Source organism: Poecilia mexicana, unplaced genomic scaffold, assembly GCF_051168715.1.
Source record: "Poecilia mexicana isolate PSO_F unplaced genomic scaffold, ASM5116871v1 scaffold_20, whole genome shotgun sequence".
NCBI lineage: Eukaryota > Metazoa > Chordata > Actinopteri > Cyprinodontiformes > Poeciliidae > Poecilia > Poecilia mexicana.
In genome coordinates this window covers 21953023-22013970 of record NW_028263389.1, presented here as the reverse complement: position 1 = coordinate 22013970, position 60948 = coordinate 21953023, and the positions used below count along the sequence as shown (strand labels likewise).

The 60948-nt window shown below is 37.5% G+C and overlaps 3 protein-coding genes across 6 annotated transcripts; 1 reads left to right on the top strand and 2 right to left on the bottom strand.

The window, feature by feature from the left end:
• Positions 1 to 380: 380 nt before the first annotated feature.
• LOC106907627 (cytochrome c) lies at positions 381 to 3071 on the bottom strand. The gene is made up of 3 exons (XM_014973430.2): positions 2952 to 3071; positions 1542 to 1718; positions 381 to 1448 (listed from the first exon to the last, which is right to left on the bottom strand). The coding sequence occupies exons 2-3, from the start codon at positions 1708 to 1710 to the stop codon at positions 1303 to 1305; spliced, it is 315 nt and encodes a 104-aa protein (XP_014828916.1). The 5' UTR covers positions 1711 to 1718; positions 2952 to 3071; the 3' UTR covers positions 381 to 1302.
• A 4937-nt stretch (positions 3072 to 8008) lies between these two features.
• rbm45 (RNA binding motif protein 45) lies at positions 8009 to 20564 on the top strand. Of its 3 annotated transcripts, none has more exons than XM_014973427.2 (11): positions 8009 to 8320; positions 9686 to 9808; positions 11055 to 11181; positions 11340 to 11465; positions 11556 to 11714; positions 13484 to 13604; positions 15080 to 15170; positions 15906 to 16063; positions 16133 to 16208; positions 18232 to 18362; positions 20179 to 20564. In XM_014973427.2, exons 1-10 carry the CDS (start codon positions 8045 to 8047, stop codon positions 18346 to 18348), a joined length of 1374 nt encoding a protein of 457 aa, XP_014828913.1. In that variant the 5' UTR covers positions 8009 to 8044; the 3' UTR covers positions 18349 to 18362; positions 20179 to 20564. The 3 variants fall into 3 exon arrangements, with proteins under 3 accessions (XP_014828913.1, XP_087857254.1, XP_014828912.1); XM_088001128.1 differs by having other exon boundaries at positions 11556 to 11726; positions 15942 to 16063; XM_014973426.2 differs by having other exon boundaries at positions 8010 to 8320; positions 11556 to 11726.
• A 5994-nt stretch (positions 20565 to 26558) lies between these two features.
• zc3h15 (zinc finger CCCH-type containing 15) lies at positions 26559 to 36392 on the bottom strand. 2 transcript variants are annotated; one of them, XM_014973428.2, is made up of 11 exons: positions 36163 to 36392; positions 31734 to 31835; positions 31464 to 31575; positions 31208 to 31360; positions 31014 to 31105; positions 30703 to 30885; positions 28671 to 28751; positions 28500 to 28565; positions 28312 to 28422; positions 27378 to 27507; positions 26559 to 27254 (listed from the first exon to the last, which is right to left on the bottom strand). In XM_014973428.2, exons 1-11 carry the CDS (start codon positions 36235 to 36237, stop codon positions 27082 to 27084), a joined length of 1278 nt encoding a protein of 425 aa, XP_014828914.2. In that variant the 5' UTR covers positions 36238 to 36392; the 3' UTR covers positions 26559 to 27081. The 2 variants fall into 2 exon arrangements, with proteins under 2 accessions (XP_014828914.2, XP_014828915.2); XM_014973429.2 differs by having other exon boundaries at positions 31464 to 31566.
• Between the last annotated feature and the right edge of the window lie 24556 nt (positions 36393 to 60948).

Sequence of the window (60948 nt, the reverse complement as noted above, 5' to 3'; positions counted from 1 at the left end):
TAATCTACAGGCCCATTTGAACATGAAGGGGGCATTCAACAACTGTTCATGCTAGGAAAGAAGAAACTGCCTAAAACATCTTCACATGCTGAAACATGGTGTTATTTTTTTTCAGTTGAACTAAGAGATTGTGTCCAAGTCTTGAAAAACAGTCTGACTCCCTAAGCCCCTGTGCACCAGATTCACAGACAACACAGACCAGTCAGGCAGGTGCTGATTTGAATGGATGAGTCAATGAATGTTTTTCAGAAAACAAAGTGCTACATCGTGTCCCCTTATCACGATGCCAAAGTGAAAAAAAGTTTAAGAGGTATGAATACTTCTACAAGATTTAGCTAAGTGAAGTGAGGTTACAAAAACAAACAGGAAACAAGTCTCTCTTTTTTTTGCTTCTGAAGTTTTTTATTTTGACCTTTCAACCTTTCTGTCCAAAACCAAACACAGCTACAAAATCCTTGTCTTAGAGCACCGAATACAGTAAAATAAATTAAACCGACACTCTTGCAGTCTGTGAAATCAAGTGAATATAATCTGTCGATCCAGATGGTACCCTTGGTAGTTTTTCTGAAAACAGAAGCTCTGGTAACAAAGTTAGGCATGGTGACTGTTTGCCAGCTGATTTCACACTCTGAGCATAGTTGGTGGTTTTTACAAGGCCGCAATAAGATATTAAACACTCACAATTCTTCGCTGTGAAGAGGCAGATAACAAACGTGTGACCCTTAGCATGATTCGTCTCCTTGACATACATCAAATCCGATGCCAGGAAGGAGTTAAAACAAGAGCTCAGAGAGGAGGGGCTCTTCAGTTGTAACAAAACACAAAAGAAGGTATTGTCCGAATTCAGCATGTGGAAATTTAAGAGCGCTCCTATCAGATGAAAGCTTCACTCAGAAACTCCACTCGACACCAAATCCCCACCAGATGTCCCAACATTTCTCCAATTTAATATTGTTAATTGATATTTGCTTACTTATATAATTTACAATGAACCGTAAAAATGAACCGTTGTCATGGAGAACAGAATGAATGACAGGTCAGGCCACCCTATCATGGCAAGTAACGTTTAAATGAGATTAGTATTTATAAGGACAGATCCACAAATAATAAGTGTTGCAGTGTTACGTTTGGTCACTTGTACAACCTACTGGAACCGTTCTTCGCCCAACATGTACAAAATAAATACACCTTCTGTACAAATGACTAAACATAAAACCAGGTATTGAACACACATGGAGCTGAAAATAACCTAAACGAGTACATTAAATATTCTCATCTTTGTTTTGTCTCTCTTCAACATTTTCACGATGTGGATGACTTGAGGTAAGCGACAAGGTCCTGGCGCTCTCCCTTCTTCTTGATGCCAGCAAAGATCATTTTGGTGCCAGGGATGTACTTCTTGGGGTTCTCCAGGTACTCCATGAGGGTGTCGTCACTCCAGACGATACCTGGCAGAATTAAAAAAAAAAAAAAAAAAAAACTAAATTAGGTAAAGTTTCTTACTTTCTATTTATGATCTGGACCCAGAAATTGTCACTGACCTTTGCTTTTGTTAGCATCTGTGTAGGAGTAGCCCTCCGCCTGTCCAGTCTTGCGTCCGAAAATACCATGCAGGTTGGGGCCCACCTTGTGCTTGCCCCCTGCCTCCACGGTGTGGCATTGAGCACACTTCTGGACGAAAACCTTCTTTCCTTTCTCAACATCCCCCATGATGAGCTCTGGAAATGGGAAAGCAAAGTGAAAGGTGAATGTATGATGTATATCATTTGTTTATATACATAAACAAACATAAGTGCCAATAATACCATCGCAGACGCCGGGCACTTCTGTATTTTTTTCCCCATAACTTTGAAGGTTACTTAAGGTGACACCGTGTTCCTCATACCTAACAAGTGCGGCCTCCATAATGTAACACCAGCATCTGGCTGATGTAAATTCTAAAAAACCCGACAGGCAGATACGGCACTACAAAGCTGTTAGTTTCTTTCCATAAAAAGCAAAAGACGGTTGCCAGGTTTGAGAGGTAATTAAGGTCAGTCTTAATAGTATAAAGTCAGATGAGGACAGCTTTGATGTTTAGGTTCATGCAGAAAGAAGCCAACACTAATGAACTTAGCTAAAGGTGTTTTAATAATAGGTGCTTCTGTGGCCTCTGGTGTTTTGACTGGTAAGTAAAGCAGATTAGCTAATACGACATAAGCTTGATGGTCGTGTCTTTACTTTGGTTAAATAAGGTTAATTTCAACTTAAACCCTACTTTCTTCTTTCTTTAAGAGGTTTAGAGTTCAATTCCCCCGAAAACATCTTAAAATGACCCCGATAATTCGGTGTCAGAGTCACTTTAAGGGATTACATTTTCTTTTACACAATCACCAAACACTTAATTATTGCTTAACTACCATATAATATAATGTCAAGCTGAAGTAGGACGTTTCTCCTTGACTACAGCAATTTGTTGCTTTCTAAAAACATAAAATGTAACATAAATTTATCTCCAACAGAAGGCACGTGTGTTTAAGTCTAAAAGAGCGACTAAAAGAGCAAATTCGACCAACTCTGCTGTTCCGGACCGGCCTGGCTCTAGGTTAGACGCGTGAACATCTCCTATAAAGGCAGTCAAGGATGCTTCAATGTCGCTGTTCAAGCAGAGCACTGACAACGCAGTTTCTGCTGAGAAATTTGCAGGAGTCCGGTTGGCTTCTACGTAAATATGAAACGTTAATATAACCGCCAAAATGCCCGCATTGCTCCTTATAAAAGCCTCACGTTACTTAACCGTTACACAGTACGCAAAGAGAGCAAGTGAGCTATTCACCAACTTGCAAGCTAACGGTAACGGCACACCATGTCCTTAAACTCGCCCGGTTCCCTTCAGAGCCTTATTCTTAGAAAACTATATCTGCGTCTATCTATTTAGGAAATAGTAATTAAATAGAAGGCATAAAAATTACCTTTAGGCTAAAACGTGGCGGTAAAAAAAAGTCTCTCGGAACAGAAGAGATGCAACTCTGTCAGCTGAGCAGCGCTAACTGGCGAACGTGCGAAGGTCACACCGCTTTAGAGGCACCGGCTTTTTACGTCATTACGCAATCACGTCACGTGCTAAGGGTTTACGCCACGCTCACGCTACATTCAAGGACAACTAGGAATTTTAAATTTTATCAAACCATACCTCCATGTCTTCATAGGTTTTTACCATGTAAAAGACTACTTTAAATGAATCAATGTATATTTATAGAAAAAATATGCTAATTTTTTTTACTAAGTTGGAAATAAACGGAATATATTTCACTCAAAAACAAATGGATGGAGAACACTTGGGTAAATCGCGTTCCGATAGACAGTTAAGGCGTCTGGATCATCTCCATCTGACCCTCGATGTCCCCAAATAACTAAAAACAGCTTAAATTGTTAAATTTGTACCGTAGAGAAATACCGAGGTACCTACATTTGTTAAGATAAACTAAGGTAAACATCTCAGGTATCGAAATCAAATTGATATTGAGATCGTATTAGAAATTTATTGAGGTTAATTTTTGTGCTGGTAGAACGAGATTGAGGATTAATCCTTTGGATCAAAGGTTCTTAGGCTTACCTTGGTAAATACTTAGGTTTAGACCAGCATATTGACATTTTAAAGTAGCAAAACAATTTATCATTTGTTGTATTGTTTCACAAGAAAGAGAAATAAGTACTGAACATACATATTAGCACTGAAGCTTAGTCTGAATTTTGTGATTTTGCTTGGTTTTCAAGTTTTATTCAAATTTAATTTTATTTTGTTTTAAGTTCCAAAATGACACAATTATAAAATGCTTTGGAAGACAGCTGGAGACCAAATTCCAAGAGGAAAATTTGTACTCATTTTGGTGCCGTTTTATAAATTTATACCATTCTTTTTCATTTTGCATTCCTAAGCAAACCATTCAATCCCCTTCTATCAGTTTTTTAAATTTGAATTTAGGAAGTTTCATAAATTATGTAGAGAAACTATCCTAAAAATATTCAGACTTCATGCACATTTTAATATATTCTGACAATTATGTGAAATGCTATATTAGCCTTTCTCCCTGCTATGGATTGGCAACCTGTCCAGGGTGACCTCTGGAGATGGGCACCAGCACCTCTGGCAGCCCCACTAAGGATGTGTAGGATAGTGGATTTAAGGAAATATTAAATATGCATATGAAACATGTACAAAAGAAGCAAAGAGAATTTTATGTTTTTGGTATCAACTGACACATTGTTGGTACAAAACTGTCACTTGGTATTTTGCTTCCAAAAAAGTACAAAATGACCAAAACTGGCAGCAACCACTCAAGCAACTCACTCAGCTGTTATTTAGTTCTACTTTAGTTAGTTTGAGAGCCTTGACCTTATAAAAAAAAATTAATCAGAGTTTAAATATTTAGTCATCTTTATAGGGCAAACTGTCATTGTATAAACAGTACATTAATTAAGTCAAGAGCTTAGAACAACAGACATTTTCTGACCAAAGTTCTGGACATTTGTACAAATCTTCCATTGAGGAAGGCAAAATGGCTTCTGGGAAGGTCATTCTAGGAAGCAGTCAATAATCTATAAGTAAGCTGCATAAGTTAGCAACATGTTTTCATGAAAATGAAGCCTTAATGAGACTGTCTGACAATGAACTTGGACTAATAAATATGGATAGTAAACTGTTCACGTTTCACTTCTGAGCATTACTTCAGATCTGCAGTCAGCACAGCCTTCTGTAAACAAGTTATTACTAATCCCTGAGTTAATTAACTGATCGGAGCTGATCTGAGCTGAAGTCTAAATACAATCTAATCTGCCTTAGCAGTAAATACTCTGCTGTACCAAAAAAAAAAAAAAAAAAAAAAAAAATCGGAGAACATGATGACACAATTAGGAAATTGTTACTTTAAATATGATCAAGTCCATCTAACTGCTTTATTTATTACTGTAATTATCTCTTTACTTCTCATTCCTGTTTTCCAAATAATTCATCCACTTTGAAAATATAAGAAAAACAAAGGAATTTTTTTGTCTTATAAATAGTGATATTTTACAAAATTTAAAACAATTTCACCCTGCGTAAGTCAACTTAGGTTCATAACATTCTTGGATAATCCTTAACTCTAGCAAAACCATCATGTTTTATCCTAACCGAGTCAAGAACAGATATCTTATTTTCCTGTAGTTTTTTCCTATTTATGTGTTTTTCACTGCACCCAGTTTATTTATTTCTTATATATATTTTATGTTTTCACTTAAGCTACAATGATTTGTTGAAGAACTTTTAAATCCTGTCCTGGTTTTCAGAAAGGCCGTAACTAAAGAGGATTAGTGTTTCAGAGGTAGATCAAAGGTGACAGAAAGCATCAACATTCATTACTACTGCTTTGGTTTCTTTTATTACATTATAACATTTAACATTCTGGAAAATAATTGTTACACAATCTGTTTTAAAGTATTCTGGAAATAAATTTAGAAGGAATTCTAGCCAGGTTTAAGCTAAAGGGTGAATAACGTGACAGTGTTTCATCAAATTACATTAAAATTTATTTAATTTCATAAAATAGAAAATCTGGTGAAGAAAATCTAAAACAACCCCTAACACATTAAAAATTAAATTACCTCACTTTTTAATTCTAACTTCAGGCCCAAATCCACAAAACAACAAAAGCAACTAAATGAGCCATATTTTTATTATCATGTATAAATTGTAATTTTTCTTAAACTAATTTCTAATTCCTTGGACATAACAGTTTCTAAGGGAAAATACCATTAACGTTTTCACCTGTCAAGGGTTAAGATGTAGAATAGGATCAAATTAAGGTGACCTAAAATAAAACACCTAAAAGCTAAACTAGGATGAGTTTGAAGGAGTTGTTGGAGATCAGCCTAGTTTCATAATTGTCAATTAAAGGCAGACATCTAAGAAAATTAATGTAACAAAGATTATGTATATATTAATATTAATAATAGCTTTAACTAAATAATTAATACATCTATATATGTATTGACATGTTCTTGAAAAGTGGTTAAAAAATAGTGGAAATGACAAAGGCTGCACAGTTGATACCACTGTTTACTTGCAGCAAGAAGGTTCTGGGTTCGAATCCCAGCCTCAAGTGATTCTGCATGGAATCTGTATGTTCTCCCCATGAATGCATGGGTTTTCTCCATGTACTCCCCCTTCCTCCAAAAACATGACTGTTGGGTTAACTGGTTTCTCTAAATTTTCCCTAGGTGTGGTCATTTGTTCTGTGTGTCTATGAAGCTGTGCTAAAAAGGATAAGAGAGTATAAAAAATAGTTGGATGAGAATAGGACTAGTAACTCCTAGTTATTTGGAAATTTTTTCCATGTCTTAAAATGTTCATAGGTGAAATGACAGCATCAGTAGATGGTAGTAAACAAGACTTTGCAGTCTTGAAAAAACCTGTTAGAAATCAGTCATCAGCATTATCAAGTCATGTGTTTCAATACTTGTGTGAACACACAACAATAATCAGAAAAGTTTTGTTGAACTTTCACAATGAACAAATATGATGAGTAACAAGTTTTTCTGAAATCCTCTTGTATTTGATTTTTTTTTTTCTATTTTCTCCTGGCTCTGTCCACATTTCAGGGCAAAGTGAAGAGTTCAGGTTAGAGTCAGTCAGGGTAGCCTCTTGTCACTGATCCTGTTTCTGATGCTCTTAGACAAGATCTTAACGCACATCCTTACTTCATCATGGACTTTTAGGATTTGGACATCAGACCAACCAGTCGCTGCTCATTGCACAATCCTTGCTTATCTGGATGCCAAAAGACACATATGTTCAGACGCTTTAGTTGAATTAATCCCCACTTGTCAGGTTCAACGGTAACTGAACCATCTGGGCCTAAAACAATATCTACCCTTGTATTTTATTTTCATCTGGAGAACCAGTTTTGACTGGCAATAGCCAAATTTTGTTGGCTGGCAAAGGTCTAAAGACATGCACTTTTAAAAAAATAAGTTGGGTCCATCTGTCCGTTTGTCCATCTATCTATCCACTGACTTCTGGTTGTCTTAGACTGGGTCATGGGATAACAGGTCCAAAACCTTTGTTTCTGGGTTTGCACCAGGCTTTCTTCACAGTGGGATGTTCTGAAAAGCAACCATTGTCAAGGAACCAAGAGGCATTCATCAGATCCCAGGAAATCTGGTGAAGTAATGGTTCTACTTTAAGCCCCCCTCCCTCAGATGACAGAGCCTTTATGGTTGAAAGGGGGTGTCAGATGTGAAAACCTTGGTTTTTGGCTTTCACATCTTGCTATCAAGTGAGGTGGGATTGGACAGGCATCAGGTGCTGACCAGGAACACCTGGGCCCAACATACCTGCTATGTTTAAGCCAACTGCTCCCAACATTTTTGGCTGATTTCTGCCTTACATTGAGTTTGGCTTGATTGGGTTCAGTTTGCTCCTGACCACCATACATCACTTGTATATAACTCATAAACATTCACACCCCATACCAATACTTTAATGAGTCCTAAAGGCCATAAATCAGGTGTTTTGGATTGTATTTCGGGTATAAATTAAGAAAAAATATAACTATCAATTGGTTGACGTGATTATAGTTTTTTCCATTGGATGACCCTAAATCCCCGCATAATAAATCGTTGAGTTGGAATTTCTACAATATATGCAATAAAAACCAATAAAAGCAACGTTCTTATAGAAAACAATTAAATGAAGATATTATGATAATCATTTTCTATGTTTTTTTCTTAACGGAATGTAATTCATAATCTATTTTTTCTCGAAACGAGAGAAGTTTGAGACGATCAAATTTCCTGTTTTAAACTCATATATTAAAATGTTTATATCAATATGTAACTTTTGGGTTGATAGGAACACAGGAAAAGTCGGAAATATCCACAGTCTAAGATCTGCACTCATATGTAAGAGCGAAATAGCAGCTTCGAGAAGTAGCGCAGGGTTTCTTTCTTCTTCTTCTTCTTCTTCTTCTTCTTCTTCTGAAGAGCACCCAAACGCATCACCGGCGATTGCAGAAGAAAAGCAAAGATGGAGGACAGCTCTTCAAAACAGATGCCCGAAAACCTGGACGACCCTCCGAACAGCCGTCTGTTCGTGGTCACCAGTCGGTCTATAACTGAAGACGAGCTTCGGGAGAGTTTTTCGAAGTTTGGGGAGGTTCAGGGGGTCTGGCTGGTCAAAGACAAGCAGACAAAGGAGCCCAAAGGCGTCTCATATGTGAAGTTCGCTAAGTCGTCACAGGCCTGCTTAGCCATGGAGGAAATGCACGGAAAGGTGCTGCAGGAGGGGACTAAACCGATAAAGGTACGACTAATGGGCTGGTAATAACGGAGAAGTTACACCAGCTGACTGAAATATAATCTATCAATGTTAATATCTAAGTAAATTCGGTTAAAGCTGTGGCTAACATGCTAATGGGTAACCTGATAACAGCTAACATGTTCTTATCATGTTAGCTGTTATTTACACTCCAGGTCACGCTCTAAGTGGGTCTTTTGACCCGGTGAGGTAATTTCTTTGCAATATCTTTGTAATGTAAAGTTTTCATCATTTCATATTCCAGGTATTCCTCAAAAACCATGTTACTGATATCCAATTACATTTTTTTAATCTACCTTTTATAAATTTTAAGAAATGGCACTTTTTAAATTACTACCCCATTTTTCTATTAGTCTGTCAGTAGCTCTGTGTGTATTTTCATTGAGATTTCTTCTTTTTTTTTTTAAATAAAAAAATAATTTATGCTTTTTTTTGGAGGAAAATAGCTTGTTTTGAACAGTTGTCTCTTGTTTTGGATCAATATTTTGCCAAAAATATTGATTTTTGGCAATATTTTTTGTGTTTTTGTTATCTTGTTATAATGCATAACCATAGCAACAGGATGGTTTACAACAGGGAGCAGCTGATCAACATTGAAAAAGCTAAAATAATACCACAGCTGAAACCAGAAAGCCCAGAGGAGTTGAAAAGGAGGCATCATGGATGCAGAGCAGGAGCAAAAAAACAAGATTTCGGATTTGTTTTATGCTAATGTCAAGGATGCATGTCTCCAAACCAAGACCTCATCTGGAGAAATCTGATGTAAACTTGTTTTTCTCTGTTCTGAATACAAACCTTTGTTGAAATACAGGAGAAGTACAGGAAGAAGCTGGAGAATAAACTGCAGAGGAACAATATTAGAGATGTGTGGTCAGGGATGAAGAAGATTAACAACAGGCTTCAAGCAAAAGGAGGATCAGATTGATGGAAGCCTTGACAGAACAAATGAGCTGAACACATTTTTCAACAGGTTCAGTTCAGGAACAAGTTCATCATCGTCATCCTCTCCTGTCCTCTACCATACAGAGGTCCCACCTTCCTCTGACCCACAACTTTCCTGTCAAACCTCAGATGTCCTATCTTCTACCTCAGTTATGGACTCTTCTGCTTCCACAAGTTTGTCTTCAACCAAAACAGGAGAAGCTGCTGCTCCCTTTGCCTCCCCATCCCACTTTTCTGTATCTAGGAGCAAAAAGGCAGCTGGAGAGAATGAATCAGAGCAAGGCTGCAGGTCCGGATGGTGCCAGCACCAGAGTCCTGAACGAATGACAGCAAATCTCTGCTTTATCTTAATTTATGAATATGATTTATTAGACTATAATATGGATGTTGTTTTGTGTGTTTTTTTAGGTGTTTATAGCACAGTCACGAGGATCAGCCAGACACAGAGACGTTGAGGATGAAGAGCTGACCAGGATCTTCATCATGATTCCCAAAACTTTCACAGAGGAGGATCTGAAAAACACATTCAGAGTAATTACTCTTTTACAATATCATTTTGTCATTCATTTTAAAATGTAAAGCAAATATGGTGAAATATTTCAAGCCTTTATTTTATAAGTACACAGATAAATCGGCCCCAATTTCCTTTGTTTTGGAAGATCAGTGATTGGCCGATACTTGGATGTGAAACTGATCCTATCCAACAATCTTATCTACCTCTATCAACCACGGATCTGCTTTTGTCCGCTACACAGCTGTCAGTGCTGCTGCTCATCCTCAAGTGGAGCCAGTTGATGCAGAAAGAAAGATGGCAGAGCAACGCCAGAACAGGAATGAGAAATGGCCCAGAGTCTGGTTAGGGATGCAAAATGATTTTGAAGGCTGTTGTGAGTTAGTGCACTTCATGAAGCATTCCTTCAAGAGCAACTACAGACAGTTTCACATAAATAATGCCATCCATCCATCTATTTTCTCCCGCTTATCTGGGATCGGGTCGCGTTGGTAGCAGCTTCAGAAGGGAGGCTCAGACTTCCCTCTCCCCAGCCACTTCTTCCAGCGTGTCCTGGGTCTTCCCCTCCCCCGGTGGGACGTGCCCGGAACACCTCACCAGGGAGGCGTCCAGGAGGCATCCTGACCAGATACCCGAACCTCAACTGGCTCCTCTCGACGTGGAGGAGCAGCAGCTCTACTCTGAGTCCCTCCCGGATGACTGAGCTTCTCACCTTATCTCTAAAGGATAGGGTGGCTGGGCTCCGTAGAGCCTACCTTTCTTCCCTCATTCGTGAACAAGATCCCGAGATACTTAAACTCCTCCACTTGGGGCAGGACCCCCTCGACCCCCAACCCAGAGAAGGCACTCTACCCTTTTCCGGCTCAAGACCATGGCCTCGACCGATACTTATTTTTAAAGTATAAAAATACTTTTTATCTTTTATTTTTCTATTCAGCAACCTAAGAGGTTTCTTTTTGATTTTTTTAATAAATATGTCAAAGTTTATTAATGTGAGAAAACCACAATTTTCTTTTTTTTCAGTCAGCTGACACAAAATAATGTTAAAGTGTAATGTGTTTTCTTTTCTTTTTTTAAATTCAGCTTATGAAAATATGTGGAAAGTCGGTTAGCCATCTTAATACAAGAGAAAACTCAAGTTTTTAAGAACGTGGCTGCTAATCAATTGTTAATCAATAAGACCAATCAACTTTAGAGTATCTTGCATACCCGTTCAGAATATTAGAGCAGCATTTGTTTCATTTCTGTCCCATGACTGTTTTCCAGGAGTACGGAGATATTGAATATTGCATCCTCATCAGAAACAAAGTCACAGGTGAAAGCAAAGGCCTTGGCTACGTGCGCTACTACAAACCCTCTCAAGCTGCCCTTGCCATCGAGAACTGTGACAAATGTGAGTCTGTGCCGGGTCGGTCCACTGGTTCAGGTTGTAGTGTGGAATTTATCACTTGAGAAGCAGTTTTGGAAACGTTCATAACAATAGATTTCATGAATTAGGACCTCAGCCAATGTCTTGTTGGTTAAATACAAAAACTGTGGTACTGTCTCCAGCTTACAGGGCCATCCTCGCTGAACCCCGCAGTAAAAATAACTCCTCCGAAGATTACTCTGCAGGAGGGGCGAGGGGGGGAGATTACAGCTCCAGTGACTCCATGAACCAATACCCCATCATCACCCGTATGCACTTTAAAAACACGATCAAACGTTTAAAATCTGAACTTTTTTTTTGTTTCTTACCTTGTTTGTTTTTGTTTTTCTGTACTACAGCTGATCAGGGGAACTACTCCATGATGGACTACCGCCAAAGCGAGTTCACCCGCTCTCTGATGGTGTCCACGCGGGCCGCGCTCACCCAGGAGCAGATCTTTGCTCTGTTTGACCTCATCCCAGGCATGGAGTACTGTGAGCTTCACAGAGACTCGTATGGTATGAGCAAAGGTATTCTCCCCCACTGTGGATTAATTCTGCTGTGTGTTTTATCAGGTCTGATATGATTGTTCTCACCGTTCTAATGACTTTCAGCGGCAAATGGAGGTCGATACATGGTCGAGTTAGAGAGCAGTTGTGAAGAGGGGGTGGGAGGGTCTCTTTGTTACACAGCTTGAAAAGTTTGAATTAAAATATAATGGTTTCACAATATCGTCATGTTTACACAAAATGTTGGTTTAAGTAAAACAAACAATGTTGTATAATAAGTTAAATATTCAGTCCCTCCAGTGTCAAATAAAGACCAGTAGATAAAACCTTAAAACCTTAAAAAAAAGAGGTTAAACATTAGGTTTAAGTGACTATCTCCCACCTGCAGGTGGCAGTATGTCTTACTTGTACTGCCGTCTCTTTATGTGAAGTTATAGTCCGTGATTAATATGGTAAGTAATAAAAATAAAGTTATTTAAGTTCTTTACAGAGTGAAAATGTTTGTGTTCAATTTGTCCATTTTTTCCCCCTTTTTTTAAAAGATTTTATTGGCTCTACTGGCCTTTATTTGATAGTGAATTAACAGGAAAGTGGGTAATGAGAGAAGGGAGAGGACATGTGACGAAGGTCGCCAGGCCGGGAATCAGACCTGCGACAGCCGCGTCGAGGACGAAAGCCTCCATATGTGGGTTGCACTTAATCCCTGAGCCACCATAGCACAACTTTTTTCACTTTTATATGTGAAAATTTAGAAGCGGTGTAATGACAAAAAACAAATCACAAAATATTTTTGGAAACAATTCTAAAGTAGCAGAATTGTTACTTTAGAACAATTCTAAAGTAATTGTTCTAAATTACTTTAGAACAATTCTAAAGTAATTGTTCTAAATTACTTTAGAACAATTAAAGTAATTGTTCTAAAGTAATTGTTCTAAATTACTTTAGAACAATTAAAGTAATTGTTCTAAAGTAACAATTTAGAACAATTGTTCTAAATTGTTCTAAATTTAGAAATTTAGAACAATTTAGAAATTGTTCTAAATTGTTTTAAACAGTTGTTCAAAACAATTGATCACAACTGATCAAAACTGATCAGTTTTGATCAAAACTGATAAAAATCAAAACTTTTGATCAGTTTTGATTTTTGATCAAAAACTGATCAAAAATCAGTTTTTGATTTTGCAGTCAAAATCAAAAACTGATTTTGACTGCATAAAATGAATTGCAAAATCCTGGAGGGGCTGAATATACCTCATACCCATTAGACTATTTTCATTGAAAAGTCAGTAATTTTCAGTAACTTTATTAGTAACTGAAACGCATGTATATTATTTACTGATATTTGCAATCTGTTACTTTTGTTAATTGTGATTGTCCACCATGAAATAATGAAAATATCACATTTACATATCACAGATACCACATCAGAACAAAAAAACTAAAGTATTTTAAAAACAGAAATATGATCATATATCTCAGTACAATAACTTCCAACTATTGGAAGAGTGTGATAGAAAAGTCTTTAAGCTGTTTAAAACCTTGATATGGGTCACTGGGCTGGTTATGACCAAACCCTGGCGTTGATGATGTCATCACACATGGCAGGTCAGCTGTTTTCGATCAGTTTGTTAGCAGATATCAATGGACACTAAAAAAATCTATTCAGAAAAGATTCAAAGAAACATTTTCATAGGAAACAGAAGTTTTGGTGTCAGCAGTTTGTGTTGGTTCTGATTGGAGATGACCCGCCTAAATTGGGCTCCTCCGTGTGCCTCCAGGTCACGCTCTGATTCGCTACAATAATCTCGGATCAGCAGTTTATGCCAAGGAGAAGCTGAACGGCTTTGAGTATCCACCTGGCAACCGAATTCAAGTGGCTTTTTACGAAGATGGAGAGAGGTAACACACACACACACACACACACACACACACCACATTGCTTAAGGTAGCCTTGGATGTTGTTTTAGAGAGAGCATTCACTGTCAATAATCTTTCTAATGGACAGTCAATTGGCAGAGCCTTGAAAATGTTTTCACACCTCTTGACCGTTATCACATTTTGTTTCTTTACAACCACAAACTTCAGTGTGTCAGCAGCGGTACGTTAAGCAGTACAATGCAGTTGAAACCAGAAATTTACATACATCCAATAAACACATGTCTCAAGTTAAGTCAGACCAATAACAAATAACAAAAGTATTTGTGTTTGCTAGTGATGATGACAGAATGTGTCAGAGATTTATTTATTCATGTCTTCAAAATCAGAAGTTTACATACAGAATGCTTACTGTCTCTTTAAGCAATGAGGTCAACCCCAGGGGATGATGTCATGGCATCGAAAATTTTTGACAAGTTAACTGACACATTTGAGTTAATTGGAGTCAAGCTTGTAGCTGTATTTGAAGGCCACATCTCAAATATGTGGGGTTCTTTTTGAAACAACGGAAAGCCAGAAGAAATCGGCCAAGATATGAAGTCAGTTCTATGGAGAAAATGTGGGCAGGTCTGAAAAAGCGTGTGACACTAAGGAGGCCCACAAAATGGACTCAGTTCCACCAGTTCTGTCAGGACAAACCAGAACTCTAGCAAACAGAGGAGCTTGAAGAACGAAACCCAAAAGGTTTGATCAGAGTCAGACAAAGGCAATACTACAAAATACTGAGGAAATGTATGTAAACTTCTGATTCTGAAGACATTAATAAATAAATCTCTGTCATATCCTTTCTGTCATTATTGTGATATTTAGTAAGTAGAAATAAGTTAGGTAACTTTGACTAACCTAAAATAATAATAATAGATTTAACTTCAGACAGAGAAAAAAAATCTTATTGGGTTTATGTAAATTTAGAGTCTCAGCCAAACCTGGGGGAAAAAATCAGACATTGTTACAAATCTGTTCAGGAGATATATTACAAATCAAAATCTGAGAAGTGTACTCTACTTATTATATAATCAAACCCCTTTACTCTGATGCAGGAAAATCTAATCTAGTGCAGCCAGTTCCCTCAGAAGTTATGTATTTAATAAATTGAGTCTGTCTGGTTGTCATACAACGTTTTCAGAGAAAAACATTTGAAAATGAAGACGGACTGATCTGTCGTAGAATTAGGTTAATTAATATGTAAAAGAAAACATGTACCATGACGACATGACCTGTAATAAATGTAACCCAAAAGTGTCACAATGTATAGCCATAGAAATCCTGAATACATTGTACTATATTGTAATAGTACCAAAATTATGGCATTATTACAATTATTCAGTTATGGCAAAAACGATTGGTTTTTGATCAGTCAAAAACTTGATCATAGAGAACTTGACTGATGGGAGGAAGAGCGAGAGCGTTTGAGTGCCAGTAACGATGTTTGTGTTCAGCCCTGCAGGCCGGATGGCCTCTCAGTTTGTCACAGCCCAGATCCTCTCCTCAGTGTGGAACGGAGCCAACAGCAGTATGATCAAACCCGCTGTGAGTTTATTCACTTCCTGTTCTCCTTCCAGCTCCTCCTATTGCAAATACATTCCTTCACATGACCAAATATGGTCCCAGTTGTAATGAACAGATTTTTCCTTAAAAAAAAACAAAACAAATTGGTTCCTTCAGAATTTCACAATTGTTTTGTAATTGTTTTTTCTTCTTACAAACAAAATAATGGATTTTGTTGTGCTACTTCAGAAATATTTGCAACGAATTTTGTGATATTAACACTAAAGTGTGAAAATAAGTGGGACTTTTTGTTATTCACCATATTGACTCAACATCCAGGTAGTAGAAGTGTGAAATGCTGCCACCTACAGATGGACAGTAAATCAATTTTATCTTTAATAACGTTTTCTTGCTTTGAAGATTTATAGTTTTGCAAAATCTGGGTTTTGTTTTTTCACCGGTCCTCTGTAGCCAACCCAAGAACTACCATCTTTCCCTCTCCCCCAACTCTGATTTCAGGTCATCTGAAATAAAGTCAGCTTTTAAAGATATTTTCTGTCATTTGTAAAAATAAATAGATAAATAAAATAATTCAAGGGGAAAAGAATTGATTAAAATTGTAAATCAGATTTCAATCTGATTTGACTATGGCTGTAATTCATGTCTTCCAGCCATATTGCCACATGCAGGCGGGAGGTAGCATCAATTAAACCTAATGTTTTCAGTAAACTTAATATTTCCCACCCAGATGTGAGAAAATGCGTCTCTCTCCACCAGGGATTCTCGTCTGTCTCACAAATGTCTCGCATTCAGACGGACGTCACCCTGCCGCCTCTGAAGAAGCTCGCTCCGTCCGACAGTAAGGCCAAAGAGCGCCTGTTTGTTGTCTTCAACCCCTCCCCTCTGCCGCTCGACGTGCTGGAGGACGTCTTCTGGTAAACGTCGTCACTCCTCTCCATTGCCATGTTTCTGCGTTATCTCACTGCTAATGTCTGTCTCTGCAGTCGCTTCGGTTCCCTCATCGAGGTCCATTTGGTTCCAGGAAGGAAGGTTGGATACATGAAGTATGCTGACAAGCAGGTGAGTCTCTTAGGAGTGAATGAATAAAGTCAAGTTTATTTGTATAACACATTTCATCAACAATTCAAAGCTTTAGATCATAAAAATTCTTTAATCCTGTAAATGTTCTTCATTTGCTGTAATAACCGACTAACCTAAAATAAGATGACTATTTTAGTGCTGAGGTCCAAAGATAATAACTTGAGTTTTATTTCTGTTCAGCTGGAGAAAGTTATGGCACATCCTTACGTTGATTTGTTCTAAGCATCTGTTCAGTGCTTAGATGGATTCAGAGTTAATTAGTTACATGGTAATATAAAGCTGTGTATCATCTGTGTAAATATGGTCACTTTTTTTCTTGTTACAACGTGAGCTGGCAGGAGGATGTAGATCAGGGGTGTCAAACTCAATTTCACCGAGGGCCACTTCAGCATATTGGCCACCCTCAAAGGGCCACATTGACGGTACAAATCAGGAGTGCCCAGCTGCAGTCCTTCAGACTGCAACTTTTAGATGCATCCCTGCTAAAACACACCCCAGGCAAAAGGTTGACTTCCCTCATTAGCAGCAACTCAGTTCTGTAGAGCCTTATAATGAGTAAATGATCCAGGTGTGTTAGAGAAGGAACGCATCTAAAGTTGCAGATGGTAGCTCTGGAAAACTAGACTTGGGCACCCCTAGCATAAAATGTATGAAAATACAATGTTAAAAATAAATTGAACACCTCATATTGTTAACTCTTTGGAGCTTCTGGTTAGGAAGCGCATTCGAAACCTTTGTTTGAAATGGCGGTTAAATTCAAGTCTCCATTACAGACCAGACAAAACTAAAGAGAATGCAACTTTGTGTTAATCCATCTGAGGAGCCAGTAGTTTATCTTGAGGAAATAAATGACGATGCAAAAGTTAATTAGATTGTAACATGCGCAGTGCGCTGCTCAACCACTGCGGAGGCAGTTACGTTACGCCACTGCGAAGAATTAAACACCGCTGGGAGTAACTCATCCAGCGGATTTAACAAATGGAGCCTTCTGGGTTCACGTTACCCAGGAGAGCCGCTCTGGAGGAGCTGCAGACGTAACATCTGTCCATTTCGGAGAAGCGAAAAAAAAAAAAAAAATCCTTAAAGCGCACACCGGACCCCGCAGGGTAAAACACTCAGAGTCCAGTTGATCTGTTTGGATCAGACAGATCCAACTGACTGATGAATTAGTGCAGATTTTACTGCAGATGGGAACCAGGAGGAAGTGCGTTCAGACCCCAGCGGGTGAAGTGATGCTAATTTAAGTGAAGTCGCTTAATTTAATTTATTAAAAGTTATTGGGGCCTCAGTCAGTGGTTTTTTTGTCACTACGGAGAAAAATGTAGATGCATTTATCTGCTTAATTTGTGATGAGATCAGGATTCACGGTGAATATTCACTAAACCACATAAAATGCGGCTAAATAGCCAATGTTAATATGATTATAATTTCAGGATAAAAATAGTACATGACCGATTTTTTTAATGTTGTCGGTCAAGATAACGGATAACAAAAAAAGTCTAGTGCCACCTGCCGCCCTGACACCAACTCACACATCTTCATTCACAGTCTTACTTGTAAATCGATTTTTCTTTTCTTGGACGTTTTGATGTTAGCTTGTCATGTCTCAGTTTTATTCGCTGGTAAAATCAATAAGCAGCTTGAGGTGACTCTGCTGCTCTCTAGTGGCGAGAAGCCGTAATGTTGGCTGGTAACAATCGGAATGCATTATGGGAGATGTAGTTTGTCGTCAATTTGTGCTCAAAACCTATTTTAAGTCAATCATGGACCTGTAAAACGCTGGGGGGCCACATAAAATGACATGGCGGGCCACATGTGGCCCGCGGGCCTTGAGTTTGACACATGTGATGTAGATGAATACGAGTCCCAGAATTGAGCCTTGGGTTACCACACGTGATTTCTGTCTGCTCCGATGAGAAGTTACCTACTGACACAAAGAAGTGTGAAGCCTGGTGGGTTGGAGTGGGTGTGAGTTTCACTCGTGTGTTTTTGTTCGTGTCAGTGTGCAGATGAGGCCATGGCCGTGCTCCACGGTCGGATCGTCAACGGAGTGAAGATGAAGGTGATGCTGGCTGATCCTCCTCGTGAGGAGTCTCACAAGCGCCCACGGACCTACTAGACCAGAACTGGCAGGTAAGGGTTATAGTTTAAGGAACAAAGCAAATGATGCCTAAATGTTGTACACACATCTACAGGGTTTCCCACAGAAAACTTGCTAAGACCAGTGGTAGGAGCACCAGGGCGGTCATCCTATGGCCCACCATGTTTTTGAATACATTTTTTTAAAAAGTTTACAGGAAATTTGAAAATATGACTAGGCAATTATGTATTGTCGGAAGATATTATTAGTAATACCTAAACACCAACTGTAAAAATCTTAAAAGGCAAACAAAAAAAACCATCTGTTTCAGTCATTTCATACTAATTAAAGTATCCAAAATTTGTTGGTCCTTTATCTATGACTTGTCACTTTTTTTGCTGAAGTTCTTTGCATGTAGACCAGTAAAAGATTGGCAGTGGTTCCGGAAACCTATTACAAATATATAATTCTTAGCCTGGTGGGGGCACAAGTCAAGCCTAGTAGCCCGCCAGGCTTCCAAAACTCTGGGGGAAACCCTGTATCTAACACCTCAGATCATTTCTCTCATGGTATTGTAGTTAGAGTTTCAGATAGGGCTGGGCGATGAGGATTAAAAATAAAATCCAATTAAAATTTTTTTCTTTCAAACCAGATCCGGTTTTTTAATTTTAACCATTTTAGTTGGCTTTTTTTATTATTATTATTTTTGCTCTCTCCCTTTTCTAAAATAGAAATAACAAAAAATATTTTCGAGAAGTGGATTTATTTCAATCATTCCTTCTGTGAGTTGTATGTCTGAGCATCAGGGCCAGGCTATGAGAATGTTTGTTTAGATCAGAGAATATGGTCATAATATTAGCAGAGCCTCTCCCCCGTAATTCATAATGTTTTTTTAGCCAGAAAAAAAGCATTATGAAATACATTAAAAAAAACACTGTAAAAAATTACAAAAGAAGAGTGTAACTATCAGGACCTGATGTGACCACCTCAGTTTGTGTAGTTCTTTTTCTAAATAAAGTCAATTATTTGCATGTCTTTTTAAAGTTCTACTACTGATAATAATTCAACCCTGATCTGATAAAAGATTATTTTTAAAACTGATTACAAAGTATAACTTCAAAAGATGCTCAACATTTCTCATTGTAATTTAAATTTTTTATGTTGTAGTTCTCTTAAAAGTACCACTTTAATTCTCCTAATAATATGAGTTTATTCTCATAATATTATGACTGTAATTTAAAAAAAATAAAAAATTTAGCCTGGCTATAATACTTCATGGTTGAGGTGACCTGTATTAAAAATCTAAATAAATAGAAACTGTTAAACATGTTTATGGAACAAGATGGCCGCCTTAGGTGTTCTATGGAAACACAAAGGATGAATTGGTGAGAATTTTTTTTTTCCCCAAAAAAATTAAGTCTTCAAAATGTGATGGATTGAAAATGTTGATTTATCGCTCAGCCCTAGTTTCACAATAACATATGTAAGTTACAGAGCCTTGCAGAAGTCTTTATATCCTGCAAACTTTTTTCATTCTGTCGCATTTTGTTCAGAAACTTGAATCTGGTTTAATGGTTAATGTTTTAAACCTTCATTTTTAATATAAAATGTTTTAATATTTATTTTTTGCTCAGTCAGGTTGCACAGAGAGCATCTGTAAATGTATTTTTTTAAAATCTTTTACAAAGACTTTTCTAAGGCACTGTATCTGTCAGCTTGCATGCTCTGGCTTTGTTCTGCTTTCATTTAGTTCCTTATTTCTTATTTAAAGGTAAAGTAAACTGACAGCTTGGTTAAATGAAGCACTTTTAAGCTGAAATGATGTCACCCCATTTCCTGTTAATAACACTGCAGCTTTTTGTTCCCCAGGCGACTGTTGTCATAACAAAACGACACCTGACCTGACAGACCAACAGACACCAACATCATCTCCTGACCTCTGACCCGACCCTTTGCCTGACTCGTATTCAGTCAGTAAGCGTCTCTGTGTTTAATGATGTTTCTGTTTAATTTACATTTCAAAGCAAGACTTTGTGGGAAAAAATAGGCTAAATTTGGAGTTTGAAAATTAGCTACATTATGATTCAGAAGATTTGTTTTTGCTAAACTGTGAGCAGGATCCTGTTGTCTAAGTTTAAAGAACTTGACCTTGAACAGTCAGTTCAGATATGTAAACCCATACTGAGCTCAATTGAATGTGTTATTTGGACTGATTTTTTTTCTTTTCATAAATAAAAAGTACATCAAGGTCTGCATTCTGCGTTTTTTTATTAATATTTTTTATTGGATTCTATCTTTATAATTTCTGATCAATAACCCTTTTGACAGCAAGACATCCAAACATATGTTGTGAAAAATATGCATTTCATTTAAAATGTCTAACTTTTTTATTATTAATTTTTAATTCCTATGATCCCTTCTGTTGCAAAGTGTATTGGGAATGCACCGATTTGAAAATTTGGCCCGATATTCGATATTAATATTGCTGTTATGGCTGATGTCAGGTCCACTCTCGCATTTCAAAATATCCAAAAGGCAAAAAATGCCAGAGCAGCCCAGGAGGAGGGTTTCGACTCGCTCAAACCGATAAAGCACTCGCGGAGACTCCTTTCTTGTTTCCAAAAGGTTTCTTTTACTTACAAACATAACAAAAAGTAATCTCCGAGTTGACTTCAACAAAAAACTTAATTTGCGGTACAAAGATAATTTCGCTCCTCACTCCTTTGTTCGCCATCTTTCTCGCAGTTTGTAAGGTAGCTTGGATGCTAGCAGCCTTAAATTAGATGGAATTTCAAGTTCCTCTAAATTCTGTAAATCTTGCATTGCATTACAACATCCCCTCAAATACATTGCATATGCATACAGCATTTTTCCATCCTCAGCTTTTATCGCTGTCCAGCTGAATGCTTTATCCAAATAAGCTCCAGAAACTTTAATTTCATTTCCAAAGTGTTCCTTTAATAGTTGTTTAGCTTCTCTGTAGCCTCTACTTCCTTCCATATGTAAACAGCTGCGAACCAAATCTCTTGGCAAACCAGATGTAAATTGTTCTAAATAATACAGTCTGTCTTTATCATTTTTAGTCTTGTCTTCGATTAGTTGTTCAAATGCATGAACAAAAGATTGGTATTCTAACGGGTTACCATCAAATACAGGGATATTTCTCGGAGGTAACAACGACAGGTTTTGGTGGTTGACAATAAGTTCTGCTATGTCATTTTGTCTTTGAATGACAACATTCAGATTTTCATTATCAGCAGTAACAGCCACATCTGGATAAACCCGTGCAGTTTGCGATGCATTATGATCATAAGTTTCACTTTCAGTGGGATTCTTATTTTGAGTTTTGTTCTCTCCTGTGCTTAAACTCTTGGGAGAAGATTTGAGTCTCCCAAAAATGGTCTGTTGAAGTGGAGTTTTTGGTATAGCACCTAGCTGCATAAACTCCACGCGGCCCTCCATTGAGTCTGGTTCTTGATGAGAGCTGTAGTATTCATTCATGCCATCACCTGAAGATGGTTTCTGGTCCACCTCATCACTTTGTAAGGTTTTTATTTTAGCTGTTGATGCTGCAAGCTCAGCTTCTAGCTCAATTTGCTCCATCTTTAACTTCAATTTTGCTTCCTCCATTTGCAAAGCATGCTTTTCTTTCAAGGCAGCAACTCGTGCCAGTGCAGCAGCCTGTTCTGCTTTAGCCTTTTTTAACTCTGAAGAGACAGAGGAAGTTCTGGATGGTAATGATCCAGAGGAAGAGGATGACTTTGATTTCTTTGATACATTAGATATGCTGTCTAATGGCCTGATTGTTGATTGTAAAATGTCTTTTTTCCATGTTTCAACATCCTTCAAAAAATAATCTAGATTAGTTATTCGAGGCTCAAACCAGTCAGTGTAATCATCTTCCTTTTCTTCCTCTGATAAGAGCTCTTGAACCAAATTATGAGCATTGTTAAACTCATCCACAGCTTCCTTAAATGCTTGTACTGAATCATTAACTGTATCAACATTTCCCGCATCCGTCATCAAAGTCTTTATTTCATTAATCTTTCTAGTGCAGGCTCCCAATCTGGCTCTGCGCGAGAGGACGCGCACCCTTAATATGTCCTCAGACGCAGGCGGGGTATCTGGGTCAGACATTGTCAATGATCACACAATCCTCTTTTTGTTGCGATACTTTTCCAAAATCCACAACTTTGCTTTCTGTGGTGATCGATTGTTCCTCTACAGCGCAGCTGCGCTTTCATTCATAAGCTCGATCAGCTGATTTTACTCACGGCCCGGTGGCGGCTTTCTTTGTTCCTCCGTGAGTGATCGGGTGGATCCCACAACTTTGCCTTTGTTCTTCAAGTTGTCGTTGAAGATCTTTGTACTTGTCAGGTCCACTCTCGCATTTCAAAATATCCAAAAGGCAAAAAATGCCAGAGCAGCCCAGGAGGAGGGTTTCGACTCGCTCAAACCGATAAAGCACTCGCGGAGACTCCTTTCTTGTTTCCAAAAGGTTTCTTTTACTTACAAACATAACAAAAAGTAATCTCCGAGTTGACTTCAACAAAAAACTTAATTTGCGGTACAAAGATCATTTCGCTCCTCACTCCTTTGTCAAAACAATCAGCTCAGCCCCAAAAGCTGTTTGTGCTTGTTAATCACCGCCCGCTGCTGACTGACAAGGAGGAGGGTCTAAAAAAGGAACAATTAAATACATACATAATTGAATATACAAAATTGAGCTACCATTAATTTGTCATTAAGTCTGTGGAAATTAATTTAGCAAAGCATAAATTTATCTAGTTCTTAATAGGCTCCAACAGCTGATAACCAGCACTTACCAACATTATATACATATTTTCCCAGACTTTCAACACTGTGTAAAAACCATCTGCATCTCTGCTTCAATTAAAGACCCCAAAATCCTGTTTCATCACTACCTGTCACATGACCAAACAAATACCACTCGCTCCCCTTTCTGACACCATCTTGTTGCTCTTTGAAACAAGATGGAAGGAAACGCCAGGGTTTCCCCCAGAAAACTTGCTAAGCCTGGTGGTTGGGGTGCCGAGGCGGTCCACCGGCGGTCCACCGTATTTTTGTTTTAAAAGATGTTAAGGTGACAGGAAATTTTAAAATATCACTCAGTAATTATACGTTACCAGAAAACATTGCCAGTGAAACACTACTTAAACCCACAACTAGTCTTAAAAACAACAAGTCAAAATATACATTTAAAATGAATATCAATTATTTGCACTTTTGTTTAATCCAAATTAAGTCAGCAGCTCCATCAGGCCCCCCAGATCTTCAGGGGCCCCATAAATGCTAATATTTTAACACAGACCACAGATGCATGAATTTAACACTTTATTGAGATGATCAATGCTGCTAAATTTGATTCAATTTCAGCATACATAAATTAAAAGATTTTAAATTGTTTAACATTTAAATGTAAGGAGCTGGCAAGTTTACTTTGTAAAAGTTCAAAGGACAATACTCATAGTTAGATTTTGTTACCATAGCAACAGTCTGATGCTATGAGTTTAATCTTTAAGTTTGAGCTCTGTTTGTTCACAAATACAATTTAGTAAACTGCAATTATAACTGATTGCAGAAACTATTCTGGTTGGTCGAGTTTATGGGACCGAGTTTCTCAGATCTCCACGCAGCTGCGCACATTAACTCTAAGTGGACAAAGCATTTGATGCGATTTGATGCATTGTGTAATCGGAAAAATAATACTGAAAATAATAATATAAAATCAGCTTGATGCGTTACAGACAGGAGAGCGCGAAAGCTCCTCACCAGACTGAACTGCATGATCAGGTTAGCGCTAGTTCATTAACTAATACACCGGCCAACCGGGACACATAGATAAACTTTATCAGCGCAGGCAGAGCCGGCCCTGGGCAGCATGTTGAGATGGAAAAGCCGCACAAAATTCTTTGTTCACAATATAAATCATTGTCACCGCTCGCTCAACTCGCCTCTGACAGCGACTACAAGTTATTCCTGCAGCTCAAGTAGAGCTGCGCAACCAGAGCTAACCAGAGTGGTGTTTAAAGTCCTACCTTGATCAAAACCTCTGGAAAGAATCATAATTCCTACCTGATGTAAATATCCATACAGGTCAGCCTGTGTTCAGTTAGAGTGAAAGGAGGCGCGCGGGATCCGCGCCGAGGTAAACTTAATCCAGCTACTGCGGCGCGCGAGGCAACGAGCAGAGGAGCCAGCGGTGTGATTGGTCCGGCTTTAAATGCATAAACTATAAACCTATCTTCTATAAACATATCTTTTAGGAATAACCTGCTCAGAGCAACAGAGACTCTTGCAATCTGGCTTAAAAAAGAAAAAAAAAAGTTATTTTTTTTATTATTTTCCTAAAAACATAAACAAGAAAGGCTTAGCCTGGCGGTGGCGCTAGTAAAGGATGGTGGCCGCCAGGCCTATAATACACTGGGGGGAAACCCTGAACTCTAATTTGGCTAATTTTAGCACAGTTTTACTTATCAGAGCGATCCTAATATGTAAAATAAAAAAAAAGGGCAAACTGACTGATACCAATATAATTTACACTTTTACCCTCAAGACCAGTTGAATCCCATCAACTCCCATAAGAGGACATTTTTAGGTATCGTATTTTCCGCACTATAAGACACACCTAAAAACCTTCAATTTCCTCAAAAGTCCTCCTTATAATCCGGTGCGCCTTATATATGGACCAATATTGAGCCACGACAGGTATAGCAACTACGGTAAGCAACCGCCAACTTCATTTTCACCCATAGAAGAAGAAGCGTGCTGTGCATGCTGGGATAGTTGTCAGAACGCTGGTTTGTTAATAAAGTTTGAGTGACCTATCAACCTACCGACCGTCTATAATCAGGTCGTCTGCAGGTCATTTAGCACCATGTTCTCCACCAACATGCTGTGCGCGAACGGAGAAGGGTGACCATCGTCCGGCCACGCCCCGGCCCAGTTGCGGAAGGCTCTCCTCGCTGACCGGAGTCGAACTGTTTTGTTGACATTCCCTTTAGTGCAGCTCCATCTAGGGGATGCATAACGTAACTTCAGCCTCTACTGTAATGTCTATTTTATGCGCCTTATAATGCAGTGCGCCTTGTGTATGAAAAAAGTTTTAAAATAGGCCATTCATTGAAGGTGTGCCTTATAATCCAGTGCGCCTTATAGTGCAGAAAATACGGTATTTCCAGTTTTGGCCGATGTCCAATGTTTTGGTAGATTAGTGATTGGTGGATACATGAAAAACTGATCTGATTCACTGCAGCAAAAGACTAAAAATCAGCCACTGCCCCCCTTTGTTTTGCTGTTAGAGGGTTACCTGATAGAGCCGCCCACCACTGTTGCCAACTTTGACTTTTCAGACAAAAAAATCGGTACCGTCAAAAATCTGAATCAGATTTTTTTTTTTAATTTGTGATCGGCCGGAAAACTGCAATTGAGTCACTCCGACATAAAACAAATTTTCCATGAATATCAAGCTAAATCTTGCTTCAAAGTTAACCAATAATAGATTTCAGGTGTTGCAGTACATAAGTGGTCTTGGTGTGAATGTGGTTCATATATTTTGTGTGTAAAACTCAAGTCTTTAAAGGTTAAGGAAGATACACCATGACTAAGAGCCCAGAAATAAAAGGTTTATCTCTAAAGTCTAGGAATAACCAGGTTTTCCCAACATTCTCCCATGTTTGGGTCAGTTAAATCCATCCTAAGGAGATTCCTGCTTATTGACAGGCTTCGGTACACTTGTGTTCAATGTCGAGGTTTTCACTAGTTATACATTTAATACCCACCAGGTCAAGCCATACAAATCAAAATGTAGATCTCAGTAAATTAGAACATAGCAACCTTTAAGTATTTACATTTTTCATTAAACCCTTATCTGTATGAAATGAATTTGTTCTGATGTAATACTCTAATCTTTGAAGGAATCAAATGTTTTCTAATTAAGTGGAAGATCACAGAAATAAAGCTTTGAAAAGATCAGTTTGTATTTGATCTGTCAGTTGTTGCTGAAATAAATTAACTTTTCAAATCTCATTGCTGTGGAAGTCTGTTTCCGTTCTTTTTGTTCCAAGTATCAAATATAGATAAAAGCACCTTATGACCACTGTACAGTGGAGAACCTGTGGTACTGTGTGCTTGTTAAATTGCACCAATCAAATTTTTTTTCTTTCTCTGTAACAAATCAGGAGTAAAACACCAGATAAAAGGTGAGTTAAAGTAGAAGAAAAGAAACATTGAATGTAGAGTTATTTTATTTCATAAGGAGGCATCTCAGATTATTTACAATATGGAGCTGGGAATGAGTATGAATCTGGTCTCTGAGGGTGATGCTCATGAAGAAAGCTGGATTTAAATGAAAACTGGTCTGTCACCAGGGTGAAGTTTTAAATCAGTTTAATGAAATTATGGATTTGAGAGACAAAAAGTGCATCTTTACTCTGGAACTCTGGCATAAAAGGAAGTGACACTTCATTTCAGATTTATGCCTCGGATTATTAAATATATTACTGAACGAATCACAAAGAGAAGGATGTAGGCCCAGATTATCGCCCAGTTGTGGAGATCTGCAGAATGATGCAGGTTTGACAGTCGGCGCTGAAAACACAGGGCGCAGAGACAGGAAGTGATGACATGAGATAATCGGGCTTTATTACTGGAGTCTCTGAAAGGTAAAATCATTCAAACGTCTGGTCTCTTTGATATTTAGCTCCATGCATCCATCTGCCGTTCCCTTTAGTCACTTAGTCCTCCTCTTCCTCAGTCCTCCAGCCCCAGTGTGTTCAGTTCTTCATCCAGCTCCTCCAGATCTTCTCCTGTGAACAGATTTTCATCCACGGGTATGTCCTCCTCTTCATCCTCCCCTCCTCCATCCTCCCCTCCTGAAAGCCCGTTTGCCTCGGCGCCGCCGCAGGCTGAGTTTAGTTGATCATCTGCAAGTAGAAGAAGAAGGTCAGACAAAAATCTAAACATGTCAATCTAAACAAAGGAAAACAGTCGAGAGTTGGATGGATTTAGGTCAAAGTGGACATCAGCTGGTTTATCCTCTTCCTCACCGTTGTCTCCTGTTGCCACCTCATTCCTGGAGCTGAATCGGTCTGTAGATGCTACTGTAATACCCGTATGGTCGACCTCTTGTGGAATGAAACGGGATAAGTCTATGTCCTGGACATCTGTAAGATCAGTCTGAAAGAAAGGAAGAAGGAAGTTCAGAGACTTTTCATATTATAGCAACACAATGGGATAAACATGTTTGTTTTATGTAGTCTATTTTTTACCGTAAGAGAAAAAAAAGCAGGCTGCAGGTTCTTTGAGTTAAGTTTTAAATCCAACAGAAAATAAAAAAACTAAAATTAACCTCATTTATGCACCACAGAATATCTTTAACCTTTGGCAGATTTTAATAAAACTCAAAAGTGCATCAAACTACATGCTGTTAATCTCCATTTGTAGTTTTGATTTAATTAATACAGAGGTAAATAAGTTGACTGATCCCATCTCTAGTTGAAAAAAAGAGGTAAAGGACGTTTGGTACTAATAAACTGTAGTATGGATAGTACTTTAATATAAATGACCCTTTCTTTAGATAAATGCAAACATGGCTACAGAAGCTACAGTCCAATATCAAGTATTACTCTGCCACCTGCTGACACAAATCAGTACTGCAGAATTAGATCATTTACCAAGCTTTCAGGTTTATAATCACATCTGAGTTTATTCTAATATTAACCATTTCCACGATATCTGCTTTTATGGTTTTAACTTAAATAGTTAACTGTTTCCATATTTACAAAATCATCAGTTCAAGATAAAACTGGAAAACAGATTTCAGATGAAGTTTTTATCTTTATTTTATTTTTATTTATAAATAAAAATATATTTTATTTTATTATATTATTTTATATTTTATTATATTATTATATTTTATTTATTTATTTTTATTTATAAATAGAAATAAAAACCAATACATAATCATTTTTATCCATTTACCTCTTCCTCATCCTCTTCCTTCGTTTCGTCGGCGTATTGAGTATCATCAGCTTCGTCGTCATCATCGTCAACCAGCTCCGGCCGGAATTCAAACACCTCTCGGCCGCTCACCTGGACAGACACCACTGGGTTTAAAGCTGCAGGTCACGGTAGAAACATAGTCCCTTCAGAAATAAACATTTACTCACAATGAGCGACTTGCCAGCCTTAAAGTCCGCCTTCTTCTTCTCCAGCTCCTCCCTGGCTTTATCCACCTGCAACCAAAAGCAGAGCCTGGACCAATCAGAGCCGGAGAGCAGCTAACTTCTATAGCAGTAAGCAGGAACAAAATCGACACTAATGGTGAAAAGAACTCCAACCTTCTCCTGCCTTTTCCTCTTCTTCCAGGCCAGGAAGGTCTCCAGTGTGATCCGAGTTACGTTTACACCCAGAGCGGCCCGCTACGGATGGAGACACACGTCAGAACAGAACCAGGGAATGACTGTCTATACAAGATACGGCCAAACGTTTGACTCAGAAAAAACTTTTAGCTAGAGATGTACCGATCCATGTACCGGCCGATACGGAAGTGATATAGAACAACAGCGCTGAATTGACTTGAAACTAGAGATGCACAATATGTCACAGAGGTCTCATTCTCGTGGCCCCCACCGTGATATGAAAGTATAATATTAGTGGGGCCCACAGGGTGAGCGGCCCTCTGAAGGAAGTGCCGCCCGCAGTTCCTCGTCATGGCTGACATTCGGTGCTAGGCTAAGCTACACTAACTTGTACCAGTTTCCCTTCCCTGCAGTCGCCATTGCAGTACTTTCTACCATTAACAAATGCCACGATCAAACGCAGAGAAAGGCGACAGTTACTGGGCTGCTCGTCATCCGCCGCGCTGTTGTGACAAGTTTAAGCGGTAATGACGTCACGCGTCGAGACGTTCTATAAAACGTAGAACAAGAGTGACGCCAAGTGGAATAAACTTAGAGTGCGTTCACACTGCAGCCTAAAGTGACCCAATTTCTTTTACGTAATGCGACCTGTATCTGATCTTTTCATGACAGTCTGAACAGCACAGGTCGGATTCTTTTCGAATGCGACCCATATCCGATACGTATCCGATTCAAATCGACCCAACGTCCAGGCCGCCTCCATCCGAACTGAACGTCACTGATATTCAACAAATTCTGCTTCCTGATACGCGCAAGTGGGAAGAAAAACAACTATGACGGACTATAATGAGGATTAAGTTGTTAATATGCTGCTCCGGTTGGACAACAACTTCAAATATGTAAGCTAAGCTCCACCGTTAGCCTCCATGTTTACTTCCGCAAACAATGAGCACTTCTTCTTTTTATGGCGGTTGTCAGAACACTGAGAACGCTGACGCTATTGCGCCCTCTACTGCGCATGCGGGACACTTTCAGGTCGTTTGCCCGTTCAGACTGCAGAACACATACAGGTCGCATATGTGTGGCTGTGTGAACGGCCCTGCGAAAAAAGTCCGATTTGACAAAAAATCGGAATTCAGGCTGCAGTGTGAACGCAACCTAAATTTTGTCACACCCTCATCATGTCTTTGTCTTAGCCAAAGCCTGCAGTTCATGTATTGGAGAAATAATTAAATGTTGATGACATATGAGGATATTTTTTAAATGTTTTTTTGTGGAATCCTTTATGCGGCTCAGCCTCATCCAGACTCCTCATCCAGCGGCCCCCGGGTAAATTGAGTTTGAGACCGCTGATATATCACAACGGTCAGTATCTCTCTGATAAACAAAACTGAGCAGACATGAACAACCAACATTTATTTTTTCCCGTTTCTGGTCGTGTTTGCCTCCCAGAAGTATTGAAACTGTAGTGAAATAACATAATATTGGTAAATAAAAGCAATATTAATATCAGATATTGATATTAGCCCAAATTTTCAAATCAGTGCATCCCTACATGCATTTCTTGTAAACACAGATGTAAATGTACTGAATTAACTCTGCACAAATAAATTCATCAACACCTTCAGAAACTTGGTCAAACATGTAAAAACAAGTTTCATTTGTTCAGTCAGAGCAAATGCGACTAGAACAGCCAATGTAAAATAAAGAATCTGAAACTGATAAAAACAGGTTGGCTAGCTTGTAGATGTAAAAATAAACAGCAACAAACCTTTCAAATGGTTCTGAAATAAACAATTAGGAATTCTCAATATAATGATAAAAATAAATCATGATGTCTCTGAGGATGACACATAGAATTAGATTGAATAGATCTGCCATTATGGGTCAGGCACATTGTCATTAATATCTGACCTAGAATTTTTCTCAATATTGTGACTGATACAGATTAATAACAGATGAGTGCATCTCTAGTTTTTGACCATCTTTGTTTACGAGCCATCTGTCTCACCTCACTCTCTATCAGCTCCTCCAATGAGATCTCCTCTTCTTTCTCCTCCTTCTTTTTGTCTTTCTTTAGTACAAAACCAGGTGGCAGGGCATGCCTGTACATACAGTTGTCGCCCCCTGCTGGACACACCCAGAACCAGCCGTACTTGTTATTTTCTATGGCTTCCAAGAAGTACTTACACACCTACAAAAAAGCAAACAAACAGGAGAAATGACGGCGTGTTTGGGGTCTGGTAGGTGAAGTGAGACTGATTCACCACTACTTTTGAATTCAGTTTGACAGAAAAAATAAAATAATAAAAATACACTTACTATTTGTGTTTTGGCTTTCTTCTTCTCTGCTTCTCCGTGTTTTTTGTTGACCACCTCCTCCAACTTCTTCTCATCCCAGTTCTCCATAGTGTCTGAATGAAACAGGAAGCAGAAAGTTAGATATGAAAGAAGTTCCCATTTCTAACTCAGGAAGCAGCTGTGAAGTTGTCTAGCTGAAAAGCACATCCACCAACCTTTTTCCAGGTCTTCGTCTCTTTCGTCCACATAGACGCTTCTCTTCTCACACTTCCTCTCCATGGACAAGTCATGGCTGAACTTACACTTGTCACCTTTAGTACATTGGCCCTGCTTAAAGAACGCACACAGCACTGACTTTGGATCGACACCTGAACACAATTCAAACAAGAAAACAGTTACTTGGGCAAACGATGACCAGTTTAGACCAGATTAAGGCCATAAAGGGAGTCGATCTGGCTGACTACGTGTTACCTTTACTGACTTTCTGGGCAGCAACTACAGGCTTGAACAGCTCATTGAGTTCGTCGAGCTCTTTCTTCTTGTCAGCCTTCTTACTGGTCTTATCTGCTTCTGCCTGGGCAATCTCAACACAGGAATAACGATACCATAAAGTTTGGATTAGATTAGCTAGCTTTAGCAGAGGCTTTGTCTAGACTTCAGGTAAAGTTCCTACAGAATGAACAACTGGATTATTAGAGAAACATGGATCATTTGAGGATTAAACAGATAAAGTGTAATGACCTGTCTGGCGCTCTGCTGTCCATATTTGACCTGTTGTGTGACATTCTTAATGTACTTCTGCTGCTTGGCACCTTTCTTGTTCTTCAAGCCAAAAGTCTTGTCCTGAAAAAGAAACAGTCCCATCATCAAGATCAAGAAAAAACACGCAAACTAAATCCTGATTAACGCTTTAGTAAAAATAAATAAATAAATATACATATATATATATATATGTTTATATATATAAAATATAAAAGTAGAGGATTATAGTCAAAGCCGTAACACTGTACTTGTGAAAGTAAATCTGTTGGGCTTCTTTCTGGCTCTCTGATAATTCTTATTGTTACACTGTGGGATGGGACAAACAAACAAAAAAAAACATCATTTTGCTTTTGTGTTTAAATTTATTTTCTAAATAAAGGACAACTGGAGGAAGGAAAGTAGTAATTACATGGTGACCGATAGGGAGGCTCCATAAAAAACTAATCACAGCTTTGGTTTCAGTGTAATAAAAACCTAGAGACAGCTGGTCGAAAGATTTTTCATTGAGTCATGAGTTTTTTGGTTTTAATTAAATTGCCACTCTGTTCAAAAACAGCTAACATAAAACAGTGAAGCGTTTCCAACCTCTGCTTTGCTTATTTATTAAACTTTGCTTAATAAATAAGTGAAGTTATTTATTGATTAAATAACTTCGCTTTAAATAAGTTACAGCAAAACAAGTTAGAGGAGGAACAACTCTATAAAACACAACCATGTTTAAAAAACACAACATCTGGTGATCCACAATGTTCAGTACTGAGAACCAAGTTTTTTTTAAATGACTGAAGTTGTTTTACCTAACAATGTTACAACCCATGATGATAGTAATGTAAATAGTTAAATTAGTTCAAAGTTAAATGAATGAATTAGTAAAAACAGAAGGAGTAGATGATTATTAGAAAAAATATACAAAAGTTAATAATGAATTAAGTTACAAAACTGAAAGTATGCAAAAAGATGTTTGGAGGTGTGACTACAGATCCTAAATTTTATTGGTAAACATGATATTTTTACCACTGTTGTGATAAGTGCCGATAAGTACTATTTAACAAAAAAATAAAAAATAAAAATAATAGAACAAGACAAAAACTGCTATTTATTATGTTTTATCACCTTTATATAACTGCGAGTCAGTAATTATAGATTCACAAACAATAAATGCTTTTAAAAAACACTAATTGTAATGTGTCTCTAAAATACACCGGTCACAGAAAGAATTGTGATTTGTATCACCAAACTGCACACAGTAACTATTTTCAAATGTATTGGTTTCATAAAACAAACAGTGGAGAAAATATCAACACCAACAACAAAGGGCTTTTAAACACCGTTAATTGGAACTTATGATACCAATAAAGCAAAATTCTTATAAGAAATGTATCACATTAAGTGATAATACAATAAATACATCTAAAGAAATTGCATAATTCTGTTTTGGGTGGAAAATATTGCACATATTTCACTATGTATGTAGACAAAAGAGACATTTGAAAACGAGGTGCTGCATGGCTTCTTTCTTAAATGTTAATATTTTGTATTTTACGGCGATACGCAGCCGTTTTATTTATTAGCTACTTAACAATACACATTGAGATTGATGGTTTTTAATGTTTTTGGAAAAGCAAACAGCAGGAATGATGTGCAAGATGCATTTTCTTTGTTTTCATATGTGTGTTTAGCAATGCAGGATGTGTTTGATGTGTCTTTTAACCTCATCTTGCTAAAGTCTCAGCATCAGAGAAACTCATCCATACGTTTATCGTTAGTCGCATTGGTTACTGCAATAGTGTCTTCACAAGTTGGCATAAGAAAAAATTATAATAATAATTACTCTGACAGCTGGAGTTGATCCAGAACGCTGCTGCTGGAGTTCTGACTAAAACCAGGAACATAAAGCACATCACACAGTTCTAAACTCCATCTAATGGTTCTCTGTAGCCCAGAGAATAGACTTTAAAATACTGATGTTAGTTTATAAATCACTGACAGTTTAGCGTCACAATACATTAAAGATCTGCTGTTGCATCAACGTTCCAGACCCCTCAGGTCTCCTGTTCTGGTTATGCTCTGCATCCCAGAACCAGACATGGAGAAGCAGCATTCAGCTTCCATGCACCACAAATCTGGAACAAACTTCCAGAAAACTGCAAAACAGCTGAGACATTGAGTGCCTTTAAATCAAGACTAAAACCCACCTGGTTAGAGTTGCTTTTGAAACATAATCATGAAACATTAATCAACAATCTGATGTGTAATGATGGCAAAATGTAATGTTTCAACTAGAGGTGTGCCAATCGATTGGTCATCGATCATAATCGGGCCGATTTTCGTGAAAAAGTGCATGATCGGTGATCGGCGATCATTGGCTCTTGTTGCCGATACCGATCATCTCATTTCCAGCCTGCCTGTGCAGCTGGTCTCCTCTTTCCTTCACTCTGCGCAAACGCGCAGCAACAAATCCTAAGCGATGTGGAACTATAACGCACTGAGTGAAAGGGGAAGTTTGCGTGTTGCGGCGGAAAATTGAAGCAGGTCAAAACGCATCAACACAACGAAGCTAATACGACATAAAAACAATGCTATACTTGACGGAGTTTGGCTACATCGAGGCTCACTGCAGTAAAAAAGACATACGGAGGATCAGATAGCAGGTAAAGCAGCGCACAGCTACAAACACTCACCGGATTAGCATGACGGTCAGAAAGCTAAACAAATAACCCGCAAAATTATTTAAGTCTTCGAGCTGCGATGTCAGACGCTGGTTCTGCTCTCCTGTTGAACCGCTGCTACGCTACAGGTAGTAATATCTGACAGACGGAGCTTCGCTTCTGCTCCACCTGGTAGTGACTCTCACACCGAACCTCTGCTTAAAGCTGCAGCATCTAACCTAAAAAATAAATTTTACATACATATTAAAACTTTCGCTGTCCTAACATGAGACAGATAATCTCTGAAAAAATAATCGATCTCCTCCCTGATCTGCATAATTACTCCGCTCAGTCAGAAACAGCCAATCAGAGCTAGCAGTAATCAGCTAGCCGCCATGCTATCAGGAAGTTTTCATTCAGTAACTCTGGATTGTTTATTGTAATGGATCCTGTTTTTGCCTTTGAATGTTAAGTTTTACACTTGATTTTTTTTGGCAATGTTGAGAGGTTTTATTTTGACTCTTTGTATTATTTAGCCTCTTCAGAGCCTTCATATGTTATCAGTCTGTTAAAGATAGTATCAATAGCAGTACAATTTGCACAATGCCTGTTTTGTTTAGTTTTCTTCTTGAAAAAAGTTATTAAAAACAAGTTTTTGTCTAAATTAAGGTGAATTCATGGTTCCTTTTTCCACATAATGTAACCGGTAGTGTTTATGATAAAAAAAAAAAAATAATTATGTGATCGGTATCTGTGATCGACCCTCATGGATGATCGGTATCGGGAGGAAAAAACCTGATCGGCACATCTCTAGTTTCAACTGTTGACTGTGTTCTACAACTGCACTATACAAATAAAATTTTATTTGAAATTTGACTCATATTTAAAAGCAGCAACATGTAAGGCTTTCTTTTGTTCTTCTAATCCCCTGGTCTAGATTCTCCATCAAATGAAATGAAATATTTAGGACCAAAAAAATCTATCTATTTGCTATTTTCTTATAAAGCACTGTCAGTCTCCAAGTTTCCTCAATACCTAATATCAACATACAGCAGGAAAAATGTGTATTTGATACACTGCAGATTTTTCCAAGTGGTAGTATTCAGCACTGTGCTTATACTAGGCTTGAAAATTAAAAGTTCATCAGCCTTAAGGTGTTCCTGAGTCATAATGGATGAATTATTGTTCATCACCCATTTAAAGACCTACATCTAAGATGAAAATAATCTTTACAGATAAAAAATTATCTATCCTGTCAGGTGGCTAATGGACGTAGAAAGACTTAAACAGATAAAATGCATTAATAGCCTAATATGTCAAGCGCTCTGCTCAACTTTAATTCTATTTTGGACATTTTTAGGAGACCATTTATACAAAACTCCCAGGTTGTCCTCTACTTTTATGTGTAAACACGTTGTAAAAAAAACAAAAAACAGAAAAACAAGACACAGACTATCAATACAATCAACAATATGTGAGCATTATCTTAAATATACTGCTAAATCTTCGCTGGACCAGTTTGGGCCCTTAAAGCAGCCACTTCAATACGAGCTTCGTGTATAAATGTGAATTATGACAGCATCTTATATTAACATTAACAGTCAGTCAACTTCTTTCTTGACTAAGAAAGAGACAGTAAAGCCAAATGAACATAGAATTGACTATGCAGAGCGAAATAACTTTAATACCAACTTATTATAGCTTCAGTTAGCCATCGAGCTAACAGCAAACACCGACATGCTAACTCGTGCCATATTTACCTCAATGATCTTTTCCTTTTTCTTCTCTTGAGTTTTTTTATTTCCCGTAGCCGGAGCGGGCTTCTTCGGTGGCATATTGGTTCAGGAAACGCTATTCTATGAACTCGTGTGGGTGTTTGAGTCGGGTATTTCGGTTGGAAATGCACATAAACCAGTTAATGCTAGCAACAGGAAAGCAACGGCGGCGCCTTCAAGGCCACATGTGAGTTGTTGCTGAGGGGTGACGTCATCACCCAGCCAGAGAGGCATGACGGGTAATGCAGTAAGCAGGAGTAAAAGAGGAAAATACCTATGTACATCAATTATAAATACAACTTTTCGCACAAACCTCCCAAATTTTGGGATAATTTTGTTTTATCCCAAAATGTACCTGACCTTTATATATACACAGACTCACAGCTTTAATTAAAGTGAGACTTCTTCTTTGGATACCAGCTTCATTCTCAATCTGCTGAGCCTAATGAGCCATTTAGAACTCAAGTGAATATATGTTCTAGAACAGGGGTGTCCAAAGTCGGTCCTCGAGGGCCGGCATCCTGCATGTTTTTGTTCTCTCCCTGGTTTAACACACCTCGATCAAATGACGGCTCGTTAGAAGGCCTAAGAAGAACATTGACGAGCTGAAAAGGTTGTTACTACAACCAGGGAGAGAACTAAAACATGCAGGATGCCGGCCCTCGAGGACCGACTTTGGACACCCCTGTTCTAGACAGTATTTAATGTCTCTGGAAACTGCGGCTTAGTGAAGCTCACAGACTTCAATGCAATTTTACCATTTGACCACTAGGGGTCAGTATCACAACATCTGTTTGGTGATTTTAAAAGGAAGCAATCAAGATGGATCAATTCAAATGGTGAAAATCAAGTAACCTAATTTCTTCTAACTCAGCCCGATACCGGAAAAAAATTGCATTTCTGCTGCAATAGATTTTATGTTCACCAATAATCCTCAGTTTTCCCTTAATTTAATTGTTTTTGCTTTGACTTAGTTGATTAATGCTTGATACGTCCAAATAAGGGAGAAAAATCTAGTCTTGAGTTGTCTGAGGCAGACTGCACAAACCACAGTTAAATGGATATTCAGAAGATTACCAAAAAAATTATTCTGTTACTGTTATATGTGATCACTCCAATAGCTTAGAATATCATTAAAAACTAATTGTCAGGATTTTAATTCAAAATGGGAAACTCATATATTAGATAAATCCATTACACACATTGTGACGTATTTCAAGTCTTTATTTCTGTTAATGCTGTTGATGGTGGCTTATAGCAGACCCAAAATAAATTTCTTAGAAAATTAGAATATATCATACAACCAATAAAAGTACACATATGCTGTAGTAGAGTACATGCATTCAGTACGTTCTCAGGGCTCTTTTAGAATGAATGACCAATTATTACTGACTGGAAATATTCCACTGGATTTAAAGCAACTTGGGTTCTATTCTCCACCATTCCTCCAGACTCTGGGACCCTGCCCTAGTAAAAAAAAAAGTATACTTTAGTATATTAAATTTTAACATACTTCGATTAATGTACTTAAACTGTGCTATTTTGGAAGAACTTTTCTTGTGCTTAGTATATTTTAATAGTATTTAAATAGTATTAAATTACAATTTTTAGTTTACTTGGTATACTTCAACGTACTTTTTTGGAACAACTTCAAGTAGTACGTAGTATACTTTAAGTATACTTTTTTATGTAGTATTCAAGAGCTTGATTAGTATATCTTGAGTGTACTAATTCTGTCATAGAATTATATTAAAATATATTTTTAATATACTTTTAATATATTTTAAATATACTACTAATATATTAGTAATGTATTTAAATTACACTTATTTTTTTATTTATTGCTATTGCTAATAAAGAATTAAAATAAAAGAACATTTTAAGGTGAACATCTCATTTCTATTTTTTTTTTCAATGAAGTGTTCATTGTTACATTTGCGATGGATAGCTACAGGCACCTCCGAAACTGTAGAATTTGGATATTCCAGTAGAGCAGCATCTGCAGAACAGAACAAAAACATTTTCATCAATGCTGACTATGTTAGATTATCTGGCAATGAACCAAAAAAAGAACATGTTACATTTTATATTTCAACAATATATATATATAAATTATTTGAGTGACATTATATTAGAGTAAATTTTTTAAGCTTAATTGCTGCCCATTGGTGCATGTGTTAGTAATGCAATTCAATGCCAACAAATAAACCTACCATTCTCTGACTGGATGGTGATTGCAAAGCCTGGTCACCAACATTAGCCTGCATTATTGACAAAAAAGCAAAAACAATACAACAGTTTAATAATTTAAAATAGAAATTAATATTGTTAGAGATAACAATGAACAAAAATGTAAAAAAATAAGATTATTATTTTTAAAACCAATGCAAGTTTGTTTATATCTTTACTGCACTTTATATAATTGAATGAAGATAACGAATAAGCAAACTTGCCACCAACTAGCAACACGTTAGCATCCTTCGTCCCTTCGGGCTCGTTTTGTGACCCACATTTCATTTCCATCGGTTGTTGTCCAGTTGTGTTGTCGTCTAACTCTGACTAGGACGTCACCAGCTTGAATTTACCAAAATTACTATTATCAAGGCCCTCTCTACTTGTAAAGCAATATTATGCGAGTAAAAATGGCGAATTGATACAGCACACGGAGCTTCAAATAGAAGGGGTTCTTTATTCTCAAAAAGACACTGTTCCCTCTGAGTTGAAACAAAATAAAAAGAATGAGATTCAATATATGGAGAAATAAGTGGCCCGTATTTCAAACGGTAGAAAGCCTTGGCTTCAGTGAAATGGCGGGCTAACAACGCGATTAGCACTCAACAGAGTAGAACGCAGCTTCACATAAAAGCTGAAATCTAACAGCATATAACGGCATAACAAACGGCAGTGGCACACTTGAACACATAATACTGCGTACATTTGTATGATTCTTATATTATGTCTGTTGAACAGCGTCTGTTATCATAGCGTCAAGGCTTTTCTTCTTTTTATGACGTTTTTTTTAAATGAAAGTGTTTTAATACCGCCACCGTCTGGTCTGGAGTATGAACTGGAGCTACTGCCGTTGTTTTTGTTAAAAAACAGAAAACAACAGATCATATTCGGAGATATGTAAAACTGTAGATACCTGCTACATTTATTGTTAAAGACAAGTATTGTTTTTGTTGTAGCACCTCTGTCACTAAAGTGTCAATGTTTGATATTTCGAGGCAACACATTAGTTACTTTGTTAAACATTACATCAGGATTATCATTTTTTTATTCTTTGCCATTTTAAAAAAAGTAGTAAAATATTATTAAAACACCTAAAAAGGGATACTTTATTAGCCTAAAGTATACACTGAGATGTATTTAAAACATACTGAAATTAATTATTTAAAGCGTTAAGTGAATTTTAAAATATTCTACTTTGAGCATATATTTTAAAATATACATAAAATATCTTTGACAGATATTTAAATATCTTTTAAATATACACTTGAGCAAGTGTATATTTACACTTGGGAAAATACATATTTTGTTCACTTAAAGTATACTTTTATTTAATATATTTCTTAGAAGTGTATTTTGGTACAGTTATATTTAAGTATGTTTAAAGTTCTAATTTAGAATTTGATATACTTCATATATATTTATAGGTAGTACACTTAATACTTAGTATACTTAAAATGTACTTTCACAAATGTAAGTATGTTTAAAGTATACTAAAGTATACTTTTTTTCACCTGGCTGACTTCAGTCTAAAAAGAGGACTTTTGTACAATGGCATACTATCACCATTATAAATAGAAGAAAAAAAAAAGACTGAGTAAATTTACAACAGAAAACTCTGAAATTTTGAGATTAATGTTAGAAATTTCCCCCCAAAATTTAAGGACATTTCTGAGTTTGAGATTTGCCAGAAAAACTCACAAATTTTAAGATTAGTCTCAGAAATTTTGTAGAAAAAACATTGGAAATTTCTGAGTCTCAAGTAAAAAATTTTCCACCCAAAATTCAAATAACTTCCTCAATTTTGGCAAAAGAATTTACAGTCGCTGGTTGATTGCTCCAATCAGAGAGGACATGCATGTGATGTCCCCTCCACTTTACATGGAGGGATCTGCCACTGGAAGTAGTGGCACCAGGATTCAAAGTAGGAGTTTTTTAAAGACACAGAGGCCCAATTTCAAGGTGCTAAATCACGAAGTCAAATTTTTTTAAAGCCACATTTAATATATATAGCATTTTTTAAACAACTCAAGGCAGTTACTTGATTGTGCTATAAAATGGCACTATATGCTGGAAAAAACATAATACTAACCCTTTAAGTAATTTCATAATTCAATAATAATAATTAGCTCTCAGATCATATATATATATATATATATATATATATATATATATATATATATATATATATATATATATATATATATATATATATATATATATATATATATATATATATATATATATATATATATATAATGTCATAGAAAACCAAAAACAGAAGACATTTCCACAGTATATTTTCCGCAGCCTAAACACTGTTGAGGAAATAGAAAGCAGGAAGCAATATGGTACAGTATGGCTGCAGTGTTTCAACTCCTAATAAGTAGAAGCCTCCTTCTTTTTTTTCATTTGCAACCAGAAGCTTGTCATAGCTGCAGGGCAGTGAGCCAATCAGCAGGGGTTTTACTGCTTCAGCTAGATTTAATTAGGTTTTTACTTAAGTTACTAATGTAGTTTGATGAGGAACATTTGAAATATGTTGGCCTCATCCTGGAGGAGTTCAGCGGTCAGTTCACTGTTAGTTTTTTTTTTGTTCTTGTTGTTGTTTGTTATCAAACCACAGCAGAGCCGGAATCCAAAATGGGTCACGCACGCCTGCTCCTTTTGGGCTTCTCGTTTGCTCTTGTGCTTTAATGAGCTTTGATTCTAGAGGGTTAGGGACAACATTTACTCAGTTTGGGTGCACACATAATGGCGTAGCTAGAAGTGCGCCTTAATGAGTCCCAGAGTGCGAAGAGTGAATTTACTCCAGTAATATCGTCCTCGTGTTACCAAGCAGCGTGAGTGTCTTCACTCCACCGCCGCGCTCTGATGTGACTTTCATTTCATGTGATGTGGACGTATTTATTCATAACACGTTTATCATGCGTGGCGCCTTTTCACTCGGAGAGAGCTTGAGTGAGAGCGCGTATCGTAACCTATATTGACAAGGTAACCACTAACTTGCACGGTTGATGGCGTTTGACAACAAAGGCGTGTGATATCGCCTCGGGCAAACTTTTATCTCCGCTTCTGTCTTTGTCTCGCGCCGTCCTCTTCTCTTCCTGGGAAGATATTGTATCTCAGAGAGCAGCCTAATAAATCACAGCAACACTTTTTCCAATACCGACGTCTTCATATTCATACAGGCATTGATCTTTTTTCTGGAGAGGTCACTGGTGTCAGGTGCGCGCGCGCGCACACGCACACACACACACACACACACACACACACACACTCCAATGAATGCATTTCAACCTGCAGCCTCCAAATGTGAGAAGCATCCCCTGCCTAATTAGCAAAGCACACAGTAAACAGAACCTGTCTGAGTCTGTCTGAGGTAATGATGCCCTGGTACAGGGCAGCTTCCACAAGTACGGTATTCATATTACTTGAACATTTTCACATTTTTGCGCTTACATTCATAAACACTGATATATTTATTGGGCTCTAATAAAATTTAGCAACATGTTTTAGTGTATACAATCTGAAAAGTGTGGCATGCTTTTGTGTTTACCAGTGCTGTCAATCGATTAAAAATTTTAATCAGATTAATTACACTCCAGTGCTTTGGTTAATAATGATTGATCATTTTGCCTAACTTTATAAACATGAAATATGAACATGGACATAGCTGTGGTTCTTGCAGGAATGGAATCCTGGGTAAGTCCCGCCTTCTGCTGCTCTCCAACCAATTAAAATGCAAGCAATTATCTGTTGTTTTTTTTGTAACAGAAAGCAGGTCATGTAGTCTCGCAGTACTCAACAAAAACTAAAGGGAACTTACTCCACTGCACACGCAAACAAGTAGTAGTGAACTTGTTCAGAGAACAACTGACAGATGAGATATATTTTATTTTTTAGTTCTTGGTTGCCCTGCCCCTTTCTGTTCCCTCTCTGGACAAGCTCGTCTACGTACATGTGTACACACAGGCTGGAGACACGGCACAAGAAAGTTAAAAAATTTTCAACTTTTGTTTTTGTTGTGTAAAACTGTTCTTCACTCCCTGCTTGTCGAGTCTATAATGCATTGCTTGGAATAGGTAACCTTAAATAGATAACCCTAGAGAGGCTTTTAAGTCAAAATAGGTAGATTAATCTATGTTATGCATTAACGTTGATAGCCCTAAAAAAAAAAAACAACATAGAAATATGCACATCAAGCTTGCGGTTCCAATGAAATAATTAAAAAAAAAAAGTCAACAGTTCATGGATGCTTTTTCAAGGCCCTATCTTCAGTCTGGCTCAGCCTCCTGCTTCCAAGGACAAATGGGGTCCACCCTGACTGGACCACAGACAGCTGGGCAGGTCACCGGCTGTCAGCTGCCTCCCTTTCCACCTTCCTGTCAAGGAGCTGCAACACACCAGGGGCAGAAGAAAAGGCCAGGAAAAAAATTGCCTCCCGTCAGGTACGCCCAGGTAACTACCTGCTACAAAGCGAGAAAGAACGAGGGAAAAACCTGTGCTCCAGATGAAAGCAGAGTCAACTGCAGCTTAAAACTCAGACCACCCATCACTTCCCCCGGCTTTTTCTCTGCCCACCGCTGAGATCTCATCATCGCCTGGACATCTTTCTCACTTCAGAACACTTTCTGAGTTGCAGTCCTTTTTCTCTTCTGCACATCTTTCACATCCTCCTTAAAAAAATAAAAAAATCCAGCCCTACCTCCATTTACTTTTCAATGAGGATTTCTTACATTTCAGGCAACCCCAAGAGAGCAGGTGCACTTGTTCTATTTAGCTTTGTGTTTTGTATTCAGGTAATGAGCAACACCAGCAGCAGCAGTGATAGTGACGTGTTTTTTTTTTTTTTTGTCATCCTCGAATTGGATGAATTGTATCCTTTTACTGATAACAAAACTCGTCTGCTGGATGCATTGTACCCCCGGTCCCTGGAGACTGATGTCAGTCGACAGATTGTTGTATTCCTCCTCTCTTGGTGGATTTCTTTCTTGCCGTGTGATGGTTGAAAGTCTCTTTCGAATTGAAGAGTCAAGTGAGAGGAGCGCTTTGCTCGGTAATCCTGAGGGACTCGCACCAAAAACACCATCCTTAGCCTGCTGCTGATATTCGGAGAGAGATGGAAATGTTGTGTGTGTGTGTTAGCTAGCCACAGAAATCTAGGAAATCAAACAAGAAAGGCCCGAAAATTTGAAATATTCATTTTTAGATACGTTTAATAAGCTTACACTGTTTTCAAACGAATCTTTACAAGTTCATTTCAACTGAACACTGAGACCTAGGGTTTTTAGGTGGACCAGAATTTCACTCATACCTCCCCAAATGAACCGGACTTTCATGGCAAACACACTGGAGTTGTATTAAAGAGGACCAAACAGGGCTGATAGGAATGCGGCAACAACTGTGGCGATGGTATGAGGTTGTACTGAGTTGCCGGTTCAAACTGACATACTGCATACGTCACGGATAAACGTAAGTGACTGGTTAAAATCGAAAACTTTTACACCGTCCAAGCCTCCAGGAATCAATCGCTTCTCACTAGCCGGGGATCCAGACCCTCTGAACCAAGTGAAGTGTAGAACAAGGGGTTGTTTCCACCAGGCTAGACTTAAACTCAACAACCAAACATTTTCCTACAATACACTACAACCAGTTTGGAAGAAGAATTTATGAAGATCATCTACATAGATTATATCTGATCCATCATGGTGGACCAAAAATGCATAGGCCAATTTTTTTTGTCCCAGTCCTCCCTGCATGTGTCCACCAGATCCGCCATCTTGTACTGAATTCCTTTACTTCAGATAGAGACGCCTTGACACATGACCAGATTGACCACATGGTGATTCCAGCTATTTGGGAAATCTTTTCCATACCAATCCTTATTTGTATGCCAACAAGCATGTTTGTCTTTGGTAAAAGTGGCGACACACCTGAAAGGTTTTATTGATTATTTTTACTGTTGTGCCATAAAACCATTGAGGACTTTCTTTTCTTATCATATTTGTGTTTTTCTATTTTAATGCACTCCTGATAAGACTTCTATTGTGTATTCCACTTCATTATTATATTGTTTATTCAATTTACAAACTATGCTCCTCTCGGGGGACAAGAGATATTGAACAGCGCTGCACAGAATCAACAAAAGGGGGTTAGGGAGGGAAGAGGGGCAGGGATGGAAAGTGGTGTTTTTATTGGCTAATGGTTGGAAAATTGAATGAATTTGACAGAGCTTAAATGAGGATCAGGTGAAACAATATATTTGTGACTTTGACCATAAATTGTGTTAACACAAGCAGGTTAGATGCCTAAAATGAAGAGGTTTGTATCATAAAGTCAAATAGTGTGAAGTCTTGCTGTTTTAGATTACTGTTCCATTAGGTTCAGTAACGTACAAAAAATACCCAGAAAAAAAAAACATGGCTAAGAACATTTTTAACAACAATAAAACGGACGTAGAGAACACATTTTGTATCTAAAGTTGAAACCAGATTTTTGCATCTACCTTATGAAAACCTATGTAATCCTTTTTTTCTGACATTGAATTAGACCAGTGTTTTTCTAAGTGAGTGGCATCAGGGGGCGCTAGAGGGACCTCAGAAGACCAGGGATGATCAGAAAGAAATGAATCGAATACATTTTTAACTAAGAACATTTTGATAAACTTTTTTTAATCAGACAATTTGATCTGTTTTTCAATTGTTGTAAAATATGAGTTAAAATAATAAATCTTACTGACTGAGTTGATTTGCTCCTGAACTCAACTCTGAAAATAAGAATATTTTAGATACATTTTCCCATATATAAATCATCTTTCTGTAGCATTTATAAATAGAGATAAAGAATTTATCTCTATTGTTTCTTTTTACTTCTTAAAATTCCATATGCCAACAATGTTTACTTGAGTTGGGAAACTTGTTCCTTTATTTGCTGCACTGCGCCTCTAAGGAAATGTGTCCCCAGGGAGGGACAATCTTTAGAAAGTACAGATGATAAAATTGATGGGATTCAAAATTGTACTGTGAGTTTGAAATTAAATGAGCCTTGAAGTGCTCAGGAATATTATACATAGAACAAAAAAGTAATCACCAGCACAGATGCTGATTGGCCTTTAGTCCTAACTAAACCACTGTAAGGCTTCATTTGGGTCCTAACAGATCTGCCATGCATCCAGATGTCACATGGGTAACTGAATTTACATGTTTAGTTTCAGCCACACAACATTTCCAGTCTGTTTCTGAATTAAATCTTTTAACCTCAGTATCTATCTATCTATCTATCTATCTATCTATCTATCTATCTATCTATCTATCTATCTATCTATCTATCTATCTATCTATCTATCTAATTGATTTCATAGTGTTTTCCTTGAATCACTGCTCATCCCTCCCTTTACTTCCAGTGACTCAAATAGTGGAGTAATTGTCGACAATTGGTTCCAGCTTGGCAGAATTTGTATTTCCACATAATAGACAGCCTGTCTTAGAGCTGGCAGGTGAAATGTATTTCCATCCTCCCTAAGAAAATCAGGAGACCCCAGCGAAAATGTCTGACTCATTTAGCATATCAGTTTAGTTTTAAGTCCATAGTTTAGCTTTCTTTTTGGAAACCAGCGAGTTTCTTCAGTTTTTTGTCATCTTGCAGGGATGTCAGGAATATAATGTCTTTCTTTTGCTCACACCGCCTTTTACAATGTGTGCCATATCTTTCCTGATGTCATTTCATCGTACTTATTCTTTATCCTTTTAGTTTGTAAATTGTGGAGTATTTATTCTTCTCCTGCAACCCAGAACAGGATCATTTAGTTTTATACTTCACTCAATCCAGAACAGGAATAAAACCTATTAGAACAAACTTAGGATCCATAGAAACTCCTATTAGTTTATAAACTGTGGATTACTTATTCTTATTCTTTAGAGAAATTCCTCTTAGGTTATAATTGTGAAGTACTTTTGTTGTTGTTTTGCCTCTTATTCATGTAAAGCACTTTGAAATGCCTTGTTACTGAAAATGAGCTATATAAATAAAATGACCTTACCTCTGTGAAAAATGAAAGCTTTATTAAATCAGTTTGGATCATTTCAGAACAAAATAAAAGTAACTTACCTCTGACATTCTGTCGAGGATTCGTCCCACTGGTATCGAAATAAAAGCAGTTCCTGTTCTGTTTATTTATTTACTTACTTCACTTTGCCTCATTCATTGTTATTATAGATATCTTATATTTGAACAATTTTTCTGCTTAAAGCTGTGCTGGTCACAAAGATGGACGAAAAATGTCTAAATTCCACCTTGAAGAGTTTTGTTAGAAGGTCTTTAAAGAGCTGAAACTACAGAACTTTACAAAACTAGAGGAAACATATAAGTTGTGAAGCATAATCGTATCAATAAAAAATCTATTTCCAAATGGACAAAAGGTGAAAAACAAAATCTATTTTACAAAAAAAAAAAAAATCCATCTTGTGTCATAGAGGGCCTAAACATCCACACAATCTCTGGATGGAGCACAAAAAACTGTGAAGAAATTGATGCCACGTTGTTATGTTTGAAATGAGAAGCCCATGGATTATACTGTAAAATCCTAGAATTGTATTCCAGTTTACTTTTATTACCTTTACTGCATTGATATCTTTTATATTTATATTAAAGGCCCTGATGATTCACCATCAGTTCATTTTGTTCCATCTAACATTTTGTAAACCATTATTTCATATTTCCAATTTTTCTTTTCAGCTCAATTTTCTTTTTGTCCTATATTACAAATCAGCTCACTAGGAGGCTTTTAACTTTGGAGCTATTTTTGCAGTATTACATAATCCATGATGTTTTATTAAACCTGTCCAATTAGCATAAATCCAACTGAGGAGAAAATAACAGTGATCAAAGGGTCAACCACAGAAAACCATGAACCTCTCCCTGTCGTTAGAGCAGCCTTTGGATGATTTGCTTAATTTCACCGTTTACTGTCTACAGCACAGAGTCCAATCTTGCAGAACCATTCAAGTACAGGGCCTCAAAAATATTCAAACCAACTGAATATTACTCATCACTCTACAACCTCAATGTGTTTTTTGGGGGGGATTTTATGTGATAAACCAAGACAAAGAAGCACATAACTGTGATGCGGAAGGAAAATGAAACATAGTTTAAAAAATTTTTAGGCTGCATATAAATATCTAAACATACAGCGTCCATTTGTATTCAGTCTCTTTTGCTCTGAACTTCCTTGATAAAAAACACAGTTAGATGTGGGACTTCATCGTTACCTATATAGCATCAATCTGTGAATAATTTAATTTCAGTAAAACTCCAGCTATTCTGTAAAAAACTCACCAGAGAACAAACAGATTCATGAAAACCAAAAAGCAAAGCATACGGAGTCATACGGGAACCTAATACTTCAAACTTGTGGAGAAGTTTAAAGTGGAATTAAGTTATAAAAGAATGTCTTGACCTTATAAGATCTTAAAGAACTGCTATTTTTCCTACACTACACACCTGAAATTTATGGAATTGAGTCAATAAGGAAGCCATTCAAAGTGCTGTAAAGGCGTTCCTGAAATCAGCTCTCAGTAGCTGAATTCCTACAAATGTGCGCAAAACTTTGTCAATATTCCGTTACTGTTGAAAAACCGCACATGCCGTCTTAGTTAGTGTTTCCATTAATTAAGACATACAACTAACATCACATAAATCACATAAATAAGTACTCACTCGACAAGTCAATAAAAATATGGTGCACCATCATCCTCCAACGACTTGTTGTTTGATCATGTGACTTATGTGATGTGGCAAAAAGTTTCCATTCAGTTTTGTTCAATTAACTAATTTTGATTTAACTAAAAAAAAGCAAACACTTCATATTAGCCCATTTTATTAAAAAAACAAGAGTTTTTATGAAATTGGTGTTTTTACTTGGCAAATTTACTTTTAAAATGTCTGATTGCCCAATTTTATGGTCAATGGAGGAACAGCTGCTGACATAGCCGCATGACAAAAGTTGCTTCATCTCCTTCACAGGGACGGTTCTCCATTTCTTGCCACCAGGCCAGAGTCGAAATGTTTTTCGGAGAACTTTGTGCGACGTGTTGGGAGAGTTGGTCAGAAGTGTGTGGGTGAGTTTTATGGAGAACCAATGTTGGTACTTCTTGTCAACTCGTCCACTTCTTCTACTCAGTTTCTGTATCCGCAGGAGACATGAATACTGTTAAGGAGCGTTTATCAGACTCGGTGAGGTACTACGTACATTTGTATGATTCTTCACGAAATACTTACAAAGATGGTCAAATAACCAGAAAGGTGTGGGGTACTCTGTGACTATTTTGTCACTTATACGAGGTGTGACGTTTATCAAAGCTAAAGAGTTGTCCCCATGTTGTCGCAGGTGTGTATGAGAGGTGTGCGCAAATCGTGGGATGTTTGGTGTTTGAAATATGGGGCAGTGGTCCAAAGAGATGTAACCTCTAGTTGTGTGGAGACATTCCCCCAATGCAGCAAAACGCATAAAAGGTTGTGCTTGTAACTAAAAAAGCGTTTACAAGACACTCCATCTTTCATTTGTGTCTCTCATCGTGCACCAGTAACTGCTGCTTATTTATCCGGCTCCTTACTGCAGAGGTAGGTTTTGATGCTCTACATATTGGTCCTGTGATTTATTATTCACTCAGCGATGAATATTAAAATGAAAGCTCCTGCCTGACACCAGAGCTTTTGTTTTTTTCCAGACTTCAGATCTCATCCCTGTACATGAAATAAATTTCTTCACATTTAAATTATTTCTGAAAATATTTAATGCACTAATGTGTTCAAAATTAAATGCTGTTTCTCCAAAGTCTGACACAATAGCATGTCTTTTTTTACTTGCTTGACGTCTTCATGTTGATTTTAGTCATCCTTCATTAATATCCAAAGAAAAATAATTCTCTTGCTATTTCTTTGCAAAGTTTCTTTGAAAAGTTCCTGTTTTGTTTGATTAAAATCTTATTTTGGATTATAACGACTCTGTTCCCAGGTTAAAAAGCAGCTGGAGATAATTAGAGTCTCTCTTGTTAATCAAAAATTTATGCCTTCATTCCGCAATTAAACACGAGGAACTTGCCAAAAGAAATATTTATGTGTACTCTAATGTGTTTTTATGAAAACCAGACAGTAATTGCAGCAGTGAAACTCATAGCTGTCAGCCTGGTGGAGTCACATTTGGAAACGTTAGGAAATTGTTTAAAATTTAGGGCCTTTAATAAACTCTGTCCGCGAAATATTAACAGATTAATTTTAGATGCTGAAGACAAATTTTGCATAAAGATTAAACCTGTAAATCAGTTTCTGATCTCCGACTGGGTTTTTTCTAAGTGCCATGAAGACCTCCCGCCGTGTAAATATCGTTTCTGCTTCTTTGTAACTTGAATGTTTCAAATCAAAAAAACAAATGTTAATATCAGAAAATGACAATCTTTTGTACAAAACACAATGTTCATATGATAATGTCACTTACTAATGGATTAAAGATATGCAAACCTCTTTAGAAAAAGCAACAGCTCCTGTGTTAAATTGTATTTTAACTGCGATCACAACTCATCCATATCTTTTTAGTTTCATTAGTGACTCCCAGACCTGCTCACTGATTGGCTTTTAAAATCAAGAAATTACTTAAACAAAATCTGTCTCACAACATTCAGTAGACTTCAAAAAGCAACACATCACGGACTAATCTAAAACGTTTTAGCTACAAAAGCACCATGGAGCCAGCTCAAGCACAATAAAGGCTTTCACATACTTGGTTGCAGGCGTTCGTATTCATACACATAAATGACGCTTCAGTATGACACTGCATATTTTGGAATCAATCTGATGCCATGTAAATATAAAGTATAATTTATATCAATTCCAAAACTGATATTTTTTCTTACTAAGGCGTTTTTGTGATTTTTCCTTTTAATCATTTTGTTAAAAGCACAGAATTCATGGGTGTCTACAAAAAACTTTAATAACTTTAAATAAATAAACTTTGTAGGGGAACGCTCTCTTCTCCAAGAGAACATATCTACAAATGGTACACAGACAATTATGTTTATTAGAAGAATGATGAACATATTTCACCTGTGGATATTTTATGTTGGAACTTGACTCCAAATTATTAGTAAAAACGCTACTAATTTTGAGCGTATATTAAAAAGAAAATGCCAGTGTTCAGTCTGAGCTTCCTTCTATTGACTCTGATCAAATTTTAAAGTAATGAATAAAATTAGACTAAACGAGAATGTGTGTTCATCAACTCTGATGTTATTGACTTATTAACCATTTTTGCTAAGGGTGGATTAATAAGTTTAGGGGACAATCGTTTATTTTATATATAAAGGCCCAGGTTGGTTTGGAAGCTTTAATAAAAGGAATGATCACTTTAAATCAACTTTTTATATTTACTGAGGTTATTATTATTTGGTGATCTGAAACATTTTAATGTGATAAAAAAAAATTAAAAAAAATCACCACAAATAGACAAAATCTGAAAAAAGGGGCAAATACTTTTTCACTGCGCAGTATGATTAGACGCATAAACTGTTGAATAATAAAGGCAGCGATCCTTATCTGAAGTCCAGTCACGTTTGGTGTGAATGGCGAGCGGCTCCACTCAAACTACTTTGATTAGAGTTGAAATGAACTCTTGCGTTAATGATCTGAGCGTTTCAGTTAAGATCTGCAATCAGCTAAATGGCTCAATTTGGAGCAACTGAAACAAAGCAAATAATTAATTTTGGGACATTTGGAAAAAAAATAGCTTTGAGAGTGGCAGAGAGGTAAACGATTCATCTGAGCAGAATGAATGAAAGCGAGTGATTCATTCAGAGGAGTCGGTTCTAAATGACTCGCAGCCCGTTTTCATCCAGGAGTTAAAAATAGGCTTTCTGTGGTTGAAGAAAGATCACACACACACGCACACACACACACGTACATAAATGCAAAGACGCACACTGTCACCACACACACAAACATATGAACTTAGCACGATTATATTTTGTGGGTTTTTTAATTAAAAAAAAACTTGCTTGCACACAGGCAGTGTCACACTTTCTGTCACCACCAGCCATTTTTCCTGTTCTCTTACTTGCTGACACACAAATACAAAAGCACACACATTCTCAAACACACGCACACACACATTCACACACACATTCACTCGCGCTCCGGCTCATGAATTAAAGAGCAGAGCTGGTCCAGGGGGAAGAAATTATTCAGGCAGATCTGCTCTCTGACAGAGGAGTGGGAGGGAGGGAAGAGGAATGGAAAGGAGAGAAGAGAGGGATGGGAAGAGGAAGAAAGGAGGGTAAAAAAGAGGACAGAGAAAACAAGGGGGGCAAGAAGAAAAAGGCTGTTAATAAGAAATGCCATGATTTGACATGGAGAGGCGATCAAAACTGATGGTGCCCCCTGTCTGTCTTTCTCTCTTTCTTTCTCTGTGTGTTGCAGTAAATTTCTTGTCTTCCTCAGCCCAGACCTCCCCCACTCACTCCTTTATCTGTGTGAAAATCTTCACCTCTTTATTGACTGCCTGTGTAATGGATATGGGAGTTCATGTATCATCTTGCACTTTTCTTCTTGTTTGCAGGTGTGTGACTTTTACAGATGACGTGTTTCCTTTCCTCACATGTGGCTCTGAAACAGTCGACTGAGACGATTTTCTTTTCCATCCGAACTCCCCCGATGAGCTGGAACTCAAAGGCAGCCCGATAAACCCTCCGAACAGCTCCGTGGAAACTCATACCAAGGGAAACCGTGAGCTTTGATTCCGCTCTGTTTACCGTGTTAGTTTGGAGATAATAGCGTTGCGAGACGTGACGAGATGAAGCAAACCTGGGGACAATTAAATCGACAAAAATCAAGAAAGGGTCCATTTCTTTTACAGAGATAACTTCACAGGTGAGAGGAAATTAAAATAAGATTAGAAGCTGCCAAGAAAGCAGACGTTGAAAGGCCTCTGAGGCGGTCTTTTAGTCTTTCAACCTGACAATCAGGAAGGCGAATGGTTGAAAGGGAAGCTTCTGGTTGCAAAGTAATTTACCCTGAAGGTGTGGTTGACCAGCTTTGCAGTCGTTCTGTCAAAAAATTGGAGTCTGTTTCACTGTTTCCTGGACTGCCTGCAAATGCCTCTTATTATGTGTATACGGTGAAAGAAAATATAAAATTGAAAAGTTTCTGCAAAAAATTGTATTTTTAGTGAGGAATGAATTAGAAAACTGCGAGAGACTGGTGACCAGTCCAGGGTGACCCCGCCTCTCGCCCGGAGCGTTAGCTGGAGAGGCACCAGCACATCTCCTGACCCCACTAAGGGACAAGGGTGTGTAGAAAATGGATGGATGAATTAGAACATTTATCAAGACTTAACTGTGCATATGTAGGCATAGCTTTTTGGTTTTTAGGGTGTTTTCACACCCAATAGTCCGCTAGACTCGGTTTGATTGGGGACTAAAATTGCAACAATTTGAACATTTTCAGATGCTGTGATTTGCTTTCACACTGCTCTGTGTCAAGAGATTCAACCTCTTTGAAAAACCTATTTATCGCCTCACCTGTGGTGGCGCTGCACCAATAACCACTAGACAAAACAACATGAAACCCTCTGAAGAAGACACTGAGCACAGCTTCTTTTTTTACAAAATGTAAACAACAATGGAGTGGCATCAGATTTTAGCAGTGGTGGGATTTCTCTTTTGTCTTTGGTAAAAGATCAAAAGCCACTTCTCCTGCTAGCACTAAACATGCATTTGTTTTGGCTTTTACCCAGAATCCCTTGGACTATATTTTGCTTTCTGATTTTATGATGTTCTTTGGTTTGCTTGGCATTCACATGCTTCGCTTGGCACCAGAGTTCACCTAGGTCACAGTTTAGTACACAGACCAAAATTCTATTCTTTGGTCCAATTATGCACCTCTGCCAACAAACCAGGCTTTCTAGGCAATCGAACAAGAGTTTGACTTTAGCAGACCTAAACTAGGGCAGTAGAACAAACTACCAGACCCAAGGTGTCTGCTTCTGACTCAAACAGGTTCCGTAAGTGTAGACTGTGGCTTCAGAAATGGTATGTAAAATCTGTAGCAGATATCCGTTTTTGTAAACTCCACTTGCTATCCATGGCTAAACATACAGGATGGCCCACAGAAGGGGAACTGCAGTGTTGTCATGTAAAATGACCCAGTGACATGCAACATCTTGGCATAGTCAAGAACATTGTTACCCTCCTGCACAACTTGAAGTTTCATCGTACCATTGAATAAAAAAGTCCCCAGATCATGATGTTATCTCAATAACATTAAGACCAACAGTCTCATGTTTGGAGCTTCTTTACAAATTGAAAACAAGTTTGTGCTTTGGGTTGAGGCTTTTTTGGGTCAACCTCTTGGCTTTTTTTTATCCTTTTCTGTAGCTTTAAAGACTGTGGGCTATGGGGCTATGGTCTTAAGACTTTGGACAGCTGAAATAAAGGCTGTTTGAGTTTAAGTGCAGTTTTCAATAAATCACCTTGATTGTTTTTGTCTCTTTCTCATTCCATCTTATTTACATCCAAATCTCTCTCTTTGTCGATATTCTGACAATGTTGAAAAAACACAATTTAATAATTGCAGTGCTTCTCTTAAATATGAAACACAACTAAAATTACAAGTTTGTTCATGCAATAATTCATTAAAAACTCATCTTGCGCCATCATCTTCCTACCACTTCCTGTCGTCTTCTTCTTCATGGTTTTGTTAGTAATACCTGGTTGTTGATCGTTTGACTCGTATGATAAAGCCGAAAAACCACTTCATCCTAGCACAAAAACATTTCAGGGAAAAAATGTGTAGTTTTTTTGTAGCTTTTTTCACATTTGCTGCGTATTCTTTAAGCAAATTAATTTTCGTAATTTCAGTTTGCGCAATTTAAAGATCAATGGAAACGCAGAATGACTTGATGCAATCTGAAAACCTTTTCAATCTAATTTGAATAATGAACTTGACTTATTACACTGATAACTAAGATCAACTGTAATGTCTGATTCAACAGAACTGAATTGTTTGTAAAGTGGTTTGAGATTAAATTTTTTTGTGAATTGGCACTTTAAAAAATGGAACTTAACTCACCAAATAAAGTTTTTTTTTCTTATAATAATTCAGCTCCTGTCCTATTGCATAACTTTATTTGAATGAAACCTGAAAAAAAATCAACCACTATAAACATGGAAACTAAAGCTAAGGTAAATATTCAGACTGGTTAGAGTTGCTTTTGAGTAAGTGGAACAGTGATCAACATTTTTAAGTGCACCTGCTCTACCTCTACTCAATTTGCAGTCCACTGTAAATATTCTAACTTGTATGAAGCTTTGAAAGGTTAATTTTATTTCTTGTACTTGATCTATGAAAGACTAAGAGGTTTATAACTAACTCCATGTGGACTGGAAGCAGTTAGTATTAATTAATGACCAATCAGAGCAATAATGCAGAAAACCTCATACTTTATGTTGATGCCCCACACCCTCTAACTCACTTAAGAAATACACACATGCACACACACAAACACACACACACACACACACACACACACACACACACACACACACACACACACACACACACACACACCCACACACACACACACACACACACACACTTCTTTTCTAGTAATGATCAATTCTGACCGATGCAGACTGAGTGATCACTAAAGTATTTCATATATTTACACAGAGGCCAAGGGCAAAAACAGATTTGGATGATTTATTCATGTTGCACAGCATTCCAATTATTGCACAAGTAAAATATTATCATAAAAAGGCTGTTAACAAAGTGGACTGTCAGGGATTTGCTTTTACACACAATCTGCTTGAGATGATGCATTTATCTTTTTACCAGCATTATAGGTTTGCATGTGGTAAAGGCACATCAAACCTAGATACAACTATCTTTAATTATTGAACTATTTAAATAGCTGTAATACATAAATCATAACTTATCACATGAACAGGGATTTAATGGGATTACAGTGCAAAGAGCAGTGAAAGCTCCTGGGTTTGGTGGTTCTGCAGTCCATCCCTTCTGCTAAACATTGACTTGAAGAATTCATAACAGTTGAAAACCAAAACTTCAACACAATGTCAAATTTTATTCATCTGATAGTTTACCAAACAGCCACGTAAATTAGCACTTTAGAATTTATCCAGAAAACGGATTCAGAGGAAGCTGAGTGCGCTAAATATTTTTGAAGTTACCAAAAATGTGAAAGTGCTTTGCTGGTAGCTCATAAACAGAAGTGTACCCTCCACTCAGATAAAGGAAAACTGCTTGGTCAAAATGACATTGTCTTACCTGAACTAATGGCAAAAAGGAGAGTAGCTTTGTTTATTTGAGACAAATTTAAAATTAAGGTAAATATGTTGGTATTTTAACTCACTTGTGCTGGCATATGGAAACAGTGCACTCTTTTATCTGAAGTGTCATTAACTATTGGAGCTGTACAACAGGCTGTGTCCTGACAAGACGTTTCCTTGATGCCACCAGAGACGAAGTTCAACTTGTTTTCATAAAAGAAAAGCGTCAGTAGCTGAGGATGAATCAGAAAACAACAACACGGTCATACGGAGACGACACCTCTGTGACCAAGATGCTCATAACACAGATGATGCAGCACTGACAGAATATCTATGTGGCTTTAATCTATTCATCCATCCGTTTGATTCAGGTGGGTTGGATCAGGGTTGCAGGACACCGACCCTCGAGGCCTGGATTTGACGACCCCTGTTCTCTGATAAAAACATAAAAATCATATAGAAACACTTATTTCCAATTAAGGCAGATAATTTATTAAAACTAAATAGCCCAACTTTACAGCTGAATTTCCTTGTAAACAACCTCATTCTCTAACTACTGATAAGCAAATCCTCCACTTTACGCATTGCTGGCATTGCTGGGGCGGATGCCTTAAACTGTAAACATGTAAAATGTGTATCTGTAAAATTATTTCAGACCCAGGTGAAGACCAGACTATTTCAAAAATGAAAAGCTCCTCCATCTAGTTATTTAGCAGGGCTGGACTAAGCCTTTTTGGGACCCTAAGCATATTTTCATTTGGGGCCCCACATGCCAACATGTCCGCACCAGATGCTGCATCACTCCTAAGCTACTCTACTACAATGTGTGCAACATGCCTGCTGTCATTACTGTTATTTGTAATCAGCCTATAACATTAACGGCTATTGATTTGAACTGAGTAGCAAACTGATAAAAATGAATTTTGATTTTGAAATGCAGATTGGTATTTACATGTACCATATTATTTTAAGTACTTGCATGTATCATCAGCTGAACTTACAGTAAGTTAAGAAGTTGAATTATATTTTCCCAACAGAGGCAGCAGGAAACAACAGGAAGAAATGAAGTTATTATTTACATACTAACCATAAAAATAATATTAAAATCCTGTTTCTCTGTGTAATAGCATTTAGTTTGTATTATTCAATCTTTTTTCGTTTTCTATTTTTATCATGCTAGCTTGGCGCTCCTGAGAGCAGCCACTTAACTCACATATGCCTTGGGCTGGCTCTGTTAGTCTTTTATGACTTTTACCATAAAAACTATATTTCCAATTAATTGATTTTGTCAATAAACAGCAGATTTTAAAGGGTAAAGTCTTAAGTTGTCCTGGCTCTGATAGTTGGTCTGGATCATTTCCTGCATACACTCTTCCTTCCTTTCTCTCTTTGTTCCCTTTCTTTTCCTCCAAGCTGCCAAATAAACTCCTCTGGTGCCACAATATGGAAGGCCATAAAAGGAACCAGCACTGTCAGCCCTCCAAACAGACACAATCAAATATTTCAACTTTCGGATGAATTGTAGCAACAAGTAGCAACAAATAGACACTGGCAGAACTTTACTGATGGAGTTGACAAGAACGTAAAGAATAAAATGATGAGGTTGCAGGTTGATGATGTCCCGTAAAGATAAAGGTAGGCTCAACTTCAGCTGAGAATTCACTCTGGGTTTATAACTGGGAACCCGCACATCGCCACATTACGTTTGGGTTTTTAAAAACCATCATCTGAAACCATTTTAGTTTTGATTTTTAAGTGGGAAAAAGAAACTTTTAAAATTCGGTGTTACACTTTCCTGTTTACTGTTTCTTTGCAGCAAAGCCTCGGCCGACAACAAAAGCCTTCCATCATTTTGTACTGTGATAAGTTACATTTAAAAATTAAACGTCTCTGAAAGTGTGAAATTCGAGTTCAGCCCAGAGAACATTAATGAAGATAAAAAGCACTCATTTCAGTGCACATCCATGATGAGCGATCACAGGCTGAGTGGCTCAGAGACAGCTATGTTTGTCACGGCTAATCGCAGGTGAAATATCAAGAAAGGAATTTGGAGCAGATATTTCAGCAGATTAGAAGTGAAGAGCAGAGGAATCTTATATTCCAGTAACATCTGTAGAGATCACGTGGTTAGTTGAGATCCAAATCCTGTTGAAGAACAATGGGACTGACAAGTCACCGAGGTAACAGATCCAGGCCTCATCCATTGTCTCCTCTGGCTCACATGTGGGACCTCAAATGTCACAACTTCTCTTCAGTTCGACTCCCAGTTAGATGTGCCTGGAAAATCCTCCACAGGATGGCGTCTATTTAGCCCAGTCTTTGCCTTGTTATGTGATTCTGCTCGATTCTAATCTCTCTTCACTGCTCTGTCTGGCATTTCTCACTTTGACTTGGATTTCTCCAGCAGAATTTCCACTGGACCAAATCAGCAAACAGAAGATGTTGTGGACGTTTGCATCGGTTTTATGTTTTAGAATTGTACTCTGCCTGTAGTTTCAGCAATGGCAGCAGAGGAAATGAATAAAGTCGTGCAGTCCTTGTTTCCCACTCCTCCAAATATTACATTAACATCAACAGCCGCCTGTTCAGCTGTGCAGACAATTTCTGGTAAGCTTTGTAGCGTCGAACTGGCGCATTACATATGTCATGAGCAGACATCAGGGACTGGGTATAATGTAAAACTTCAGCAGAGTCCACGCTTCCAGTCGTTCCTATAGATGAGGGTCCAGACCCTCTTAACGAAGAGAAGCATGGAACATTAGACGGCTTTCACCAGGCTAATGTCCTTTAGTCTTAAAAAATACCTGAAAAACATTAATTTTATCACAACTGATCAATGAATATTTGGGCAAATGATTCTGTCCTGTCTGGCTCTGCATTGCTATGCAGTCATGGTCTCCAGTGGTAGCTCAGCTGCAAGAAGAGAAAGTATTATTTCAATCGTACAAGTAAAAATATCAGAGAATTCATTTTCTGCCACCCTTAACAATATCAGAAATTGAGATTTACTGCAGAACTCGTGCCACAGAACAACTTTGCTCAAGTTACTACAATAAAGCATGTCAGAAAGGTTAAAGTAACTATCAGGAAAGCTTTATATACAAGCGAAGATTTTTCTTGATCTCAGTAAAACAAAGGATGTCAGATGACTGCAGGAGGTAGAAGATGATGAAGATTACAGTATTATTAATCTTCTATTTTGGGCCACAATACCATGTGTATGCCATGGCAACAACAGAGACGTATAGAGGTAGCGCTGAAAACTCATTGTTTGTTTAATTTTTTTCTTGGCTGAATCTACAGTTGAACTTATCGAAAAAGAAAAGTTTCTTAGAAAATGAGATACTGCAAAGAAGTTATTTTTAAAGTTATGGTAGCGATTGTGGTGGGAGGAACTGAAGTTTGAATATCTCTGATCGATCTAACAATATTGTATTCTTTGTTTTCAACAAAGTATTATTAAAAACTTGCCTCATGGTTGACAACCCTGGTAATGAGTTCTGTGCTGTCAAATTGACTGGATTAAACTGGATTATAATTACACCTATTACATAAGTCTATAATCAAAACAGTGATAAATCAACATCCATCCATCTTTTTAAAACATCAGAGCTTGATTATAGTGGTTTAAGTATTTTCGTCCTTGTGTCCTTTGACATTTAAAAATTAGGAAAAAAATACCAACTCTTACAGTGTGTGTTGTATTTAATTTCTATAATGATTTGCAAAATCTTTCAAATGATTTTTTTTTTTAAAACAAACAAAACTTGTAAAGTAGTTCACTGTTTGGAAACTTAAGGATTTTCTCTTGTCCTACTGATTTCTTGTTTTTAAAGACCCATTTGAAATAAATAAATAAATAAATAAATAAATGAAAATAAAATAGGACACTATTATATATTTTACAGACTTGAGGATAAAATGAAAGAAAATGGTCAAAAAGTTTCACAGTTTGTCAAAATTTATCATTTTAGCTCACATGCAGATTCCTGCATGTGGCAAACGGCTACAGGGGTTAGCTAAAATCTGCAATTACTTGAGGCTGCCTCTAAAAATGCTTATAACATTTTATTTTAATAATTCAATACAAACATGTAGAAAGAAAACAACTTTTATTTAGACATGTAACAGCTAAAGTAACATAAATAATAAAAAGGAACTGAGGCGGACAAAACAATAGGTTGACTATAATGGCAAAACATTTAAAAATAAACTGCATCAAATCTCATTTCAAATGGCTCAGCACAGAATTAGACTGGATAGATCTGAACATTGTCATCAATTTGTTTTTTCAGAATGGGGACTGATACAGAGATTGGATTGATCCATCTCCATTACTGGCCCTAAACAAGTTTTAATCAGCTGGACTGAGAGCAAAAATGTCTGTTTGGATTGTAAATGCTGTAGACCACTAACTAACAGAGACAGAAGAAAAACCAAAGCCACACCTTTTAAAGTTTTATTTATGAAGAACAAAAGAGAAAACAACTTATTTTTCCATCTAAGGAAAACTTCATGGTTTTCAATCTCATGAAGCCCCAAATGAATAAATTGACGTCTGTGGATATTCATGCAACTGGGTCTGGAGAACCACTGAGCCTCACAGATAACCTCTGACCAGCGACTCTAGAACCTGTGCTTCTTTCACATGTGGTCACCAGCTGAGTTCATGACAGCAGCTGAACCCTCACAGTGAGAGGGCAAGTGGCCATAAGAGCACATGAATCATTTTCTATCTGTTTCATTCTGTTCTGAGTGTTTCTTCCAGCAGAGACTCAAGGTTGACACGCAACGGCTTTTTCAGCAGCTTTCAATATCAATAAGAGCCGAGAAGGAAACATTCCCCTTGAAAAGTATGACCCTGGGCACCGAGAGAAATAATGCTACATGGGATCTGCCACCTTTCTACGCGGCATGTCCTAGAAGTGTTGTTTTCCTCCACGTTTAAAATGAATGTGAATGACTGTGGCCCTCAGAGCGAGTAATGCAGCCGCTTACTCTTCCAGCAACACACCAGAAAACATTAAACTGTCCGACCAAATGTAGGCAGAACGCTTGATGCATTACGTTCTTTTTCATCTCCACTCACTCATGTTTTTTTCCTTCCCTCCCCAAAAAGTGTTGTTTTGGATTGCACTTTCAAAACCTCCCTCGACAATCATTCTGCCCTTGAGTGAAGTGCTTCACCCGCAGCAGCTTCATCAAC

Bases quoted from the DNA above. Each gene is read 5' to 3' on its own strand.
- LOC106907627 (XM_014973430.2), bottom strand. From the start codon at position 1,710: ATGGGGGATGTTGAGAAAGGAAAGAAGGTTTTCGTCCAGAAGTGTGCT. The intron at 1,449-1,541 runs GTCAGTGACAAT...TAATTCTGCCAG, and splicing joins AGATGCTAACAAAAGCAAAG to GTATCGTCTGGAGTGACGAC.
- rbm45 (XM_014973426.2), top strand. From the start codon at position 8,045: ATGGAGGACAGCTCTTCAAAACAGATGCCCGAAAACCTGGACGACCCT. The intron at 11,727-13,483 runs GTATTCTCCCCC...GTGTGCCTCCAG, and splicing joins CTCGTATGGTATGAGCAAAG to GTCACGCTCTGATTCGCTAC. The intron at 16,064-16,132 runs GTAAACGTCGTC...CTGTCTCTGCAG, and splicing joins GTGCTGGAGGACGTCTTCTG to TCGCTTCGGTTCCCTCATCG.
- zc3h15 (XM_014973428.2), bottom strand. From the start codon at position 36,237: ATGCCACCGAAGAAGCCCGCTCCGGCTACGGGAAATAAAAAAACTCAA. The intron at 31,361-31,463 runs GTAACACGTAGT...AATTGTGTTCAG, and splicing joins TGCCCAGAAAGTCAGTAAAG to GTGTCGATCCAAAGTCAGTG. The intron at 27,508-28,311 runs GTAAATGGATAA...CCTTTCTTTCAG, and splicing joins AGGAAGAGGATGAGGAAGAG to ACTGATCTTACAGATGTCCA.